A 72,089-nucleotide genomic window follows, 5' to 3' on the forward strand; every position below is an offset into this window, starting at 1 on the left:
TCCTCAGGATATTTCATCTCACTGATTTTCTTTAGTACCTTGTCATTCTCAATCACCGTTAGGCAAGAGATCAGGTCATTGTAAGTGGTAGAACCTCTTTCTATGTAGATATGTTTTGACAACAAATCTTCTGGATGGAATGTGGAGTATGTCTTGAATAGACAATCATTATCTGTTACCTCTTCTCCACATAATCTCAGTTGGTACACGACCCTGGACAAGGCAAAGTGAAACTCGGCCACTGTGTCAAAGTCTTGGAATCTGAGACTCATCCATTCATGTTTGACCTTTGGTGATAATACCATAGTGTATCTGGACTTTAATTATGTCCAAAGGTCACGAGGATTCTTAATATGTAGATACTGATTTCTCAGTTCCTTAGTGAGATGATGGCGCATTATTGTAATGGCTCTTATCTTTTCACTTCTAGTTGCATAATCACCCTGAATGATACTCCTTCCGAGTCCTCTTGATTTCAGGGTAACTGAAGTGTTCATTGTCCATTCTAGATAATTATCTCCAGAGAGATTTAGAATGGCATAATCCATGGGTTCAAATCTCGGCATCTGAAATCATATTATCAATCAATTCATTGATTTAGAATTCTTGCAACCAATTTAAATAATCAGTGCAAATGATTTCATAAGTCTCTCTATAATGCTTAGGCCATAAGGCTTTGCATTGTGATGCTTATACCTCACGGCCATTATAAGATACAACGATCTTAAGGATCAGAGCATGATGCAATCCGGTTTATATAACCATCCGGATACTAGGCCACACGGTCACTTTGATATGCACTAAGCCACACGGATTTTAATCAATCAAGGGCACAAGGCCGCAAGTATGAACAATGTATTAGGCCACACGGCCATATACAAAACGGGATCTAAATGCATTCAATCCTATTTCTTAGTTGCATATCTATTAGGTTTTAGAATTAAATAATCTAGCAACCTAACTCTCATTCAATATGTAAATTCTTTAAATCAATCTTTCAAGCTTTAAGTAATGAGAGATTTAAGGTTTCAAGGCCATTAGGAATTTTAAAATTCGAGATTAGGGTTTCAGTTTAAACAAGATTCAAATTCAAGTTTTAAAACAATCCTAATCATAGCTCTAGGCGATCAATCAAACACACAAGTTTCAAATCAAAATTAAAACTGATTTTCCAAAATTAGGGTTTTAGGGGATTTCGAAAACTTTGATCTTTGATCAAGGGGATTTGATTTGAGATTCAAAAATCTTTAAGGTTCTGATTTTAATTGATCAATGGATCAATCTCGTTTTTAGGTTTTAGATCGAACTTATAGAGCTTCGATTTACTCATAGGAGATTGATCTATTTAACCTATGGCTTTCAGTTTTAGAGATTATCTTTTAGGGTTTCAATCTTTACAAAACAACCAGGTTTGATTCATGTTCTCAGATTAAGTCTGTACCTTTTTTTTTGCAGGTCTGAACCGGACCACCAAAGATCAGAGACGAGCTGAGACAAACGGACGCGGGATGGCTCCTATCGGGCCGCGTTGCCGAGGGCTATCGCGAGCTTGTTTCTTCTCGCAGACGGTTGCGTCTGGTCGGGGATTTGGTATGAGCTGGACGTAAGCTGAGCTGAGGCAGAGGACGTTGATCACGGACAGGGAATGTCTGAAGCTTAGCTTGATCGGAGTTGAGCTTGATCGGAGTTTGCAAGCCGGAACGCAAGCAAGAACAATTTAGGGTTCTTCGGGATTAGGGTTCCAAAAGATCAAGACTGCGCCGAGTATTGTTTCTGCGAGTGTGGGCGCGTCTGAGATCGGATCGACGAACGGTTTTGATATGTGACTGATGGATTCGTCTCGTCAAGAGCTTCAATTTGATATGTGACTCGTCGTCTGGTTCCTCAGGGTTTGAGAGATAGACCGGTTTTAAGTTGCGCCTGATTTAGGGTTTATGTGTGACGGATTTTAGGTTAGGTTTTGTCTCAGGGTTTTGGAGTCTATCGTGCTGATAACGTGTTGTAATTAGAGAGTTTAGAGACTGAATATTTCTGTGTTATTATTAATGATCAAAGGGGTTCCTTTATATAAGGATTACATGATGAAGATAAATGGAAAGTATCCAAAACCTAAACACACTAGGATTAGGAAAACTACTAATACATAATAACGGAAAGATTACATCTACTAGGAAAAGGAAAGAGTTTCCTTTTCTCCAAGCTTTGTAGCCGTCTCTCTCTCTTCTAAAGTCGACTCTCTCTCTCCTCTCTCTAGGGCTTCAGCCGTCTCTCCATCTTCTAGGTATTGGACCGATCTTGGACCGGACCTTGTTAATGGCAATCCACTCCATGATTTATAACTGTAATTAATATGTCTATCTCTTATCAACAATGCCAAATATTGCTTTGTCTAAATATTTACATTATGTTTACCAAACATTATCATCTAATAGTATTGATTATGCAATATTTATATAACCCGTATAATGAAACTCTAATTAAAACCATATAATAAATATAATTAAAATTGTAGTTTAAAAAAACTGATATATATATATATATATAGATGCACAAAATAAAAAAATAAGTACTTATAGGACTCTCATTTTATATTATAAACTAATATAAGTTATAAGATACTTATAGCTTAAATTTAAAGAAAAATAAAATTATTTCAAATATTTTAGAGAAAATTTAAAAATGTGTAGTCACCAAATATTCCAAAGAATATTTAACAATTTAAGAGTATCCCAACTAAATATTAAGTTTTCTTATTCTTTTAAATGAGAAGATTTTCACCCAACCAAAAAAAAAAAAATCTGAATTAAACAGATATAAAATACTGTATACAATTCATTAGATGATAAATTGAATATTAATTGGATTATGTTGAGATCTCATCTGCCTAAATAGTAATGAAATTAACTATTTAGTGGTCATATATTATTATAGCTAATTTTTCATTTTGGGCATAAGAATTTGCAAGAGAAATCATAGTAAACCAATTAAAAATATTTGAAAACATAAAGGATAATTCAAAAGGGATTATGTTGGTTTGAAAAAAGAATTATATCACAGATGGTTGAAATTTTTTACTTATTTTGTTAAATAACAATAAAATATGCTGTATACAAAATTTAACGCATTTGCATTTTGTTTTCATTGTAATTATTGGTGTTTATTATCTATAGTTTAAGGTTTAGTTTTAGTGTTTTCAATCAAAATGATTAATTAATATGAACCACAAGTTTAACGAGGCTTCAACATGAATCGAACTTGTGATTTTGTTTTATATGATGTCGTTCATCAAAATATAAAATTTTTGCAATGGCTTATATTTTTATTTTTTTTATCAAAGTTTAATATGTATGTTTCTATGAGACATTTTTAATATGTATTTTGCTCTAAACCATTTATTTTAATTTCTCCAAAATATCTTATATACAACTGATATTATGATTTAACATGAAATAAAAAAAAGTGAAGATCTTTTTGTTTTGCACCAATTTTTCTCTATTTTAATTTCAAAAATATTCAAATTGTTTGTTTAGGGGAGATATTTTCACTTTAAAATGTCATAATAATTAATGTTAAGATTCCTACCTTAAACCGCATCCGCTTTGTAAAAAAATGCAATTAGAGAACTTATAATATAACTATATTTCTATTTATGATTATTAAATTATAGAAACAAAATAAATACTATTTTAAAGATTAACAATTAATTTCATTCTTTAAAGTGTCAAAGAAAAAAAAAATATGAAACATCAAAATAAATTAACTATAAATTATATACATCAAAATTCAAATGTTAAAGTTGAAAGCGAAAACACTTAATAGTTTTTAAATAAAAAATTATCCCGCACTTTCAAAACATGCGTCAGAATCTAATTCAATTAAAAACATGTAACTTTTAATTAGGTAGGTATTCCTTCCACTTTAAGCTAAGCCCGACCATGTGCATGTGTTTAAAGTACGTTTATACATAACTCATTGCAGTTTTTATTTTTTAGTTTAGATTAGGACTCAATTTTCTTAAAAATTATATTTTGTCTGAAAAAAATGGTCTTAATTTTTTTACTCCAGGGCCTATTTTATTTTTGAGATATGGCTTCTATAGCTCACCCCTAAATATAATCATCGCTCAACTTTTGATCCACATTCTGGATCAACCTGTTCAATGCCTTTTGTCTACATTGGTCCACTTTGTTCCACGTTCTTGATAATTATACGTTTTGGTTTCATGATCAGATCAGCGTTTGATTATAACAGATTGAAAGTCTTGACGTAAAGCAAATACAACGGTAGGTTATATGAATTATAATTTATATCCCATTTAATCCTAGGTCATATATTTGTTATAGCAATATATATATTATAACAAAATGAATGATAATGCAAACGTAAGATAACATTTTGGTGTTTGGTATCATTGCTGAGAAGTGAGTGAATCGGACCTGGAATTATTGGAACCAAAGTTCCCGAAATCGTGGACCCTACCGTCAGTGTCGGTCGTGACCTTATGTCACATCGGTTCTACAGTTCGTCTCCTCGCCGACACATCCTATCAACGAAAATTGATTTTTCAAAATGAACGTCTGTTTGAATATTCGTTATATTATTCAAACAAAATATAATTAATGTCGCTGGACATTAAATTGTTTGAAAGCATTCAATTTAGTTGGTCCAAAACATAATTAATGTCGCTGGACTTTAATTTTAACCCTCATATTGACACAAAAACACTAAGGTTCACTTTATATTTATTTTTTAGAACGGCAAAGTAAACTGTATACTTCTGTTCAATTTTTTGTGTGTAAAACCAAACAATTTTTTGTGTGCAAAACCAAAGCTAGTTTGCATGTACAAATCGATTACTTCATCGCACCGAGTCAATTAATAACCTCTATTATCGAAAAGAATATTGTAAAATTATTTCGACTCGTGAATTACAATATTATTGGCAATATATCCGGATATAATGCAATTAAAAAGTTAAAACATACATATATAGGATTTTAATCATATATCCATTAATATAAGGACGTAAGAATGAAACAATGCATCGGAAACGAAAGCAATATATTTTCTTTATCTAAATGTTCAATCCGGCCAAGAACGAAACCCCTGTCGAAGGCAACCACGACGAACCGTATATAAATTCCGCCACCGTAAAACGGTTAGCCTCAGCCGTCGAATTGATGACCCGATATCCTGGCCAGTTCACACGTTGCGCAAGAGCCGACCCGGGTCCAGTATTCAAATACTCTCCGTAATATAAAGTATCTAAAGCAAATGAACTTGTGTTCCACTCGAGCCAACCTCTCGTGTGTACATGTTTGTCGATATACGATAACATGTAAACCGTCCTTGAGAATTGCTTCCAAGGCCGGCCTAGATACGTCTGGAAAGTACCGCTGGTGGCTTGGAGATCAGGTGTCGCCAAAATCCTGGACGCATGTATTGACATACCGGTGTTTTGGTTCGGGTCTTTTCTGTTCTGAGCTGTGATCGTGTTTTTCTGAAGATCCATGGGTTTGCGTGCGTAGATGCTACAGTTTTGTAGCACCACGGCTGCATTACCAAAGATGAAATCCACTGTACCGTAAATATCGCATTCACGAAAGAATTGTCGGTTTGAATGAACATAGAGCGTGTCTTGATAACCAATTATATTGCATCTATAGATCACCGCGTGGTCAGCCCCGACGCGGAGAGCGACTGCCTGGTGCTTTGCCGGACCAGCGTAGTTTTCAAATGTGATGTCCCTTGCAATAAAACCAGCTCCGGTGGCAGCTGGAGAAAATAAAACAATATACATACACACTTAAGTTTTGTACTTAAAATTTATTTAACATAAGAAACCAATGTATTTAAGTAAACCCATCTTCAATAGGTGTTTTATCTCTAGATATAGTGCAACAAATGCAGTCAAACAAAATCATAATTTGGATTTAACTATATATATACTTAAAATCAAATACTAATATGTGAGAAATGTCTTTACCTATAAATGTTATATGAAACTAGTGGTCTCTAACGTCCAACTACAAAATTAGCCATGACCCACATCCAACCATATATATAAATTAATGCAACTCTTCTGTCTCCCATCATCCATGTATATATGTATACAAATATGTGGGTCAGTAATTGCGTGGCCTACTTCAAGCTTTAGGATAGGTTCAATGTGTTTATCCTTCTAGATGTTTATGCGTATATGATATAACTGTGCATATTTCTATTAAGATTTGAATATACAAACATATTATTAGCATATATGGGACATGCATTTACTGATGTAATGATGTACGTACCTAGAAATGGGATGTATAAATGAGTATTTGATAAATGTAATGTATTTAAACTTTTTGTTTTATCAAGGAATATTGTTTTATGGTCTAGTAGAGTAGAATGCACTTAATGAACTTTAAGAGCACAATAACATGCATGTGAGGTTGGTTGAATAAGTGGCAGCACCACATAGGATGTCCGATTTAGTGTGAGTGTGTTACGTAACCGAACTCAATCGTAATCATATTGAATGTTGAATCCAAAAACACTAACCAAACTACAAATAACTAAAAGGTTAGATCAAAATTAAATTTCAAACAAAACTCACAATTTACTAAATTGTTGGTCCAAAATATTGACTTCGTTTACTGGTCGAGTGGAAATTACTATTTACAAAATTTACTTTAAACTAGCTTTCTTTAGTGGTCCATAGTTCATATGCATAATAAACACAAGTGGTAACAGACAACTAGTTTTCTAAGCGATCCTGACTTAAATTGAATCTGTCGGACACTTTAAACATATCACACTCCGAAATCTATACAGCTAGCTCATGACCCCCTTCACAGTTTCTAATTCCAAGAACTTTCCTTTTTTTGGTCACAATCAAGAACTTTTCTTAGAATATAATTTTTTCACTTTGCAACTTATTTATTTACCTATCTTAGAAAATAATATATCAAGAATAAATTTTTTTAAAGGAAGAAATGAATGAATAATCCATCTCTATTAGAGCATCTCCAAAAGAAACTCTATAACTTCAAATATAAAATTCTTTGCTCTCAAAAAAAAAACTTCAAAACTTCAAATTTAGAGTTTTAAGATACGAAGTTTCATTTCTTAAAACTCTAAATTTGAAGTTTCATCTTTTTATTTGCATCTTGGTACTTATAATTAATTATACATCACATTTATGATTATTAAGTATTTTCTCATCCATAATTTTAATCTTTAAAACTTTTGTACACTTTAAATATTTCAAATTTATTTCTATAAATTAAAATTTTACATATAATTTTTTTTAAAAAATCAAAATAAGATTTATAATATTTTAAAAGTAGAATTAGACAACAAGAATATTACAAAAGAAACTTAATATTTTTTTAAGAAGATATATACATGAAGACATAATTATTACACAAATTTAAATATTACATCAACACTAATAGTCTAGTAAATTTTCTTCAGAACTTTTAAATTATTTTCCAAACAAATTTTGTATAACCGAAAATGGAGCATTTTAAAACAATTTTATGTAATAATGTGGTATTTTTCTTGTAGTTTAATATTTAATTATGTATTTCTATTTATAATTTTATATTTTAGTGTAATATTTTATTAATTAATATTACTATAATATTTTATATATGTGCTAGTTATCTACAAAAGTTTTATGGATCTATATTAATTATGACAAATATAAAGAGCATAGTGTAAATTATAAATAATTTTGAAGTTAAATTTGAAGTTTTAATTTTAAAGAAAAACATCTTCAAACTTCAAATATAGAGTTTGCAAAATTCTATCATAGATAGTCTTTTTGTAGATGTTCTTATAGAGTTTTTCTATTTTAGAAGAAAAAAATAAGAAAATACACTGAAGATGGTCTTAGATCGAAAAGATATATTTTTAACCTCTAACAATATACTTATATTAATTCGATAGGGAAATAAATATTTAACCTCAAAAAGGATCAATTAGGAAAAACGATATATATTATCATGTTTTGACTTTTTTTTTTGTCAAGATATCATGTGTTGACCTCCATTATCCTGTTTTCATGAAATTTATAATCCAACTACCAGAAATAGAAATGTATCTCTGTTAAAAAAATTAATTATGGCGATTCAAAGAGCTATTGAAAAAAATTACCCCAAAAATAAGGGTCTTCATTTAATTTGTCTAGTTGCGATAATAATGTTGCTTTTACGTGTTTTATTACTTTTAAGTTGTAACAAATTGTTATTATTGTTGCATTATTTGAAGAAGATTCAAAAAGTTAAAAGTAATGATGAAAAGAAGGACTGAAACAAGCTACTTACCAAACGTCGCCGTGTGAAAAGTGGTAATGTTGTCAAAAATACTTTTCCCTCCCGAAATGATAGTTTTACCCTTCCCATCTCCAACGAACATCAAATTAATTTTTTTCCTACCGACTTTGAGGTTGTTCTCTTCGTACCTTCCAAAGAAAAAACAGAAGATTCAGAGACATATAAACGCAATTATTAACCCTTTTCCGTACACGCGAGGTTACTTTTATCATTTTCACGGACGTAACAGTTTAAAGTTACACAAACATAATAGAGAAAAAATAGAAATGGAAGGGATAAAAACGTAAATTAACCTTCCGGCTTTGACGTAGATAATAGTCCGGCTAGGACTGTACTGAGGAGCTTTCTTGATGGCTTCCGATATAGTCTTGCACGTGCCGTTGCCGTCTTTCGAGACGATGATATCAGCTTGTATCTGAGATACTTGCATTTCCAGTATCTCACGCTCTCTTCTCTTGGTCCATCTCGGGAACTTCGAGTTCTCATCTCCTCCTACTTCAAGAAGCCTCCTGTTCTGTATCGGCACCCCGGAGAAATCGTTCCCGTTACTGCTCGCCGCGAATATCGCTAAACAGTTGCTGACGAGCTCCGAGAGATTCTTGAGCGCCGCCGTCATCTGATCCTTCACGCCACCGTCGTTGACGCCATCGAACCCTTCCGCGCAAGTGTCGTGGTTCGTCAGAGCCGAGCTCAGCCATGTCATGACGTCTTGTGGCTTCGTTTGGCCGCCGGAGACGGAGGATAGTGCGCGTGAGAGCGCGTCGACCGAATCGTCTAGTAGCTCGATGCATGCATCGTAAGCTGAGCGGACACGTGGGGGCATGTCGAGGAAAGATAAAGAGGAAGATGAGTAGAGTGCGTGGTTGAAGTGGTGGAGCGTCATGTTCACCGTCACGTGGAGCAGATTGTTGTCGGAAGAAGCGGCGAGTGTGCCGGGGAAGTTCATGAGTGAGTCAACGCATAGCTCTGGGAAACGAGCCAAGTCACAAGCTTTTGAGATTGCTTGGCTTGGTTTCCGAGCTTGGCCTGGGACGTGCTGGGAAGATTTGAGCTGTGATCCGAATACCGCGGCGGGGAGGATTAGTATGAAGGCTACGACGGTTAAAGACACTAGAAGCTTCTTTCTTGTCGGTTGTGTTGTCATGGGGACATGGTTTATGTTCGGAGCCAGAATTGTGGTGGTTCTGACCGAACAACTTGCTTTGGATGTTCCGAGTCTTTCGTAGCCCATTTTGTTCTCGTTGTATACTCTTTTTCTTTTATTGTGGTTTACATTCCAAATGATGCAAGTGTATATATATGAGTGAGTGAGTCTGGTGAAGTATATAAAGGAGAGTAGTGGTGATTACTGGTGGGGACACGCGTCATTGAACCATTCATTTAAAATAAGAATAAAATTGCGTTATTTATTTGCTTGTGGTCGAGTTTAAGTTGCTTGTGCTTATCATCGTTTGTTAGTGACGTTTTTCTTTCCCGTCGATGTTTGTTAGTGAGCTTTTGTTACTCGTCGAGACGAGTTAAAATAGGTATGAGATTTTCACCCCAACCGAATTTGGTGAACCAAACTGAACTGAATTTTTCAGTTTTGGTTTATATCTATACTATTATTTAATAATTGAATTTGCTTATTTGTCGTGTTTTCCATGATTTTATGACCAATTATTAGTTTACTTAAACAATTTTAATTAGACTGATTAAATTCATTGATATTTTAATGTATAATTATATAATTAATTGTTTATCTGATTTAAAATTAATATTATAAAATTTATCTCAAAATAATAGAAAACGTGTTTGGAAAAAGAAGATAATTTCATATATTTATTATGTTTTTATCTAAATCTTTCTATCTTATTTCTTATTAATTTTTATAATTAGTATTATATATACACATATAATAATTAGATTTATCATTATAATAAATATTTTAAATAGGCTTATAATAATATTTTAGTATAATAAAGATTTATTTGTTATTATTCAGTTGCAAGAACAACATATATTTGTTATTTAAATTAATATTTAATATATTTTTTCAGCAATTTTTATTTGTTTTTATTTTTCTAAATATTTTTATTGGGAATGGAAATATCTTTTTAAATATTTTCAAAAAATCTGGTTGTTTATGAATGCTACCTGGTTGTTAGTTGATATTTTAATGTATAATTATACCATTAATTATTTAACTGATTAAAAATTAATATTATAAAAATCATCTTAAAAAATAATGGAAAACATGTTTGGAAAAAAAGAAGATAATTTCATATATTTATTAATTTTATATACATCTTTCTTTCTTATTTCTTATTAATTTTTATAATTAGTAGTATATATGCACATATAGTAATTAGATTTATCATTATACTATTTAAAATAGGCTTATAAAAATATTTTAGTATAATGAAAATCTATCTATATTATTATTTGAAAAGTGAATTTGCTTACTTGTCATTTTTTCCATAGTTTTAGTGTTTTTTTTTTCATTTGTCATCTTTTCTAGGATAAATCATTAGTTGTCATCTTTTCCATAATTTTAGTGAATTCTTATTTGAAATCTTTTCCAGGATAAATCACTAGTTTAATTAATTATTATTATTTAAAATTTTATGTTAATATATATATTTATCAGGATATTTATGATAATTAATAAATATTAACTTGTTCTCCCGATATATATACTTATATTTTTAAAAATATATATTAGAGTGAATTTGCTTACTTGTTATTTTTTCCATAATTTTAGTGAATTTGTTTATTTGTCATCTTTTCTAGGATAAATCATTAGTTTACTTGCCATATTTTCCATAATTTTAGTAAATTTTCATATTTGAAATATTTTCTAGGATAAATCATTAGTTTAATTAATTATTATTATTTAAAATTTTATGTTAATATATATATTTATCATGATATTTATGATAATTAATAAATACTAACTTATTCTACCGATATATATAATTATATTTTTTTAAAAATATATCTAATATATAGTTATCATGATATTTAGAACATTTAATTAATAAATATATATTAACAATATCTACCTAGAATATCATAATTATGTTTATCTTATATTTAGTTTATGATTTAATGACTAATATTATAGTCATTTTCTATGATTCTTATTGAAAATATTGATCCACAATACAGATTATTATAAAATTTATATATAAGTATATTAATATTTTAATTAATCGGTTTCTTCGGTTGGAAAACGGTTAATATACTAAACTATATCCATATATTGCGGTTTCTTAAAAATAACATCTATTCGCTTTATACGGTACTATCAAATTCAAACTATTTTCTCTATTTCGGATCGATTCAGTTTTAAATGATTTTTGTTTATCGGATTAAACACCTCTGGGCTATTGTTATTATATGTTGGCGTTTTATGGGCTGTAATTGCTTATAACCGTTTCAGTGCAACTGGATCTATTTTCATTTCAAATACGATAAGTGTTTAATTTCAAATCTAAGTTTCGTAATTTGATTGTTACTCTAGAAAAAAAGTTTTCAATCAAAATCCACATCCCATAAATAAAACTATGAAAGAAAAGAACATACTTTAATACATTGATTACCAATATGAATATAATTTTTTTGCATTTATAATATTAATTTAAAATTATATCTAATTTAATATTTTTAATAAAAATAATATTACAATTAAAAATTGTTAGATATATATATATATATATATATTATTCCGCACAAGGTGCGGGAGATCAACTAGTTCAATTATTATAAATTTAGTTCAATTTGATTAATTACAGAAAAAAAAAACAGTAGTTGGTTTGGTTCAATTCAATAATTGGTTAGTTCAGTATTTTTCTTTTTACAAATTTTTAAAAAAATTTACAAATTTTAACCAAATTATTCCAACCAAAATTTTGAACCAAAATAACCGACTAACTAAAATTAACCAATACATGTATATTCTCTCTATTTCATACTACATGATATTTTAATCCAATGCGCAAATATTAAGAAAATTATGTTTTATCAAAAATATCATTAAAATCTAATTTAATACTAATTTTTAATTATAAATAGAAATAATAAAAATAAAATTGACTACACAGTTTTTTGATAAAATTAAAATTAAAAAGATTTGTGCAAACATCATCTAATATGAAACAATAAATCTTCTCTAAATCATCATATGTATATTGAAATGGAAGGAGTATTACTTTTGATAGAATATTCATAAACCGAACTAACTGAATAACAAGTAAACCAAAAAATTCAGCTCAATTCGACTAAGTTTTTGTATGAACAAAAAATGAATTACCCGGACTGTACTAACCCAATCTGCAAGCTTAAGTCTAGAGATAAGTTAAAAACAACAAAATCTCTCACGTTGTTTAGAAAAAAAGACCAAAAAATTGCTTTATTTTTTCCTATGTTCCAGTTTTAATTGTTTGTGTTATTCGTCGTTGGTTAGTGAGCTTTTGCTAGGCCAAATCATCGACATCAGTTGATCTTGCTTATTTTTTCGGGATTTACCAAATATGACTCAAAACTTGATTTTGATTGCAAAAATATATCCAAACTTGAATCAAATGCAAAATTAACCCAAAAGTCTTGTGAAATTACAGCTAGCCCCTTGTAACCAAACAAAAAAACAGAACTCAATTTTACGAATATAATCCGGCTAAGTCTTCTGGACAACGTCCACGGAAGTCGTCTGGTATAGTTGATCTTTAAAATAATTTATAAATTTTCTAAAAAATATTTTGATAAGCGAAAAATCAAAATCATGTAATTATAAACAGTTTTAAGTGATATAAATTAAGATATAATAAAATTGAATTGTTTTCAACATAGATGAGTGAAAGTAGTGAATCATGATATTCTTTGGTCTAGGGTTTAGAAACATATGTTGTAGTATTGTATGTATTCTTAAGGTTAGATTTTGGAAAGCTTAAATGTTTTTTTGAAAAATTAATGTGATTATTTATGTGTATAGTAAACACTTTTTAAGTTTAATTTAATTTTATGAAGTGTTTAGTTAGTTAATTTAGTTTAGAGGTTATGTAGGGTCTAGAAGACTAACATGTTTTAGAGGTTATGTTTAGGGTCTAGAAGACTAACATGTAAGTCGTCTGGCGATTAGAAGACTTCTTTGAAAGTCTTCTAACTCCCGCTAAAAATATTTTAGTTTTTCGCTAAAAATATTTTAGTTTTTCGCTAAAAATATTTTAGTTTCCCGCTAAAAATATTGAAGTTTTCTGGGCGACTTACAAGTAAGTCGTCTAGTAAGTCTTCTGATCATAAATATTTAACCTTATAGGAATTTTTTTCTCTATATATAAAGAAAAATATACACATTCTCTCTCTTCCTCTCAAATGACTGCAACAAAAATGATATGTTTCTCTTTCTAAAACTCTACAACCTTTCTTTAATCTCTTTGAACTTATAAGCACCAAACTTTCTTGTTTTTGTCTCATGTCTTTCTTACTAGTTTATCTTGTTTTGCAGGTTTTTCATCACATGGTTCTCATCTTCCACTCATTTAAAGGTAGATTTATTAATTTTAGATATGTATTTTTGTGTGTTCTATAAAGGTAGATCTATCTAATTTTTCACTCATTTTCTCTGTTTTTGAACCATTTGAACGTTTTTTGGAGATGCAGGTTTTTCAGATCTGAATTTCGATATGCAAGTTTTTCAGATCTGGAAGACTTATGGGCTAGAAGATTTCCAGACAACTTCTAGGAAGTATTCCAGGCGACTTCCAGGAAGTCTTCTGGCGGAGTCTGCTCACATTTCTCCTTTTCATAATAGATCTGAGTATTTTGGTAAGTTTTTATGTCTGATTTTTCTTCATTTGGTAACCAACCTCCTGTTGCATAAAGTTCATACCTTTTTCCCAAACTAAAACTCTCCAAACCCACTCTAATCTCTTTGACTTGAAAACACTAAACTTTATATGAATTTTTCATTTTTGTCTCATGTCTTTCTCACTAATCTATTTTTTGTTGCAGGTTTTTAATCAGATGGTTCTCATCTTCCACTTGTATATGTACTTTGTGTGTTCTATAAAAGTATATCTATCTAATTTTGCACTTATTTTCTCTGTTTTAAGCCGTTTGAACGTTTTTTGATATGATATGCAGGTTTTTCAAAGATGGGTTTGATATACATGTTTTTCAGATCTGGATCAGATTTTGGAAGACCTATGGGAAGTCTTCTCAGAAGTCTTCTAAAATATAATGCGCTAGAAGACTTTCTGACGGGGTCTTCTTCCATATCAAGTGGAGTATGAGCTTGTCTTTGTAGATGAATGATCTATAATAGTTTTGTTTGTGGTATGTTTTGTGATTTGCATGTGTACTCTTTTAGTTGTGACTTTTTTGTAAATTTGAAAAGATAATAATGAAAAAGTTTGGTAAATATGTTCATTTTCCACAATATTATCTTGCAAAAATTACTTGACATAATTGAAGTTATTGATACAACTTCAATAGCAAAACACAATAACACAAAAAAATTAATCAAATTTATTACAACTAATGGAGAAGAATTCTCAAGAAAACTTAGTCAAATTCACAAAAGATAAAACATTACATATGTTCAAAGCTAGAACACTTTCATTAGATACATAAGTAAAAAGTATATCTTATGATCTGAGAAGACACATAAACCATGATACTTGATATTCTTGAAGTTACTTAACACTTTTGAAAATTAAGTAAACATATCTTAAATTTACTTAACAAATTTACAAAAACTAACGTAGAAGACTTCCACAAAAGTCTTCTCAATTAGCTAGAAACTTTACTAAGCATGAATGTTGGTAACCTCATAAAAAGTCTTTATATTTTTAGAGAAAATGAAAGTTTATTAAACATTGACACATACGACTTCTACGGATGTCGTATGGTAAACTTCTAGGAAGTCGTCCATTTAGGTTAGTATTGCAATTGATTTTTAACCTAGACGACTTACATGGAAATCGCCCATCTTTGTTTGTTAAAAAAAAACTCGAGACGACTTACATGTAAGTCGTCTCGGGAAAACGGGTTATTTTTGCATTTGACCGGATTGTGTCAGAAATTTGACTTTTCCTGGACGACTTACACGTAAGTCATCCAGTAGAAAATTAAAAAAATCAATATTTTGTTGTACCTAGACGACTTACATGGAAGTCGTCTCATGTTAGTTTTGCAATTGAAAAATAAAACAAAAAAATTATTTTTTTCTAGACGATTTACACGGAAGTCGTCTGTCCGACAATTTACATGGAAGTCGTCCAAGATAAGCAAGGTTTGACCAGAATCTCGGAATAAAATCATGGACGACTTCAATGTAAGTCGTTGGATGGATGACTTCCGTGTAAGTCGTGTAGAAAAAAAATAAATTTTTTTGTTTTATTTTTCAATTGCAAAACTAACCTCAGAGGACTTCCATGTAGTCGTCTAGGTATAACAAAGTATTGATTTTTTAATTTTCTACTGGACGACTTACATGTAAGTCGTCCAGGAAAAGTCAAATTTTTGACACAATCCGGTCAAATGCAAAACTAACCCGTTTACCCTAGACGATTTACATGGAAGTCGTCTCGAATTTTTTTTTAACAAACAAAGATGGATGACTTCCATGTAAGTCGTCTATAAAAACACATTTAAAAGTCAATTGCAAAACTAACCTCTGCATTGACCAGAAGACTTCCTTGTAAGTCGTCTACAACCAGACGACTTAGACGACTTATAGGTAAGTCGTTTGGACGAACAGATCTGGAAAAAAGTTGATTTCATAGTTTCAACCAGTGTGATAACTTGTTTAGCACATATAAGTCTTATCCAAGCACCCATAATCTCAAACAAAAGTGACACACCAAGAATCGTAAGCTTCAATGGCTCAATGAACCATAAAAATTTTATAATCAAAATCTTGGGCTTTTTTGGATGAATATGGAGAGAAAGTGAAAGATATGTTGTTTTTAGTTCATAAGAATTGAGAAAGAAAGAGTGTAAATCGATTTTTAGGTGCATTAAGAGCTTCAAATTGGTTGTTCATGGTGGTTGGTGTATTGATGGTAATGACAATATTGTGAATACTTGAGGAAGATGAGAGTAATAGAGTAAAATATGCATTTTCAAAAATATAAATTAAAAAAGTAAAGACATTTTCGTGAATAATCAGAACTTTGGGGATAAAAATTGTAAGTCAAAGTTCCACAAATATAATAAAAAATTAATTTTGTGTTTGATTTTAAGTTTTAAATAGTATTCGCAAAAACCCCTATTTTTTTTCCGCGAATATAATAAAGGATTCATCTTTTTGTCCTACAAAACACACACATACCAAAATAGTGTTGACGGGAAATTACTGGTTATGACTTATGAGTGCTACGCTAGATTATGTAGGGTCGTCGAAACGTATAGTCTGTTTTATACATTTTAAAACATTTACATATGAGTCTTGAAATTTGACCTATAATATATGTGCAGTGTGCATAGGCCTGGAACGTATCAGATATCCGAGCAATTTTAAGATATCTGGATTCAGATTCTTATCCGACAGATTCGTAATTTTATTATCCTAATCCGGATCCGGGGTTCACGGATATCCGGATGTCGGATATCGTTCTAAAAAATATAATATCCGGCGGATATCCGGATCCGGATTTGGATCATTAAAATAAATAAAAAATAATATTAATGTACATAAAATATTAACAATAATTTAAAAATAAAAAGGTATATAATGTTTTTAATTATTTCTATGTATAATATTACAATATTTACATAAAATTTATGATAGTATTATAAAAATGAAAATTTATTAAATAAAAATAGTTTTTATATATAGATATTACTATTTTTTAAAGAATTATTAATAAAATTTACGGATTCGGATATCCGGACTAAAAAATCAAGATATCCGGATCTGGATTCGGCTTTGACGGATCTAACATTTTACTATCCGGATCCGGATTCGGCCTCTTCGGATCCGGATTCGGCCTCTCTGGATATCCGGATTTTCGGATCGGATCCGGATCGGATCTCGGATCGAATCCGGATCTCGGATAAAAGTCTCATGCCTAAATGTGCATATTAAAGAGCATGAGCTGGCATCTGCAAATCAAGTTTAAAGTTTAAACTTGTTGAAAATTCAAATGATAGTGAAACTATAGGCTAGTCCCATTATTTTATGAATTTTCCTTTATTATTTCAAGACTTTGAAACAGTATATAAACAGTAAAACAGTTAACATGCATTAATTAAATCCATACATTGTTTCAACATCAACCTAACAGGAAAGGATGGAAAACCACGACTCAGCTAATGCCAGAATGCGACTAAAAAGACCCCCATTGTTTCTGATTACATAGACATCTCACGTTGTTCTTTTTTATGTTTAAATTAAATCCAGCTAAATTATCTAATATATGGACCTACATTTCTATAATGAAACACTAGTACGATCCTGCGATTTCTTAGTTAAATTCCTGATGATATAAAACTAGGACTCATTGTTAAACTATTCCGACATTATCTGAGAAGTGATTTACCATGTGTCATCACCGTAATGATTTTGAAAGAAGAACGACGATATGACATACTAACAATGACATGTGTTGAAGCTAATTGTGAAATGAACATTTATATTAATGTTAATTTATATTTTTGATAATTTTTAGAATAGGGTAATCATTCATAAATCATCACTAATATAACAATTTTCATAAACAATATTTGAGAAATGATTTGCGATGTGTCATCACCGTAATGATTTTAAAACAAAATTGATAACATGACATATTAACAATAATAAAATGGTTTGAAGCTAATTGTGAAATGAATATTTACATTTAATGTTGATTTATATTTTTGGTAATTTTTTAAGAATATGGCAATCATTCATATATCATCACTAATATAACAATAAATAATATAATAGTATAAATATAAATATAATAGTATTTTACAGTTTTCAAAATATTATTTAGTTCTATTTTTAGAATTATACAATTTTTTTATTACTAAAACAATTCTTCAAAAATTTATGCAGTTTTTTCAATATTTGTAATTTTCTAAGCCTAATACCGATAGTTTCTTTTTAATATCTACAAATTTTAGAAATATTAGTATTTGTTTTACGTTTTTATAGTTATATACCTAACACAATTTTCTCGTAATTTTATAGAATTTGATTTAATATACCAAAAATTAGATGAAAGATTTTTCCAAGACTATAATTTTAAATCTATACATATATATTATTAAATAAAAATTTAGATAAAAATATTTATTTTATCTTAATAATTAAATTAAATTTTAAATTAAATATTGTAATCAAATAATAAAATCTAAAAAATAGCAAAAAAATATTTTTAAATAAAATTTTAATTTTAAAACTTTTATTTTTGCACATGGTGGATGAATACACCTAGTTACACGTAACTGTTCGGACTCAAATCATAAAATTTAGAAATGATATTATGTGAAACTTATTCAAATTTGAAACCCTTTGGGCATGAAAAAGAAAAAAAAAGAAACTTATATAAATTCGATTATGCAAGTATGTAACTGTCTATAAGAATGTATTTGATCTCGTCTATAGTTTTTTATGCAGTGAGACTGGGACCAACGTACACAATTAGCTTTTGCACATATACTTGCAACATTTATGATCTACAGTTGAAACTCTATAAATAAATTTGATAAATTAATAAATTTTCTCGATCTCGAATTGGACCGCTTCAAAATATGACACAGATCGATTAAATAAAAATATAATAAATTTTTAGAAATTTTTATGTAAATATATGGTCCTATTAAAATCATAAATTTATAAACTATATATTTATATACATTTATAAGTACAAACTTAACATTATATTGTTTGTTTTATATTCACAATGAAAATACCTCTATTTTTTCTTAACATTTCAGTATATTTTGATAATATTTAGTAAAATTATATCAAAACCATATTTAAATTCTATGAAACATAAAAATATATACCAAATAATATAATTAAAAAATTGAAAGTCGAATTTCTAAAATTTAATTAATGTATATATGGTAAAATCAAATATTTTCTTATTTTATAAATAAAAATAGAAATAAATCTAAAAAGGAAAAATAAATAACTCTATAAATTAATAAAATACCATAGTCCCAACATTATTAATTTATAGAATTTTTACCGTATATAGATATCTTTTGGTTAGAAATGTAAAACCATTAAAAAAAATAAAATTGAGGTTTAAACCTTACATGTATTTCAGTAAATACATGCAACCAACTCTATTATTTTACTCATTAACATGTTAGAATATTATTTATAAAACTTCTACCTTTACTCGACTAGTTAGTAATTGTTGTTCTTTAGTACCTTTACTGATTCTTATACCTACATGGAAATGAGAATGATAAATTATAAGAATATAAAACCGATTGTAAAGAAAAGATTATTAAAACATGAAAAAAAAAACAAATCAAGACTTTAAATGTTTAATTTGATAGCAACATGGCTAGAAGTAATGATAATCCAAATGAGATCGAGCCGAGATGGATACAAAAGGAGTGATACAAAGAAAATTGTAATGATAAAATAAAAGCAAATAACAGGCTAATATCATCAGAATGCCTGAACATAAAACCATCTCTCTTAAGAGGTAGGAAGAGCCCGCTCAGAAACTCCTTCAAAGTCCAGCATGTGCTCACCTGAAACCAAAATGCGATCTAAAGATGGGATAACACTAACCTCAGAGCTTAATAGCGTTCTAAGTTGTCTAGCAAAAAAATAAGTAACATCATCACTTTGTAGACGAATACCTCCTCTCCACTACCAATAGCTGAACTATGCTGATGGATCATGACTTCACTACCAATTTATCTCATTTCGATTTGGCCTTTACTAGGCCATATTTCTGTGATAAATCCTTCTCCAACAGTTTACCACAACCCATTAAGTGACACATGGTCATCTTTAATGGGCGGAAGCTTGACGAGATGCGCTTGTGTTTTGTACGTTAAATCGATAATCATTATTCTCGATCTACTGGTCCAAAATCAGCGGTGCTCTCGGCGAGGTACTCCTCCATCGTTGATATTGTTTTAATCCGTTGGTTCAGACGTTTAGACGTGCCTCCAATCTTTGGCGCCATATATCATTACGATAGTCAGTTCAAATTTGACAGGACCCAGAGCAACGAAGATTGTTTCTTTTGGGAGCAGTTAAAATGATTAAACAACCAATCCTTAATCATCGAATATTCGCTTTTACTTTTTCAAAGTTTTCGGATGGTCCGAGTTCCCACTTATCCCAAAACTACTGCGACGTCTAGGTTTTTTCCACCTCTTATTTATACGATGAACCTGCTATCAAAGATAAATTTCACCTCCTTTCTCTTCGTTTTGTCTCTGTAAATTGCATATTTTTTATTTACGCTCTTTCTACTTCTCTAATTTTTATGCCGAAAACGACGAGACATGGGGCCTTTCGTTGACGTCCCTAATGAGATATATTTACTGGCCTCGATGGAAGTTGAGTCTTTGGAGCAGGTAAAACCTGGATATCTTTACACATACACTGTGTTCTTTGGGAAGTGCGGCCTAGTTTTTCCCATCCAGACTCTTTTGCTCGAGGTCATCCTTAAGTTAAAGGTAGCTTTTCCTCAAATGACTCAGAACTTGGTTAGTCACGTCATGGGTATGTTGGTGTTATCTCGAAAATTGGGTATCCTTTGAGCACTAATGATGTGATAAGCTTTTGCTCTATAAAAAGGAACCCCAGGTTCGAATGTACTTTCTATTTATCTCCATGGCTAAATTGCAGAATCCTTACGGAGATCCCCACAAGGGATGAATGGAGAGAAAATAATTCTTTTTGAAGCAAACAAGGCTTGAATCGGGAGTCAAGGACTGCGAAAGTCACCTTGTGAAGGAGCTCACTGATCGTGAAGTCACTTTGTGCACATAGAGGCCAACCTTGCCAGCGAACTTCTGGTCACTGCTAATTGGTGCTCCACTCTCATGTTCGAGAGTGATGCAGTATTGGTTAGGGTGAAGTGCGTCGAGGAATATAATCAGAGTTTGGTGGTGGCTCACAAGTTCCAGATGAGGCATTTGATTTGGGCCGCCAAACGTGAGATCTCAATTCGGTATCGGGAGATCCTGAACGCGATAAAAGACAAATTGGTGGCTAAAGGCAGGGAGGCCACCACCGATATAGAGCTTCAGGAAGTGGCAAAGAATCTTGGCATCTTGGAGGTACTCCATAGCGGGAGATTGATGTTGAAATGGAAATGGCCGAGTTGAGAGACAAGGAAAAAGAATGTGAAGTGCTTGAAAGGGCGTCCAAGTTTCGGATTTGTCTCAGAGTAAGCTTGCTCTACTGTTGATATCGTAAGACTCCATGGCAATGGACACGGACCTGGTGGATGATCAGGTTGTTGACTCCGGTGGTTGAGTTAGGGAAGGTTGAATGTCCCTTTCTTTTTTTTTTGCTGTTGTTTTGTTGCCTAAGGAGGAATTTTACTTTTCTAATCAGTACCTTAAGGTTTTATTTATTTTAGGATCTGGTTGTTTGTTTGTGGAATACTACTTTTGGGGTTGTTTGAGATTTGTACCAGCTGCAGGTTTAGAAAATCTCGTGTGATGCTCTTTTGAGATTCTCTTAGGAATTCATTTGTAATTCCTCATAACCTTGGTGTTTTTATCGGGTGAATTACTGGATTTAAGGGCGTGTTACTCTGATGGTAGAGTTAGGCGAACCCGTTATAGCGCTGAATGTTTCCGCAACGTTGTTGGGCAAAATCTAGAGCTGGAAGGTATTATTGAGGTGAACCCATTTAATAGGGATTTGAACGAATGAGGAGTGAATTCATTGTAGTTCTTTCTGTCCACGTAGGTAATCAAGTGAGATACAGAGTGTTCAAAGATACAGTTGTATATCCCAAGACTTTTTTTTTGCTTGTGAGAACACGAAAAGTTTTGTGTGGTACGTTCTGACCTTGCAGTCTTACGACCGAAGTATCAAACTTGGGGCATTTTTTTAATAAATGGTTCTTCCTGGCCTCACAGTGTTTTTGAGCGAAATACTGAGCTCGGGAACACGATTGTAATATTACGAGAGTTGGACTTTTGAAAAGAAAGAAAGGGGTGGATGTGATCTTCGGAAGCTGCCTACGTACCCTGTTAAAGGATCAAGCCTATACGTAGTTCGATTGTTGAGATCATACTCAGTCGTGACAGATTCTGAGGTTGAAATAACTCCAACACCTCGTGATTGGTACATTCAGTTTATCATCAAAGAGTTCGTATATGTCGGGAAGAACTACTTTGGTGGATCGATAGGGAACTTCCAAATTGATCTCTAGTTTTTCAACACCTCTTTCCGTGTTTTCGCCACCTACTTTTTTTCAATACTAGGTCGCCTACTACAAATCGTCGTCTTTGGAATTGTAGTAGTGCGCGGCTTTTGTTAATAGTTTTGAATCTGGATCAAAGCTTGATCTCGACGTATGTCAACGTCAATCTAATGCCGGAGCATTTTTTTGTTTAGATTAGGATTCAGAGTGCATATACTCCGCCTTAAGCTTGGTATAGCCGTTTCAGTGGGTGCAACAACTTATATCTCGTAGGCTAGAGAAACTTAGGCTTCTTATGTTGCTTTATGGGGGTGTCGCTATAAAAACTCCTGGCAGTTATGGCGACCACATTTCTTTTTTTGGATTTGAGGCGTCTCTTAACGTTGCTTAAGATCTTCTTGTTTGCTGCCACGGCCTTTCCATTCCCTTCCGGATAATACGAGGTTGTGGTGGTTGGTTTAATTTTCTAGAGTTAACATAATGATATGAATTTTTTGGAAATGAACCGAAGTTTGTTATCAGTGACTATATCTTAGGGGATTCCATGGTGGCAAATGATGCTATGATATATGAAGTTACGCACCTTGAGGTTTTCTGTTATGTGGTAGGCTTTGGCCTCGATCCAGTTGGTGAAATAGTCGAAAATGAAGAGAAAGTATATGTGTTGCCTCGGTTCTGAAGATATCATAAGGCCTAAAATATCTATCGATCATCTCATGAAAGGATAAGGGGAATATATGAATAATAAAATCTCCGTTGGCAGTCTGATTATTGGTGTGTGGCTTTGGCATTTGTCACACTTAAGAGAGTATGTCTCGAAATCCTTAGCTATAGTAGGACCAAAAATATCTTTGCTTTTCAATGTGAAGGACGAGAGTTCGTCCTCCATAGTGGAACCCGAACTTGCCATCATGTATTTCTTTCATAATTGTTAGGGTTTCACCCCCATGTACACATGCAAGGTAAGGTTTCAGAAGGCGAAGATCCTAAGATACAATCACACATCGATTATTCCACCTCCCTCAGAATATAAGCTGATTAATCTTTTTTTTTGTGTTGTACTCTTAAGAAAACAAAAGTAAAAGTAAAAAGAAAAAGAAAAAGAAAAAAGAAACAAATATGAAAGATTGTTATTTCTTGCTCATTTTTTTAGGATGAGAGAATAGACTAATTTATAGTCCAAAATATTATGGAATCTTATTTTTCAACTAGATTGAGCATTAATAAGAACTGAGTTACAATAAGTAGTCATCAATTGGTGAATTGATTATGACACCTTAATGCTTTGACAAAATTGAATTCAGTATAGATCAGATATTAAAAACAACACTGAAAGCAAAAAGACAGGTTATTGGACCGATGTCCATAACCCGAACCCGCACTCAAAACCAAACCTAAGCCCGAGTCCATATAACCTCGGCTTGGCGCTCGTGCATAATTTAGTTTGGGTTCATTCCTTTTTACAATTGTTCCAAGGTTTCTAACCATCGTCAGGCTACTCCACAATATCTGCCATATCCAATTTGTACACGTCATGCAACAAACATAAAACAAACATTTCTCATTTAAACATACTCATTTATCAGTCCAGAAAAATATTGGCACGACATATCTTAGAATTTATTTACGAGACAATCAAGTATAGGTTTGGGGTCTTGAAAAATTATATTACTATTAGGGACCAATTTTGAACAGAAATAATTAAGTAGATATGTTGGTTATGTACTTATTAGAAATAGACAAGATGTGCAGTTTGATTCATCCCCATAACATTTTAAATTCTCATGGTTTTGAGAGGCCAAATAAATAATTGGACTTCAAGGTCTAAAATTCTCAAGCACAGTCCTGATCATCTAAACAAGCATTTGTCGTGGTAGAGACTTTTTAACAGAATGCTTAGGATCGCTTTGAATAGAACTCTTTTACAACGGAATAAATCTGATATGTGCTATTAGAAAAGGTTGATACAAAGTCGTAGACATGTCCTGCTATAAACTTTTAATGTCGAGAAATTAGAATTTGAAATAACAGAAAATTAAATGCTCACAAACAAGGTAAACGCTTCTTCGATTTTTCTCTCCGTTCATACTTACAATATCATCTCTTTCTCATTTTGATTGAAGTTTAACTACAGATAATTTATCAATTGGGCGTAAGAAGCCAAATGTTCGTGTTGGAGACGACGAACCCACTGCTTCACTCTCGTTGGTGGTTGTACTAAATCTGAGGAGAAAGCTGTTCAAATAGTTGGTTAGTGGGAGGTTTAGTAAAACAAGAACTTCAATATTATCTTTTGTAATGAATCTAAGAAAGTCCATACGGAAGAGAGAAATAAAAAATAGAGGAGTTTTTATGCAAATCAATGGTATCCTTTAGAAGTTCTTGGCAGTGACAACCAATTATATCAAAAACATATATATTGGCTTTGTATCAGTCCAGAACTTGTCGTATCAAGACAAAGAAGTTAGATGTGGACAAAAAAATCTTTTGGTGAGGGTTTTGATAACAGAGTCCGTGTCCTTGTTTTGTGGTATAATTTTAGTAACATGAGTCAATGTCCACGTAGTGTTGTATAATTCTATAGAATCAAAACAGAGAGTTTGTCCACGTTATCTACTATAAACACATTAACATCGCATGTTCACATATTACTCATCACTCATTCACACATCACCCGTCCACAAATCACTCAACCACGCATCACCCGTCCACAAATCACCCATCCACGTATTACCTGAGTGTCCACAAGTGTTGTTTCTATTAAGGGCAAAATTGTCCAAAATTTGCTGCTGGCCTACAATAAAGTGTATCACATGTAAGAAGTGTCTCTAGGTGTAATAGAAAGTAAAAAAATGTCCCTTAGTGTAATCAACTCAAATTTATAGATGTAGTCGTGGTTACTACTAAAGAGACCTACCAAACCCAAGATGATCTTATGTATCTTTATTTACATATATAACCTATTACCAAAATGATTAACTAGATGTTTTATAGAACAGCCAATACATATATATATATATATATATATATATATATATTTTACCAAAAACAATTAGTAAACCTTTTTTATTTAATTTTTTATCCCACAGCACACTATCATCATCTATTATGGTGGATTTTGTGGGTTAAACAACATGCTCCTGATTTCAAGTTTTTTAAAAATCGAAAGTTGAACCGGATAATTATTTGAGTCACGGTTCAATATGGTTCGACCGAGTCAAACCTAATTCAATAGACATGTTGGCGGCTCTGAAGCTTGCGAATCCGAGTTTTAGATATACCGTAGAACTTGGCTCCAGTGGTGGTTGTAGTGAAGATTTGGAGTCGTGACGAGGGTTATACCTGTGAGAAGAATCTTTTGGAAGTCGGCGTTTAGGGGTTCGGCGAGGATTGGGTCACAGTTTTCCAGCTTCTCGATCTGATCCTATGTCGGCTTAGAGAGCGTGTGGCCAGATTCTAGTGATTCATCCTTCCATATCTGGTGTCCATGTGTCTTTGGTTTGTGTGTGGAGTGGTTCGGTGTGGAGGTGATTTCTCATTCTCTCGGTGTCGAGTGGTGGGTGTTTCTTTTTGTCGTCGGTCTTGTTGGCCTTCGAAGATCAATTTCTGGAGGCACGTGCATCATTCCTAGGTTGTTGTGTGGTAGCTTAGGCTGAGTCGGTCTTCGTGTACGCCGGTGGTGCTCAGATTTCAAGCTCGCTGCCCTATGACTTGCCTTAGTCTTTCCGACAGGCGCTTCATCTATGACTTCTCGGTCTTCACTGCTCTGGTGTTGTTGTGCGCTGCTGTGTACGGGTGCACTTTTACGATCCGGATTTTTGGGTTGCTTCACGTAACTCCTTCGTTGATTCATCTCCGGCGAGGCCTTCTGAAGTTAGCACCGGTTCTTGATGCTAAAGCGGGGCGAGGAACTCGTCTCTCCAAGGAGTTTTCGGTGTGTCAGTTCCTCGTAGGAGACCCGTGTTTTATATATTCATCCCATTTTCATTGTCGGGTCTCTTGGGGCATTGGTGGGCTAATCTTTGGTCTATTTGTAGGGTTGGAAGAGCTTCACCATGATGTGGCTCTTTTAGTATCCCGCTTTATTGCCATGGCTCGCACTTAATTTTGTATTCGAGTAAAATAAGTGCAGCCCCTTGAACTAGCTGTAACTACCCGGATGGGGCAAATGAGCTGATGGTGTGATCTAGGAGCCTTTAGCTCGGGTTCTTGCCTAATCTACTGGTGGTAGTTGTGAGGTTTGGCTGCTCGTCGGTCATTATTCACAAATCTGAACGGTGAATGGTGTGAATCATATGGAGTAGCGTTTTTGGTCAAACCACATTCTACCAGACCGTGATCTCATGGTTTATCAAATGCATCTTTCTCATTTGGCAATGCTAGTTGTCGGCCAAGCTATTTTTTTAATGGTTTGCTAGTTTGCTCGTGTTGTAAATTGTTTGTATTATCTGCTAATGTTTTTGGTGTTTCTTCTTCTTATCTCTTTTCAAAAATGAAAATTTGGTATAAAATTTAACATTTGCACCAAAAAAAGTCTTACCAGCTTGCAAGAGTGATATAAATCTTCTTGACTTTCCACGCTGAATTGGATGTTTTTGTTTGGACAATGTCATTTTTTTTTATAAACACTATCAACTGATCCGGTCGGCCCCGTGAGGAACACACTTAGTGCTACAGAGTGGACAAGCCCGAAAGCGTACCACACTGCCTGACCCGGGATTGGAATACCTTCCGACTAATGCCAGGAGGTGGACCAATCATCTGTTATGGCTAGGGCCAGCTTAGGGCATGGGGCAAGGGGGCGTGGGCCCCGGGGCCCAAACATTTTTTAATAAAAATAATATTAAAGAGGGGCCAAAATTTTAAAAATAACTAAGGATAGATGCCCAAAAATTTTAAGTTGTCCATATATACATATAAAATAAAAACTAAAATAATTTTTTTCCCAAGGGCCCAATAATACCTTGAGCCGGCCCTGGTTATGGTGCACCATGTAAACCACTTGGGCCAAAGCCCAAGCCCAAGCCCAGACTGGTCAAGTAGTGATAATTTAGTTCCCAGGGAGAATCGAATCCAGGACTGATGTGGGTACACACCAAACCCCAAGAGATTGCCACTAGGCTACCACCACTTAGTTAGACAATGTCATATTTGATTTGGTTAGACAATGTCATATTTGATGGAGAAGCAAATACTATCCATTAAATACGAGTTGTTATGAACCAGATTGTGGATGACTCATAACCAATAGATTATGATTTGTAATCTTTCCATTTATCTATGACGGTGTAATCTCCTATATAAGGAACTTCTATGTTATGAATAAAGATAGACTTTTCCATTACTTTTATAACACGTTATCAGCACGATTGATCTCTAAAACCCTAAGCCAATACCCAAATTGAAAAACCCTAACGAACCCTAAACCCTAATCGCGTCTCTTATTCCCGCATCTGTTCCAACTCGCGTCCCCGATCAACTTCAGCCCAACGCGTTCCTGATCCTAGCTCATACGTTCGTGACCCGAGAGCAGCTCTAGCACGCGACCTCTTCCTCGTTCGCGACAGCATCAGACAGCTCGCGTCCCGTTCGTGTCCAGCTCGCGGCTCAAATCCTTTGGTGGTCCGATTCAACAATCATCTAAGGTTAGAAGGTAATTCAAAACCTAAGAACCCATAATCGAACATGGATTGATTGATAAAGAATGAAACCCTAAAAGCCTAATCTTTATGAATCAAAATCATAGGGTAATAGATCAAAAATCCTAATTGAGTAAATCGAAGCTCTAAAAGTTCGATACCCCAAACCCTAAATCATGTTCCTACATGATTAAAACCCCAAATCGGTTTTTACAAGTTAAAATACGATAAACCCTAACCCTATATCTATAAACCCTAAATAATATAAGTATTAGAATTAATTATACTATAATTATCAAATCACATATTAAAACCCTAATCGAATATTTTGAAATCAAAATTGTTTTCGGTTTTGATCGTTGAGGTTTTAAATCTGATTGAATCTGATGCTATGTTGCTAGAATTGTTTGACCGTTAAATTGATAGATTTATTTTCTCATCCTGCTTGGTTAATTGTTCTTCTGATTTAAAATTGTTTAAACCGACCAGCCTTTTAAAACATTGATTGAATCCGATAGGTTGCTATGCTTATATAATCCGATAGGTTGATAGATTGATTGAGGTTTACTTGTTTAAAATCCGAATGATCTGATTGCATGATTCTTGAGGTTTAATATCATCTGCTAGGATTGATAGTTTTGTAATCTGATATGTTTTAAATAAAAACCCTAAATAATCCGTATCATAGGTTATATTGATATGATTTGGATGTCTTTGAGAATTGATAATCCGTATGCTAGGTTGATAGATTCATGATACAATCTAATGTCTTGAGGTTTAAGATTGTATGCTAAGTTCGATTAAATTGATTGATCTGATTATATGTTTTTGAGGTTTGATAAATTCGGATACTAGATAAATTATTTACACATGGTTTATGCTAAATACCAATCAGCCTTGAAACTGATTCATTGAAATTCATGCTTGAAATCTATATTCTAGTATTTCTAAAATCAGCCTTGAAACTGATTCATTGAAATTCATGTTTGAAATCTATATTCTAGTATTGCTAAAATCAGCCTTGAAACCGATTCATTGAGATGCATGCTTGAAATCTATATTCTAGTATTGCTAAAATCAGCTTTGAAACTGATTTAGTGATTAATAAATCTTTTTACTATTCTTGCTAAAATCCATTGATTGTTAAACCCTAATTGCATGATTAATTGAATCTGTTTTTCCTAGTCTTGATAAACCATAATATTATGAGCACATAGAAATAGCATTGCTGAGACTTGCTAGAAATTGACTGATTGATTAAATGCCTTTAAGATTGATAGTCTCATTGTCCCCACAAGATTGAAATCCGAATTGATTGTTTTTAAGAGTAAGGCCGCATGAAAATTATACATAAATATTGAGTGATATATGATTTGAGATGTCAAAAATCAACCTGGATTTTGCTGCCCTAAATCTTTCTGGAGATAATTATTTACGGTGGGCATTGGATACAAAGATTATCCTAAAGTCAAAAAGACTTGGTGAATGTATCATATAAGGCAATAATGCCAATGTGAAAGATTGATACATGGCAATATTAATTATTAGCCATCATCTTATTAAGAGTCTCAAAGATCAATATCTGACTATAGAGAATCCTCTAGACCTTTGGACAGAGTTAAAAATCGAGATATGATCACCAAAGAATGGTTTTATTACCAAAGGCCCTATTTGATTGGAAGAATCCCAGAATCCAGGACTATAAGTCCGTGGATGAGTCTATTGCTAGCTGGGCAAAATAATGGATTATTGATGAGAAACAGTGAATTGAGATCTCCTGGATTAACCCCATTACATGATACCAATAAGGCCGCAGAAAAAAAAAGGTAACCACGTCCAGAATGATAGACCACACGGTCATGGCCGTGGAGGGTGGAAAGGACGTGGCCATGGCCACTATAACACATTTGGCCGTGGGAATCACTATGGCAGATGTCGTGGGTATCAACCCAATTTGAGCCATGGTCAAGGCAGTGGCCGTGATATATCCTTTAAACCACAAAGCTCAACCAAATCAGTGTGCCATAGATGTGGAATGGGGAACCATTGGGCTAAGATATGAAGGACTCCCAAACATTTTTGTGACCTCTATCAAAGAGAGTCTGAAAGGGAAGAATCCTGAAACCCACTTGGTCTATAAAGATGGTGAAAATAATTTCGAACATGATCAAGATGATCTTATGGAATATGAGACTTATGATTGTCTAAAAGAATCAAGTTGATAATCTGATTTCGACATCAAACTTGTGTGATTGCTTTGCTTGTATGCTTCCTCTGATTTTTATCTCCTTGAATTTATTTCTATTACATTGTCTGCTTAGATTAAATGAATGAATGATTTTTTTATATGAGTACACTGAAAAACACCAATATAAGTACTAAAGAAGGTATCACCAGTCTGAAAGAAGACTATGGCTAGGCTAATATATTATTGCCTAAGGGTATGCATCTATAAATCAGTGATGCCTTATATTCACTCAGCTCTAAGAGCAAGAGCAGCCTATTGAGTTTTAAAGATATAAGAATGAGTGGTTTCCATATTGAAACAATGGGCGAAAGAAACAAAGAGTTCCTTCAGATATATGTATAAAATCGCCCAAGGCCATAATAAGTCCTAAAGACTATACATGCATTCTCTACTGACCTAGACTATGCATTCTCTACTGACCTAGACTGTGCATAGATCAGTATGATAGAGGCTAAAAGCCTGCAAAAATATACGCTTTATGGCACGACCAGATTGGCCATCCTGGTCCAAACATGATCCAAAAATTGATATTCAAAAGGCACACATTAAAAGATAAGAAGATTTATCCCAAAGAATCTCACGTGTGTAGCATGTACACAAGAAAACTCATTAGGCCATCACCAGTAAAACGGCTACGAGCCCCTTTTTCATAAATAAAGACTATGTCTAGATAATACTGGTGAATACATGTCTCAAACGTTTAAATGATTATGGTATGTCCATGGGGGTAAGTGTGGACAATTCTGTGATATATGTCCATACCAAGAACGGCTTGGCCGAAATATTTTAAAACGCAAATAGCTGATTGATAGACCATAACTTATGAGGTCAAAACTCTCATTCACAGCTTGGGCCACACGAAATTTACATGCACCTAAGTTAATACGCATCAGGCCATTTAGTGAGCATAGATATCCCCTATCAGAATTATTAACGGGTCAAGAGCCAGACATACCCCATCATAAGACATTTGGATGTGCTGTCTATGTACTAGTTGCTCCACCACAGAGAACTAAGATGTGACCTCAAAAGGAGGATGGGGATATATGTTGGATATGATTCTCCCACAATAATAAAGTACTTTGAGCCAACTATGGGTGACTATATTTGAGGCCAGGTACACAGATTATTTTAAGACCAGGAGGAGAAAAATAATAAAGCTGGTAAAAAAATGGTAAAAGAAATAGAATGAAATCAACCATCAATGTCTTGGCAAGATCCTCGGACTAAAGAATGTGAAATAGACGTCCAAAGATTATACATTTACAAAACTAGCTAATCAAATGCCAAACACATTTGCTGACCCGAAAAAAGAATGACTAAGTCATATATAAACCAGCTTGTAAAGCACCAACGAATTTGATGTCCAAGAAGAGACACAGTCAAGTTGCTACAGAGTCTAGACAACGTATGAAACGTGGTAGACCAAATAGGTTCCAAATGATAAGAATCATCGGAAACAAAAGAAAGGTGCAGAGAATGATAATCAAAATCCAAATCCAAATCCGAGGTTACTAAGGATACCATCCCAGACATGGAGATAAGGCCGGTCGGCTCTAAGGTACAGGTACCAAACAATGTAGCTTGGGACGCCAAGCTGCAATGTATTACAGGTCCTGATAATAATGAATCTCAATCGATTATATCATGTCTGGAACATAATGGAACCAATAAGGAATGTCGACATAAGATGATTTATTTGCATACAAGGTAGCACTTGAATTTATGAATATAAGCGAGGATCATGAAACCACATCAATATAAGAGTGCACACTCGTAGAACAGATTGGATTGAATGAAAACGTGGGGCTAAATAGTTTAAGGAAAAAATGCGTATTTGGCCATATGATTAAGACGCCATATGATGTTAAAACCAGTGGATATAAATGAGTCTTGTGAGGAATAGAAATCGTGAGATATAAAGCTGATGTTGCATAAGGATTCTCTCAAAGACCAGTAATAGATTATGAGGAGACATACTCCCATGTGGTGGATGCAACTACTTTTAGATTTCTCATAAGTCTGGCTATATAAGAGAGAAAATTAGACTTGCAGCAAGTTGATGTAGTGACTGCATATTTATATGGTCCACTGGATAATGAAAGTACTATAGGGTATTGAGCTGAAAGAACAACAAGTTCTCGAGAACAATATTGATAATCATCAAAGTATATGATCTGAATATCCTAGGAACCTCTGGATACAATTTTCCAAACAGTTGAATATCTCAAGAAAGAATTTGAGATGAAAGATCTTGGAAAACAAAGTTTTGTTTGGGATTACAGCTTGAGTACACTAACAATGAAATCCTTGTGCATCAAATAGAATATTCAAAAAGGGTACTCAAGAGATTTAATATGGACCAGTCTCAGTACATGGGCGTGAGATCACTTTTTTTGGACCCATTCAGTCCAAAGGTGGACGATAAAGAAGTCCATTTAGTCCTGAGATGGACGATGCAAAAGTCTTGTTTTAGACACTGATATGATTGGTCCATAAGAAGGACGATGAAGAAGCCTTTGATTTTGGTTTATTTTATACTAACCAGCCCAAAGAGGGGTTATTTGGTTTTGTTGATTTGTTTTCAGACAGGTTATGTTTTACACATGGTGGTACACACATATCACAGCAACATCATCCAAGATTTCGTGTGTGTGTATTTGAGGTCGATGACTCAATATGTTCGATCAGATTGTGGCATGGCCGATGGTAAAGAAGAACCAACTATCATGTTCGAGGACGAAGTATATTCTGCCCAAGATCTTCATCACCCACGGATTGCAGAAAATTGGAGAGGTCAGTAGTGTCCAAATCATGGGGAGTAATGTGTGTTGTACTCTTTTTCCTTCACCATGGTTTTGTCCCAATTGGGTTTTTCTGGTAAGGTTTTAATGAGGCAACATTAAAGCGCATTACAAGCTCTAAATGGTTATGGCATCCAAAAGGGAGTGTTATGAACCAGATTGTGGATGACTCATAACCAAGAGATTATGATTTGTAATCTTTTCATTCATCTATGACGGTGTAATCTCATATATAAAGAACTTCTATGTTATGAATAAAAATAGACTTTTCCATTATTTTTATTATGAATAAAGATAGACTTTTCCATTATTTTTATAACACGAGTCAGATTATTCAAATTTATTGCAAATAATTAAAATTTCAACAACTAGACTGTTTACGTTTTTTAGAAGATATATACTCGTTGCTCAAAAAAAGAAGAAGATATATACTTAGTTTACCGCCTCTTGTAAAACGTCCATGCCTAGCCGAGTAATCGTTAGATAGGTGGTGAACATGATGAGACCTCCAATTCTGTTGAATAAAGTGTTGGACTGCACAAAACCCTGAACTGCATGGAATTGGAAAATGCGGTTGTATAATAAACATAACTATATAACCGATTAATTGGTTTAAATTTTTTTGGTCTAAATTCACAATTACATATCTATTTGTTCAGCCAAAAATAGTTAGTCATAAACCAATTAACCTAAATATTATTATCACAACCAATTAACCTAAATTATGCAGATCATGGAGAAAAATAGTCTTCATAATGGAGAAAAATGGTTACAAGAGATCTTCGGCATGGTGCATGGCGTATCATCGAACATGGATCTCATAGGGCGGCTCGGAGTGACGCAGTCAGACGTGTATTTTCATATGGTGGTTGAATTATCGGCTGTAGAATCGTTTATGTAACATTTCTCAGCGTTGTAATAATATAATTAATCAGACGTTGAAAAAAAAAAAAAATCTAATCTATTAATTTAGAGTCCTATTTAAATTTTATCGTGACGTGTTTTTCAGTGAACATTTAGGGACTAAATATTAAACCACGCTTCATATATAATCTTACAATAAAGTTTTTTTTATCAACCTAATAATAACCCTAAAATAAATAGTAACATTAATAATCTTTTGATTTCCTCTTTGATTATTTGTATGAATTTTGAAATCAGGAAACCCTAATTTCAGTTTATGGGTTGTGTATCGAAAGAGAAGAAGATATCTTAATTCTTGCTGAAGATCTTTTTGTTTTCTTAACTCCTCTTGATTTTGGGGATTTTGTGGCCGTAGGCGTATTCTTTTTGTTTTCTTATTGTGTATTGTTGCAGGAAAGTGTGAAGACTGCGCATCTTCAATTGTCATATGAGTCAAGGATATGATTCGGCAATTGGGACAATAAATTCTTCTAAGCTTGGTGGGTATTGCTGAAGATTAAATCTTTAGATCTTATTTTTGTCACAGAATGTTAAGCTTTCAATTTCTTTACAGAAGATCAAGTGAACGATGAAAAATGTTTGTTACATGCTCTGCTTTTTGGCTTATGCAACTTTTTAATGGTTTTCTTCGTTAGATCTTCTTGGAAGTGTAGCTCCCTATGTGCTGTATGGAACTAATAGATAGAGGCTTAGTGGGTCTGCTCCTAGAACGTTTTCGAATCACCGCTTGACGTATTTAGAACGTCCTTACACAAAAAAAACATTGGCTGCTCTCTCCTCGAGAAAGACCCGAACTTTGTTCATAATCTGTGAGTCTATACATTCTAATTACTGCTCTGTTTTATCTGTTTTTTTTAAATGGACATTCAAGCAATATAACAATATAAGGTTGGGTCATGAATGAATTTCTTCTTTGGTTTTTTCTTTGCAGGTAATTTGAAAAAGGAAAACTAAAAATGGGTAAGAGAAGAACAAGTATGGTTATTAGACTATCTTCATCACATATATTTTTTAGAACAAGTATAGTGTGTTGTGATTATCACGCCTTTGATGAATTCAAAACTGACAATGGGTTTTTGTTATACATTTCATTATAAGCCCCATAAGGTTAAGAAATGGTTTGGTAAGTCCAGGACGTTGGATGTTACCAATTCTGGTGTAGCTGATTCCTAACAATACTTTTTGTGGTGCCAGAGACCAAATTAAAGAAGATCGAGGATGAAAAGAGCAGACATATTTACTTTGTGGCTATTGCAACTGTTGCAGCTGCTCAAGTCGTTGCTGAAGTTGTTCGTCTCACTGCTTATCATGTTTCCCTGGAAATCAAAGAAAGATGTTGCATATATCAAGATTCAGACAGCGTTTAGAGTATATGGTATATAGAGTAACTATCAAGTTTGGTTTGGTAATTGAAAAGATTGATTCTTTTTTCTTGTTACCATTTTAAAGCAAGAAGAGCATTGTGTGCTTTGAGAGGCCAGAACTGAGTTTTCTGAAGAACCAAAAATCCAAAAGAGACAAAAGGCTTCTCAATCATCAAAAGACAATGTTTCAAAAATCGGATTGACCCGATGCTGGGATTCAACCACGAACTGTAGTCAGATTGTATTTTAAAATTATTGAACTGGATTAAACTATTAAAATCTAGATTTTATATAAAGTTACTTAATATTTCTAATATTTTATATTTGATTATACTGATATTCTAAAAAAACACTGTTGTTAACTAAACTTAAACTAAACCCAAACTCATAATTCATATATTTTTTTGATAGTAGAAGTTACAACTAAACGAGAACCAAACAAAAAACCAAAAAAAATACAATCTGGAAACGAATCAAAACCTACACCATACCTAAACATATTAGTGATATATTAATAAATTTGTCAACAAAAAATAATCACGCTCTTTCAAAGCGCGGATTCTATCCTAGTTATACTTTATTTTCAAGATCGAACCAATATATTTATGTGTCTCTTTTGAGTAAATTATACTTATATTTTGTATTTTTCATTAAATTTTAATTGAAAGAATTATAATTATATTTAATGATCTAATCTAATATTTATTTACAAATTCTTAAGAATGTTATTCTACACATAAAATTTCTTATACATAAATTTTCTTGTACTATATGTACAAACGAGATATTCCCTATACTTTTTATGAGAGACGATTTGCCAAGTGATCTCAATACATTGATTTTGAAAAGATGATGACATGACAAACTAACAATAATGAAATGACGTAAAAGTAATTGTGACATAAACATTTAAATTTAATGTTAATTTATATTTTTGATAATTTTTAGAATATGGTAATAAATTATAAATCATCATTAATATACGATAAATAATATAAAAGTAAATATAGAAATAGAAATATAATAAATTTTAAAATTTTAAAATTTTCAAAATATTATTAATTATTATATAATTTTTATTAATAAAACAATTCTTCCTAATTTTATGCATTTTTTAAATTGTAATTTACTAATCTTAATACAATTAGTTACTTTTTAATATTTACAAATTTTAGAAATATTATTTGTTTTACGTTTTGATAGTAATATAACTAACAAAATTTTTTCTTAATTTTATCGAATTTGATTTAATATATTTTAACCAAAAATAAATTAAAAATATTTCAAAGATTATAATTTTAAAATATACATATATATTATTAAATATAAAGTTATATAAAAATACTTAATTTATCTTAATTTTTACATATAATTAAAATAAAATTTAAAATTAAATATGGTAATAAAATAATTAAATCACTAAATTAACAAAATTTTATTTCTAAATATTAAACTTTTATTTCTTTACATGATGCAGGAAAACACCTACTTATACAGACAAAAATATAAAAAAAAACAATTTGATGTTATTAACCAGATTGTGGATGGCTCATAACCAAGAGATTATGATTTGTAATATTTTCATTTATCTATGACGGTGTAATCTCCTATATAAGGAACCTCTATGTTATGAATAAAGATAGACTTTTCCATTACTTTCACAACACGATTGATCTCTAAAACCCTAAGCTAAAATATCGACCATAAACCCTAAATCTCTCTTCATTGCTAAAACCCTAATCTCTATCGATCACCTCTCTTTGATCATGACCCTGATCTGTATTCGACCACTGATCTCAACAAGATCGATCTGTGGACTGATCTCTGCAAGTTTCAGTACGCCTCAATTATTCCAGATTGTACGATCAGCCTGTTCCAGTCCGTGATCAAACTGTTCCAGATCTACGAGTTCTTTGACTGCAAGTACCAGCTCGCGTACCAACGATCCCGATCATCTCAACCTAAGCTAAGTTTTCGATCTCTATCTGAATCTCCATCGATCTCTCTCTCTCTATCGATAAACCCTAATCACTTTCGATCTCAACTTGTACCCGATCTCAGCTCGCGGACTGCAAGGAAACAGTTTGGACCAGTCCGCGTAAGGTTCCAGTTTGTACCAGTCCACGTAACCTCATTCTCTTGGTGGTCCATTCAACCCATCAAAGGTTAAAGGTATACCTAAACTCTAAGAACCCAGAATCGAATGAACTAATGTTCAAAGTGAAACCCTAAAATCTGTAAACCCTAAATTACGTGTGCATGGATTGTTTTATTTGATTGATTGAATGTTTCTTTAAGGTTTAAATCCGTGTGAGTTAGGATTGATAGTTTTTATAACCTGATTGAATGATTTGAGGTTTAATATTGCATGTTAGAATATGTTATAATACAAACCCTAATTCGAATTGATAAACCCTAAAATAGAATCCGTGTATTGCATAATCCGAATTGAATGTTTTGAGGTTTCATATTATACTAGGTTGATAGTTTCCTGATATAATCAACTGTTCTGAGGTTTAAGATTATTTGCTAGAAGATGATTAATTGATAAAACCCTAATTTTGAATTGAAACCCTAAACCCTAATTTGCGTATTCCTAAAATCAGATTGCTTGATTCCATCTTGCTAATATCAGCCTTGAAACTGATAAATATCAGCCTTGAAACTGATTAATAAAATTGATAGAATCAGCCTTGAAACTGATTGTTTTGGTTTTTCATGATTGAAACCCTATTTTTGGATCGAAACCCTAAATTGTGTAATGCTTGAATCCGTTTGATTATTTTTGATTATTGATCCAATTGCTAGTCTTGATAAAACCTAATTGAATCTGATTGTTAGTCTAGGTAAATCTCATACCTGAAACTGATTGATTAATTGCTAAACCTTGATTGAATGTTTTAGTATTACCCTTGCACATATAGAATCCGATTGCTAAGAATGAGTGTATCATATCTACTTGGCCGTGTGGCCAGTTTGCATCATATATCATCCTGACCAACATGTTTATGTTATGCGCATGATCTGATTATTATCACCTTTGCATGATCTGATTGTTTTAAGTTGAGGTTCCATAATTCCACTCCTGTTCATATAGAATCAGTATTCTAGGTTTGCATTATAACCATATGGCTGCATGAAAACATGTAGAAATTGTTTGTTTGGTCGATACCCTTGCTTGATAAATCTCTGTGACTTATTATGCATCATATATCACTTTGGCTGTGTGGCCTTATTGCATTATATCACCTTTGGCCGTGTGGCTTGTTTGCTTATTAGAAATGTATTGACTTGATAGCATGTCTTGTTTATGGCCGTATGTTAAATATTTTATGAGATCTAAAATTGATTGATATATGATTTGAGATGTCGAAAATCAACTTGGATTTTGCTATCCTAAATATCTCAGGAGATAATGATTTGAAATGGGCACTGGATACTGAGTTTATCCTAAAGTCAAAGGACTTGGTGAATGAATCACAAAATGCGATAATGCCAAATGAGAAAGATTAATACAGGGAATATTAATTATTAGCCATCATCTTATTAAGAGTCTCAAAGATCAGTATCTGACTATAGAGAATCCTCTAGACCTTTGGACAAAGTCAAAAAATCGAGATATGATCACCAAAGAACGGTGTTATTACCAAAGACCTTATTTGATTGGAGGAATCCCAGAATCCAGGACTATAAGTCTGTGGATGAGTCTATTGCTAGGTAGGTAAAATAATGGATTACTGATGATAAACAGTGAATTGAGACCTCCTAGATTAACCCCATTACCTGATACCAATAAGGGCGCAGAAAAAAAAAGAAGGTAACTACGTCCAGAATGATAATGATAGACCACACGGCCATGGCCGTCGAGGGTGGAAAGCACGTGGCCATGGCCACTATACCACATTTGGCCGTGGGAATCACTATGGCAGAGGCCGTGGGTATCAACTCAATTTGAGCCATGGTCAAGGCAGTGGCCGTGGTATATCCTTTAAACCACAAAGCTCGACAAGATCAGTGTGCCATAGATGTGGAATGAGAACCATTGGACTAAGATATGAAGGACTCCCAAACATTTTTGTGACCTCTATCAAAGAGAGTCTGAAAGGGAAGAATCCTGAAACCCACTTGGTCTATAAAGATGGTGAAAATAATTTTGAACATGATCAAGATGTTCTTATGGAATATGAGACTTATGATTGCCTAAAAGAATCAAGTTGATAATCTGATTTCGACATCAAACTTGTGTGATTGCTTTGCTGGTATGCTTTCTCTGATTTTTATCTCCTTGAATTTATTTCTATTACATTGTCTGCTTAGATTAAATGAATGAATGATTTTTCTATATGAGTACACTGAAAAACGCCAATATAAGTACTAAAGCAGGTATCGCCAGTCTGAAAGAAGACTATGGCTAAGCTAATATATTATTGCCTAAGGGTATGCATCTAGAAATCAGCGATGCTTTATATTCACCCAGCTCTAAGATCAAGAGCAACCTATTGAGTTTTAAAGATATAGGAATGAATGGTTTCCATATTGAAACAATGGGCGAAGGTAACAAAGAGTTCCTTCAGATATATGTATAAAATCGCCCAAAGCCATAATAAGTCCTAAAGACTATACCTGCATTCTCTACTGACCTAGACTATGCATAGATCAGTATGATAGAGGCTAAAAGCCTGCGAAAATATACACTTTATGGCACGACCGGATTGACCATCCTAGTCCAAACATGATGCGAAAATTGATATTCAAAAGGCGCACATTAAAAGATAAGAAGAGTTATCCCAAAGAATCTCACGTGTGTAGCATGTACACAATGGAACGTACACAATGGAAACTCATTAGGCAATCACAAGTAAAACGGCTACGAGCCCCTTTTTCATAAATAAAAACTATATGTCTAGATAATACTGGTGAATACATGTCCCAAGCGTTTAAATGATTATGGTATGTCCATGGGGGTAAGTGTGGACAATTCTATGATACATGTCCATACCAAGAACGGTTTGACCGAAATCTTTTAAAACGCAAATAGCTGATTGATATACCATAACTTATGAGGTCAAAACTCCTATTCACAGCTTGAGCCACACAAAATTTACATGCACCTAAGTTAATACGCATCAGGCCATTTAGTGAGCATAGATATCCCCTATCACAATTATTAACGGGTCAAGAGCCAGACATACCCCATCATAAGACATTTGGATGTGCTGTCTATGTACTAATTGCTCCACCACAGAGAACTAAGATGGGACCTCAAAAGGAGGATGGGGATATATGGTGGATATGATTCTCCCACAATAATAAAGTACTTTGAGCCAACTATGAGTGATTATATTTGAGGCCAGGTATACAGATTGTTTTAAGACCAGGATGAGAAAAAAATAATAAAGCTGGTAAAAGAATGGTAAAAGAAATAGAATGGAATCAACCATCAATGTCTTGGCAAGATCCTCGGAATAAAGAATGTGAAATAGACGTCCAAAGATTATACATTTACAAAGCTAGCTAATCAAATGCCAGACACATTTGCTGACCCGAAAAAGAATGACTAAGTCATATATAAACCATCTTGTAAGCACCAACGAATTTGATGTACAAGAAGAGACACAGTCAAGTTGCTACAGAGTCTATACAACGTATGAAACGTGGTGGACCAAATAGGTTCCAAAAGATAAGAATCCTCGGAAACAAAAGAAAGGTGCAGAGAATGATAATCAAAATCCAAATCCGAGGTTACTAAGGAAACCATCCCAAACATGGAGATAAGGCCGGCCGTCTCTAAGGTACAAGTACCAGACAATGTAGCTTGGGACGCCAAGCTGCAAAGTATTAAAGGTCCTGATAATAATGAATCTCAATCGATTATATCATGTCTGGAACATAATGGAACCAATAAGGAATGTCGACATAAGATGATTTATTTGCATACAAGGTAATACTTGAATTTATGAATATAAGCGAGGATCATGAACCCACGTCAATATAAGAGTGCGCACTCGTAGAACATATTGGATTGAATGGAAAAGTGGGGTTACATAGTTTAAGGAAGAAAGACGTATTGGCCATATGATGAAGAAGCCATATGATGTTAAAACCAGTGGATATAAATGGGTCTTGTGAGGAATAGAAATCGTGAGATATAAAGCTGATGTTGCGCAAAGATTCTCACAAAAACCAGTAATAGATTATGAGGAGACATACTCCCATGTGGTGGATGCAACTACTTTTAGATTTCTCATAAGTCTGACTATATAAGAGAGAAAATTAGACTTGCAGCAAGTTGATGTAGTGACTGCATATTTATATGGTCCACTGGATAATGAAAGTACTAGAGGGTATTGAGCTGAAAGAACAGCAAGTTCTCAAGAACAATATTTATAATCATCAAAGTATATGATCTGAATATCCTAGGAACCTCTGGATACAATTTCCCAAACAGTTGAATATCTCAAGAAAGAGTTTGAGATGAAAGATCTTGGAAAACAAAGTTTTGTTTGGGATTACAGCTTGAGTACATTAACAATAAAATCCTTGTGCATCAAATAGTATATACAAAAAAGGGTATTCAAGAGATTTAATATGGACTAGTCTCACCCATTATCTAGTACATGGGCGTGAGATCACTTGTTTTGGACACTGATCCATTCAGTCCAAAGGTGGACGATAAAGAAGTCCATTTAGTCATGAGATGGACGATGCAAAAGTCTTGTTTTAGACACTGATATGATTGATCCATAAGAAGGACGATGAAGAAGCCTTTGATTTTGGTTTATTTTATACTAACCAGCCCAAAGAGGGGTTATTTGGTTTTGTTGATTTGTTTTCAGACAGGTTATGTTTTACACATGGTGGTACACACATATCACAGCAATATCATCCAAGATTTCGTGTGTGTGTATTTGAGGTCGATGACTCAATATGTTCGATCAGATTGTGGCATGGCCGATGGTAAAGAAGAACCAACTATCATGTTCGAGGACGAAGCATATTCTGCCCAAGATTTTCATCACCCACGGATTGCAGAAAATTGGAGAGGTCCAAGAGACCTTTAGTAATGTCCAAATCAGGGGGAGTAATGTGTGTTGTACTCTTTTTCCTTCACCATGGTTTTGTCCCAATTGGATTTTCCTGGTAAGGTTTTAATGAAGCAACATTAAAGCACATTACAAGCTCTAAATGGTTATGGCATCCAAGGGGGAATGTTATGAACCAGATTGTGGATGACTTATAACCAAAAAATTATGATTTGTAATCTTTCCATTATCTATGACGGTGTAATCTCCTATATAAAGAACCTCTATGTTATGAATAAATGTAGATTTTTCCGTTACTTTCACAGCATTTGAGTATTACCCAAAAATTTTCCATCTATATTATTAAAAGAGAAGTATCCATTTGAAAATGTTCTTACTTCATTAATTAAATTTTTTTTTTTTTTTGTCTTTCTCAGTTGCATTTATGAAATATCCTAAAACGAATAAAACTGCCTAATTTATTACTTGTCTTTTCAGTTACATTAATGAAATATGCTTAAATGAATTTAAACTTCCTATTTTATTGTTTGTCTTTTTCAGTTAGCTTAATGAAATATCCTTAAATAAATTTGGACATAATGTCATTTAATCAACCAAAACAACTCATGAGTTATCCTTACGTGCATAATTTTAATAATGGAGATTTTTAAAAACGTGCATCATTAAAATGTTACCTAAAAGATGCAGCACTAATATGTAACATGCATCAATAAAACTAGAATTTGACTCACACAATTGTACGGATATTATTTTCAGTTGATTAAATTTAAAAATAATTATTTATTCAAAAAATATTTAAGAATGACTATGTTTTTAAAAATTATATGGTATTATTTGCTCATTACTCATTTGTCATTTGATAAATTGTTAGAAAGAAAATTTTAGCATAATATAATTCAGTTGTCATTTCCTAAATTTATGGTTTTTATTTATATTTTTTATTTTTTATTATTTAGTTACAATATTTTCATTTTATATTTGAAAGATAAATGAATTTTCTTCCAAACAATATTTTTGTAAATGTGTTTTTTAAAAAATAATCAATTAAAATTGTTATTATCATTGAATATCATTATTTTTGACATAATTTGAGTTTTCGTTTACATCAAAACTTATCATATCTTAGGATAATTTTAATTTAAAATGGAATTTTCATATTTTTCAAACAAATTCAAAAATATTTTTTTAATATTTTTTTATAATTGTTAAAAAAATATTGAGTTGCATTTCAAATAAAAAGGTAAAGATATTAAAAATATTCTAATTAAAATATGTAAAATTTAATATAGTTTTAAGGAAATGGTCAAAATAAAAAAAAATTACACATAAAATAATCATGATTTTTGTTAATTGGGCAAATCATTATTTATATGATATCGCACAAGAAAGAAAAATTTCTGTTTTTAAAATTATATAATTAACTCTATACTCATTTTTTGATATTTTTTATATGATATCACACATTCGTAAAAAAATAGATAGTTTAAGATGCAAAAAAAAATATTTACTTAATGAATATAATATAAACGAATATTACAAATACATTATTTAATAAAATAAATAATTAAAAACTGAAAATTCATATTCGCGCTGATCATGGTCTAGTTTTTCAATAAATGCATAGGATTTGGTACATCGTATATGTAGCGCCTATCAAATATCTGACGAGAATTCCACGTAGGCCTTGTATTCCTATCATCTCCCTTACAAAAATGTTTGAACATGAAGTTACTTATTTTCCTATATAAATAGGTAAACTTGATTTAATATAGGAAGGTTATTGAGAAAAGATCTTTATCAACATCCCTAATATATACATACTCCTAGACTTCTCGGGTCAGAGAAAGGCACAATAACGCAAAACGGTTGATGATGAGCTGAGGTTCGTTGGGTACGGCACCAAAAGGATGAGAGTAGCCATTAGGCTGAAAAAATGTTTTTAAATTTTGATTTGATATGATTTGATTTATTTTTATTTTTATTTTATTTGTACATATCGAATCAGATATCTTGTTTAAAATATAAAAATCTTGATATTCGGACACTGAATATCCGAAATGCTACAGATCAAATTAAATCTGATAACTGATTTTTGGACGAAAAATATCATAACACGAATATCTCTAAAACTCTGGATATTCGATTAGTGTTCGTAGTTATATACTTATTGCCCACATCCATGATGGAAGAAATGATCTTTCTCTTGTCTTTTTTGTTAAATGAAAGGAAATAAATGGTATTTATGTTGTTTTAAGCATACTTATGGAATTTTCACTCTGCCTGCAATGATGAGTATAAGAAATGGTCTTCGGTGCACTCTGAATCTGCTGTGGATGGTTCATAATAGTACTTTCCAAAATGAGTCCATTCTGTAAAACAGGATCAACAACACGAAGTTGAAACAGGATGGAGAGCGCAAGCGATGAAACTTAGAGATCAAGGGTCTGATCGATAAGTTAGTAACGTGTTCTCGAAGGTAGTTCAAAAACAAGATCAAAGGGCGCGAATACTCTTTGCAGTGCTTGTTAAAGCTTCGAAGTGATTGGTCGATTCAACTTGGCCGATGGCGGGTTGGACGATGCTGGTTTGGTTGTTTTGATGCTCGGAATCGTCTGTTCGAGAGATTGAATGATCCTTTCCAAGAAGCTTGTCGTGTAATTCTATTAAAAATGAAGTCAACTTTCGATGAAGTCTACTATGAAAAGTTAAAAGTTAAGTTAAATTTAAAACTAACCTGTTTTACGTTGACGGTTTAGCAAGTTTACCTAATTTTTTGTTTTTGTTTTCATAGGTAAAGACGTAGATTTCTAGGGAAGTCTACTAAAAAAAATTATTTTAGTCCATTACAAAACTAACCTGTGTGTTGACAAGTAGACCGCATCGTAAGTCTACACATATGCGTAGACATACAAAACAGTCTACAATCGCGACACAAATCTGAAAATGACGAAAACAATGTAAAAGTTACTTTTTCCGGTGTAAAAATCGTTTCCACTTTTTTCTACCGCCCAAGCTCCAAATTTGAGCAAAAAGAAGCACCTGTGACGATTCACAACTGAATAAACTCGAAAATATGAAATGTGTGCTTATGAAAATGAAAGTTATGTGAGTTTTTAGATGAAAATTGAGAGAAAATGAGAGGAAATGAAGATTTGTTGGTTTAGAAAGAGAAAAAGTAGTTAGATTTTGAATTCTTGAGCTTTTAAGAGTTCATAATGGTAGTTTATGGTAGTTAGAAAATTGATGATAATTGCATTGTTGAAAATAAGAAGAAATGTTTAGGGTGTAATTTGTTTTTGTAATTTTTGAAATAATTGAGAAATTAAATAATAATGACAATTCTGTAATTATTTCGAAAACATATGGAGGGTTTGGAAAATTTATGGGTGAATAATAATGACAAAAAAAGAAATTAGTTTTAGTATTACTTGAAATTTTAAGTTGTTTTTGAAAACCTCCCTAAGAATAAAAGCAATATTTAACCAAAAAAATAATAATAAAGCAATAATTTTAAGGCAAGTAGAATTGTCTCTCGTAAAATCGTCTGTAATATTTCTCATAGTTTGTAATAGCATAATTATCTAGCGTTAAAAACAAATCGAGCAAGAGAAAAACGCAAGGTTTAACCATACTCTATGGACATATTAATTAGTAGTCTATTAAGTAAGTCTCTCTAACACAAAATTATATTAATATTAAGTCTTGTTGATATTTTAAAAACTTGAAATATCCAGACAAAAGTTTCTCAACTAGATAAGACTATTAATGTTACAATTATAGTTGAATGGCCCCATTTGCCACATGTTTCCGTTCTTCTCGAAAAAGCACATGTCACAGGTCCTCCATATTTGACTTTTCGATCAAATACGTATTCAAAATTCTGTAATGAGTAATCTCGTCGTGATTTGGAAGTTAAAAATATGTAGATCTTTTGCTCAAAAAAAAAAAAATGTAGATCTATTATTTGCATTTCTCTCTTTTCTAGTTAGTTAAAGAAACTAAAATTAGAGATGTTCATGTATTTCCATTAATAAGCATCTCAGCTAACTTCTAGTGTTAAACAGAAAAATACTGCTTCAAAACTCTGGTCACTGTGACAAACCTTTTTCAAAAAAAAAAAAAAAGCTCTGATCACTGTTTCTAAAACCCATAGTGGATTACATATCGGGTCATTGGATTTTTAAATAATAAGTTTTTCCTAAAACCCATAGCGGATTAAATATCGGGTCATCGGATTTTCCAGTTGGACCGCAACCGAACCATGGCAAATACCACAACGGGCCTATATACAAGACTGATAGAATAGTAGTATCAACATGGTCGGATATCTCCAATCTCTACATATCAAAGCCGGAATTGGTTAACATTCTGAGGTAGATGCGCCCACTGGTTAAGTGGCTTCAGAATATAAAGGCACCGAAAGCATTCAGGAACCAAAACCAGTGGTATAAATTTCACAACGAGCATGGTCAATTTCACAATGAACACGGTCACAAGACAGAGGATTGCATCTGGCTGAAGATGGAAGTCAACGAGCTATTAAAGAAAGGCTACCTTCGGAAATTCCTTGTCGATAAAGCCAAGAATCCCCTTAATAACAAGGAGGGGAATAACCAACTAAGCGGAACTGCTCCGGCCTCCCCAACTTGACACGATAGATGATCAGCTTGATATCTGGCGGTTCAAAAGAAAGCGGAATCACATATGTGGTTACAAAGAAGAACACCAAAAACGTCAAGAACGGGTCGAGAAACCGGGAAGCCAAAACGCTTGCTCCTGGAAACTGGCGAAATAAGTTTCACAACCAAGGAACAGAAAATAATCCTGGCTCCCCATCAATACACCTTTATCATTTCTCTCATGGTGGCAAATTTTTTGGTGATGAGAATACTACTGGACAATGGGAGCTCTAATAGTAACTCCCTTATTCTTATGAAACCTTATAGTCAGTGTGGGAACCGAAATTCACACCGTCGATTTCCGTCTAAATTAGGAAACTAGGAAAACCCTAATTTCTCAGAGGTCCCGGATCTCTGCGGAGCCAACGACAAGTGACCAAATAGATGCAAAAAATATGAAAAGATAACAAAACGAGTTTAGAAAAAATAGATCTTCATTTCGGATCCGCGTAAGAGCGTTGCAATTATTACAAAAGACTTAAAAACTTCGGCCGCAAGAGCTGTCAGCGAGTTCCCTAGTTTTAACGACCAAAAACCTTAAACCTAGTTGAGTCGCAGCTCGATAATCAACAAACGAAAAAGATAAAAGGTTTTGATTGATTTCGGACTGAACCTTATGAAAGGCTGCCTACGTACTCCTTTCGAGGATCAAGCCAAACGTAGTTCGATTGAATGAGTAGAACAAGAGATCGAACCGCCTTTGCGAGTTCGTCTAGTAATCGAGTGCAAGTCATAGAAACAGAACATGTCGAGAGTAATGCCTAAAGTTTCTAAGTGCTGAATTTTCTTCCTCTTTTTGCCTCTCGCCTAGGACTCCTTATATACTCTCTCCTAGGTCGGTTTATGCTTTTTCCCTTATGCCCTTAACCCGTCATAGCTCAAAAATGGAGATATTCCATTTTTCCCGATCTTCGTGATTATCTGCGGAAACTTGACATTTATCCGCGGAAACATGACATTTATCTTGCCTTGCGAACCAAGCATGAACCATCATAGGATTTATGGGCTTTACCTTAAGAAATCGTAAGTGGGCTTCGAGTCGCGTTTTAGGTCTCTTTGGGCCGTCTTTCGACTCGAAACGTTCATTACGGTTTCGTTGATAAAAACAAACTTCCCGCGGTTTTTATCGTAAAGTTTGACTGATGACTCCGATCGATAAGGAACAAGGAGTGGTTAAGCCGTGGTCTACGGGAGATATCATTAAAGAGTAGACGTAAATGCATGGACTCGTGTCATATCGACGTTTGGGAGAGTCCGGTCGCTATGTAGCGATTGAGATGCGTACGTGCTCGGTTGCTACGTAGTGACCGAGCTTGGCTTGTGCGTGGTACGATGGCCATACTTGACCATGTCTGTGGCCGATTTGAATACTTGTCCGTTGCTTTCGGACAATCGGTGTTTTTAGTTTTTAGTTTTTAGGGGTTCGATTGAAATTGAAACAAGATTTTACCACAAAACTCTTCGTAAAGATTCTTTTTCGAAGAGTAACTTTCGTAAAAAATGTCCATACTGATTGTTACGGAGATTTGGATGTTAACTTCGTCGTGACCGTTTTTGACCCCAACAGTTAGCCCCCCAGCCCGTTAGAATCGTGGATAGTTGATGAGATTCTAGCGTGTGGTTAGACGAGTTAGGCAAGATAGGCATGTTGGATGAAGTTCATATCCGAAGATTCGTAGACAAACATTGACGAAGAAAAACTTATGCATATAGAGAAAAGTTTTTTTTTTTTGTTTTTTTTTTATTGGGGCTGCGCCTTATGAAGGCTTCCTACGTACCCTTGTCGAAGGGACCAAACCTTTCGTAGTTTATCTTGGAGTTAAGATGCTTACGATCTGTTTTCCAATGAGACATTTACGGTTTAGTTATGTTGCCGTTGATGGCATTTTGTAGTGGACCTTTGCCGGCCTCGAGATTAGCCTTGTTGGCTGTTTTATTTGGCCAAGTGTGGTCGTATTTATGTTTTCGGAACTGAAAGCGTGTGGTTTCGAATCCCAGCCGTTTTGCGACTTTTTAATAAATTGTGTTTTGTGTTTTAAGAGCATTTTTGTATTCGTGTGAGTGTAGAGGGAAGATTATGAGTTGTCATCTCATATCTAACCCTTTGTGGATCGTTGTATTCGCTGTTCATTTTAGATGAGAATGTACGAAAATTTTTCTTTTCGGAAATTCATGAACGTTGGAATACAAGCAAAGAGACATATTTTGGGATCTCGTATCTTTCGATATCATGCCTAAAGATGTCAGAGACCAATGCGGTGGGTTTAGGGCAAGACCTAGGTTTACTTTTGGTTTTAGGGGGTGCGATGACTAATTCGGCTTACATATCCCGTTACAGTTTTAACCTTATTCCATACCAATTTAAAGTCCGCGATAGGTTCTCGGCTTATACGACTTGTATGGTTGGAACCGAACATCTCTCCAAGGACAATTTCTAAGTCTCCTGAAAGTGCTGACCAAAATTTTGGATTTCTTTTATAGCGCTATTACCCTTGTGTCGGGTGTATGAGAGCTATCTCTATGAGATGGCTAAGTCTGTTTAGGACAGTTAAGAGTTTGTTGTGATCAGCAATCCGGGTCGATTTAGAGATGACGCTAGGGACTGTGATTTGGTTGTTTCCTGGTTGACGACTTGGATTATGTCGGTTTTGAGAAAATCACTAGAAACGAATCGGTTTTAAGACGACCTTCATGTCTCTAGTTTTTTTCTCTCTTTAGGAAGTGATCTGGATATGGGTGGCGATCGTTTCTCGATTTCAGAGAGTTTAGATCGGTTTGCAAGATTTGGCTGAACAGTTATGGAACGATATATCGAGACAGGAAAAATCGCCTAAGACTTAGATCGTTAGACTATCCACCTAGGTTTTACGTTCCCTAAAGTTCTATGGCAGTCTCAAAGGCGTTTTTGTTTCTACTAAAATTCCAAGTTTGATCTTGAAACAAGTCGGACATACCTTAGTGTTCTCGGAGATGCAGTTTTGTCTCTTCTCAGTTTTGCTTGCTTATTTCTCCTTCCTCTTTTCGTGTGTGTTCGCCATTTTCGATATTGGTGTTTATCGTTTGAAATTTGACATTTATCTTCCAAACTCGACTGTTATCTTCTACTTAGATACGGTGTCAATTTTTATAAAAATGTTCAACGTAATCGTATAGCTGAGGCAGCTAAGGTGCTAAGTTAACCGTTGCCGATTTATACGATCAATTTGAATTCATGCGAGAAAACAAGTCTTTGCGGTTTTTTTTTTATCGTAAAGTTTTAATGGTAACTCCAATCGAGATGAACAAGAGACGTTTCGATCGAGATTTGAAGGAGAACACAAAGATGGAGGTAAGGGCGAGTAGGAGCAAGCGAATGAGTTTAGACGAGTCTTACTTGTTTTCGTCGTAAAATCTTAACGGAAACTCCGATTGAGACGAAACGAAATGCGTTTCGATCGGGATTCAAAAGAGAACGAAAGGAGGACCTTTTTTAGGCCTGACAGGTCGCTATGTAGTGAGTGGAGGTCTGACAGGTCGCTACGTAGCGGTAGAAGCAAACCAAGAAGAGTCCTACTTGTTTTCGTCGTAAAATCTCAACGGAAACTCCGATTGCGACGAAACGACAAGTAATTCGATGAGGATTCAAAAGAGAACGCAAAGGAGGACTTTCTGAGGCCTGACAGGTCGCTACGTAGCGAGTGGGGGGTCTGCTCGCTACGTAGCGAGTAGAAGCAACCCAAGAAAAGTCCTACTTGTTTTCGTCGTAAAATCTCATCGGAAACTCCGATTGAGACAAAACGAAAAGCGTTTCGATGAGGATTCAAAAGAGAACGCAAAGGAGGACCTTTCTGAGGCCTGACAGGTCGCTATGTAGCGAGTGGAGGTCTGACAGGTCGCTACGTTGTGAGTAGAAGAAAGCGAAGAAGAGTCCTACTTGTTTTCGTCGTAAAATCTCAACGGGAACTCCGATTGAGACGAAACGAAAAGTGTTTCGGTGAGGATTCAAAATGAAATGCAAAGGAGGACCTTTCTGAGGCCTGACAGGTCACTATGTTGCGACTGATCTTGGCTTATGCTCGGTCGCTACGTAGCGACTGAGCCGTGCTTGTATTCGGTCGCTACGTAGCGACTGAGCTGTGTTCGTGCTTGGTTGCTACGTAGCGACCGAGCTTGGCTAACTGGTCCAACTCGAGTTTTGATGATACGTTGATGCGGTCGCTTCGTAAATGATGCCAATTTTATTTCTACAAAAGTCTCATCATAAAATATTGACTCTTTTCACTTTGCAAACGATGTTCCGTAAAACATTGTCGAGTTTAATTTTACGAAAGCTATTTCGTAAATATGTTTTCGAGTTCGGATTGACGAAAGCTGTCTCATAAAATGTTGGTTTGCTTTGTTTCGTCTCCGTCTACCATTTTTTGGTTTCGAGTGATTTTTAGGAAATAACCTTTGTTTCTCGGAATGTTATCCAGAAGAAGTACAGCAATGGGGGTTGCGTACCCAATTTCTTTTTCTTCTTCTTTCTGTAAGTAACCTAGGGTTTTTCCGCAGTTTTTGGGAGAGCAAGTTTTATTTTTCTGAAAAGTTTTCGGAAAAAGTCTTTTGGTCAAACCCCTACGCGCTAAGATTTCTCCAACTCGGTAATAAGAAGAACTTTACGGGGTTGGATAGATTTTATTGTTGCCCATCGTGTTTACAGGGAGAAATCACGAGCTCGTTTTAGTGCTTTTCCTGTGGCGGAAGGTCGCGACTAAGTTTTCGATTTTGTTGAACACTACGGCGTTTGCGTAAGCGTTGGCCATAGTAGCAGTCAGTGCTGCGAGTTTTTCTTTCATATATCCAGACATCGTTTTGATCAAGCGTTTTGTGGCCATGAGTAAGAGTAAGCCGTAACCCCCCCTCCTTCTAGCGCCAAACTGTGGGAACCAAAATTCACACCGTCGATTTCTGTTTAAATTAGGAAACTAGGAAAATCCTTATTTCTCAGAGGTCCCGGATCTCTGCGGAGCCAACGACAAGTGACCAAATAGATGCGAAAAATATGAAAAGATAACAAAACGAGTTTAGAAAAAATAGATCTTTATTTCTAATACGCGTAAGAGCGTTGCAATTACTTAAAAGCTTCGGCCGCAAGAGCTGTCAGCGAGTTCCCTAGTTCTAACGACCAAAAACCTTAAACCTAGTTTAGTCGCTGCTCGATAATCAACAAACAAAAAAGATAAAAGGTTTTGATTGATTTCGGACTGAACCTTATGAAAGGCTCCCTGCGTACCCCTTTCGAGGATTAAGCCGAACGTAGTTCGATTGAATGAGTAGAACAAGAGATCGAGCCGCCTTTGCGAGTTCGTCTAGTAATCGAGTGCCAGTCATAGAAACAGAACATGTCGAGAGTAATGCCTAAAGTTTCTAAGTGCTGAATTTTCTTCCTCTTTTTGCCTCTCGCCTAGGACTCCTTATATACTCCCTCCTAGGTCGGTTTATGCTTTTCCCCTTCTGCCCTTAACCCGTCATAGCTCAAAAATGGAGATATTCCATTTTTCCCGATCTTCGTGATTATCTGCGGAAACTTGACATTTATCCGCGGAAACTTGACATTTATCTTGCCTTGCGAACCAAGCATGAACCGACATAGGATTTATGGGCTTTCCCTTAAGAAATCGTAAGTGGGCTTCGAGTCGCGTTTTAGGTCTCTTTGGGCCGTCTTTCGACTCGAAATGTTTATTACGGTTTCTTCGATAAAAACAAACTTCCCGCGGTTTTTATCGTAAAGTTTGACTGATGACTCTGATCGATAAGGAACAAGGAGTGGTAAGCCGTGGTCTACGGGAGATAGCATCAAAGAGTAGACGAGAATGCATGGACTCGTGTCGTATCGACGTTTGGGAGAGTCCCGTCGCTATGTAGCGATTGAGATGCGTACGTGCTTGGTCGCTACGTAGCGATCGAGCTCAAGCCGTGTACGTGCTCGGTCGCTACGTAGCGACCGAGCCGTGTGCATGCTCGGTCGCTATGTAACGACCGAGCTTGGCTTGTGCGTGGTACGATGGCCATACTTGACCATGTCCGTGGCCGATTTGGATACTTGTCCATTGCTTTCGGACAATCGGTGTTTTTAGTTTTTAGGGGTTCGATTGAAATTGAAACAAGATTTTACCGCAAGATTCTTCGTAAAGATTCTTTTTACGAAGAGTAACTTTCGTAAACAACGGTCATACTGATTTTACGGATATTTAGATGTTAACTTCGTCGTGACCGTTTTTGACCCCAACAGTCAGGTGCGTCGTTCTCGCATGATACGCTTGATTCTTAGCCAAACACAATGCACTGTGCCTTTCACAATGGCAAAAGATGCATTTCACCAAGCCAAACATCGTGATCAATGCCAAAGGCATACTTAAGACTCATGTCTCTCAAGTCTCTAGGGTTTCACCAGAAAACCTTAAATCTACCACCTCGTCGTGCCATTTATTAAATGGGCATGGATGTAGTGGGCCAACTTCCGATTAACTTGGGGCAAACAAATTTCTTCCCGGTCGTATCCAACTATTTCTCTAAATGGGTGGAAGAGGATGCTTTGAGCAAGATGACAAACATCCAAATCAGAAAGTTTCTGTGTGTTAATATCATATCTATGTTTAGCTTCCATGAAAGATCGTTATAACTAATGGACCCAATTTCACCAACAATATATACCTTCAAAGTTTTTTTTAATAATTGGGTCATAAAAGTTATCTTTGCAACACCACTACATCCTCAATTAATGTACAAACATAATCTACCAACAAAATGGCGATGAATATACTCAAAAAGCGCCTGGAAAATGCAAGAGGCAGGTGGGTAGAAGAATTATAAGGATTGTTATATGGGCATTACCAAACCACTACAAAAATAGCCATAAGCGAAACACCATACTCCCTGATTTATGGCAATAAAACATGGCGTCTATTCCTTCATATCATACCGTAAAGCTGAGCAAGAATCACTTGTACCAAATTATGTCTAACAAGGGTACATACCTTCCAATTTTGACCTGGATACATGAAATAAAAGCAAGAGATCAAAAAGGAAAAAAATGGAAACAGAGTTCGGCAAAGAACTTAAAATCCTATGGTATAATAACATATAAATTACTTTAGTATGCTGGAAAAGTAGAGGGGAAGGAGTTTTATGGCAGAACATATTCAACAATCCAAGGAAAACGAGATTGGAAAGGAAGATCCTAACAGATAAAGGATAAAACAAAAATGAGATGTTTCTCCCTTCTAAGAAATACCATCAAGAAAAAGAAAGTAAATTCAGAAAAGAGTAGAGAATTCAATTTCAAGATTGAATCGACGGTAAGCTCGTGATCTGCTAACCATAACGATAACATCTTACAAGGAGAGAAGCTGAGAGAAAAGAGAGAATCTCCTGAATGCCCAATTGAAAAGTCAGAATCATCTTATCTACCTCGGATAATCTCCTTCACATCTTCTTCTAATGCCCTCGTGTTGAATCTTCCTTCCTATAAAACATAGAAATAAACTCCAAAGGTTATCTTCATCGATGTCTCAAGCAAATCTACATGATATAAACTCCAAAGGTTATCTTCATCGATGTCTCAAGCAAATCTACATGATCACTATCATCCAGACTAAGATCACTACTCATTAAAGCAGCTCACAAGTTTATTTACTGGCTCAATCCACGGATTTTTGCTGACAAACAAGATGACATCATATGCTCATATAACATAATGCTAAGTCCCTCCCCCCGCTAGTCAGGTCATGCACCCTTTAGACCAGATACCTTCTATCAAATACAAAACCACTTGCCCACAAGTCTCCGTGCCCATAAGACAAAGTGCCAACTTAGGCCATGCGCCACCAAGAAAAGTTCGCATATCATTGCACTATGAACCCTAGACTATGAGTCCATTCAGGGCACCTTATCATATGGGCCCCATGTCTAATGATCTAAGAGACTCTGGTCTCTCCTGGTGTCATACACTTTTGTAATAAAGCATCTTCCATTGGATTCTCGAATGGTTCATAAAATGACAGTCTGGATAATCCCCAAGAAGCAACGTCGTGCTCCCTGTTTGGATAATCCCCAATATCGTCCGAAAACCACAAGTTATCTTCCAACTTCAAACATGAATTCAGAAAATAAAAGGTAAATTGTTGAAGATATTTAATCAAGGAAGCAAATCCTCTTGTGTGAAACAGAACGCTGACCTTTTAATGCTAACCGTTTCCGGCCTTTGTGTCATGTTTTCTCTTGCCTCTAGGTCAAACAAGAAAACTTCTAGATAAAGAAAGATATTTTCATATTTCAAGATATGAAAAGATCTAACCTAGATTTCGACTATAACTACTTATAAAACAAACTCCAAAACCCTAAAAGAAGAGGATTGACAACTATTCACATTCGACATATGGGAAAAAAAATTAGAACTATGGTTTATACACTAATACATTGTATTCATGATTTCTCGATCAATAAAACATTACACATGATCTCTTCTTTCTGCTTTACTTCCTATTTAAGTAGTATTATAAAGAATCATGATTGATTTTACCCAACAAAATGATGTATTGACCCATTTTTAATTTCTTAAAAGAGAAATTAGGGTGCATATACACCAAAAAGCCAAAATTTGAGAACTACCATTCACTATTTGGTACACTGTGCACTTATCATTAATTCCAAAATATCCCTACTCTTTGCTCTCTCTTGTCTTCTTTATGTTATACTCTTCTATCTTTTTCTTTCTTCGCCAGACAAACATCATATCCAAACTCTATTAATTCTTAATCAATTCACTGTGAATCCTAATTTACTCAATCGATCACCAAATATATATACTTCTAATTTACTTTGATTACACAGCCACTATAACACTAATCTCATCGTCTCACACTGATACCAGGACCTTAAATTTTTGTCCAAATTAAATTTTTAATCACAATATTGATAGTTTCATAAAGAAATTTTGGTGTTATGTAACGGAAGCGACGAAGAAGAAGACTTCGATGGCTGAGAAAAGATGGTGGAGCCGCTATCACCCACTTTTTAATTTCAATTTTGTGTTGTGTTTTTATCTTTCCGATGTGGTTGGGTGACTTGCCGGCGACGATGATTTCGTGAACCTGGCTCAGGCAATGGTTGATTAAGAATTTGTGAAATTATTTTTTGATTTAGATAACATAAATGTTAGTAGTTATTTATATATGATTATTTGTGTTTAAACGGATTCTCAATTTTATATCATCATTGAAGATACATATTTGGTTAAACATACACAACTAATTGATAAATATTGTATAAGATGTATCAAAATAGCTATCATTAACTGGTACATGAGAGATTAGTTGTTACCAACAGATTAATACTAATTGAAAAATGATTGATAAAATATCACAAAATATTTTTCATTAACTGATACATGGTTTAGTAACCGATACATGATTTTTTATCTGATATGTTTGTTTGCAACATAGTTTGTTAGTTGATACGTGGATTGTTACTTTATGTGTGATTCTCTTAGCGGATATATAATTTGATACCAAATAATGAACATTTACTGGATATTTATTGTCAATCATCTTCATAGTCAATTAAATGAAGTTTTATACTAAATAATGGTGAATATATCAAATATATATCAATTAACAAACAGTATATCAAACAATATATCAGTTAACGAACCATGTATCAACTAACATATAAAATATCGGCAACAACCATTTTACTTTGTAAGTATAGTTTCCTAATAAAAAAGTTATGCACTAACATGTAATATAACATTTACTGGACATTTATTCTCAATCATCTTCATAGTCAATTAAATGAAGTTTTATACTAAATAATGGTGAATATATTAAAAATATATCAATTAACAAACAGTATATCAAACAATGTATCAGTTAACGAACCATGTATCAACTAACAAATAAAGTATCGGCAACAACCATTTTACTTGTAAGTATAGTTTCCTGATAAAAAAAGTTATGCACTAACATTTAATATAACATCTAACTTAAAAATTAGAATGAGTGGTACATTCTTGAATTGCTGAGAACCTACAACAAACCGCAATCCTTAATTCCATAAGTCTAATGGGGAGATTTATAGATTGGGGATGGTGGAAAAGATGGGATGGGATGAGGAAGAGGAGGATGTCGATTGAGGTTGGTGCTAGAACGCCGGTTAATAGATTTGTCATGAAGCTTTCTTTTGCATCATCTTTACCTGTAAAACTTCTCCATAGTTGCTGAAGTACTTCCTGAGAAGATTCTTGTTACTATCCGTTGAAATTCCACTGATGAACAAATTTTTTTAATATGTTTTCATCGTTAAAAACTAAAATTATTTGGATGGAGATTAAAGGAAGATAGAAAAAGAAATAGAAGATGAAGAAAGAGAATGAGAAAGACAGACATTGAAATGAGTGTAGGGGTAAAACCGGAAAGGAGGAGAGAATATATTACATAGATGATGAATTTTTTGGTGCGTGAGGTAGTTTGTCAATTATGATTCCAATTTTAACTAATTAGCCAATTATCTCTTTTTAAAAATCATCTTAAAGTAAAAACCAACTAGAGATAAATTATATATATATATATATATATATATTATTGATTTTTAATCTTATATAATTATATTTATATATTTATAAATTAAGTTATAAAATATTAAAAGCACAGATAAATTCTATATTTAAATATAAAATATTCTAGTTAACTCAATACATTGTACGCTTACATCACATAAATTCTACAAAAATCTGTTTTCTTTTTTATTAATTGTTTTGTCATAAAAAAATAATCTGTTTTACTACAAAAAATCTGTTTTACTAAGCATAAAATATTATAAATTTCTTTAAAATTACAATGTCGAGCTATATAGCAGATGTAAACCTAATAGGCTAGCTAATATATTATTGCAACTTGATAAAAAAAAATCATTTTCGTAGATCAATATATTTGACATTCCAACATAAGACTTCAGTTTCTTTTTAAAAAATTTAAATAAGAATCTATATATTTAAAATAGAATAAAATTGAAATTTACATTACAAGACATAATTTATCTTCTAAGTTTTAAATAACTAAACTAAAAGAGAATAAATACCGTCCATGACATGAACGTTTAGTTATGTAAATATGTAGTAAAAACATCAACCAGACATGCCAAATGGTATTAATATTGTCTATTTTTTTTTTAAAGGATAAAGATCTGATTTAATTCAAAATGATCTAAATCATATGACTGATGTTTTATATTATAAATTTCAAAAATAATTACATGAAGGTGAGCGATGGGAACAATGGACAAAAGCAAAGATGGGTTCAGACAAAAGTAGTCGTCAGGGATCACATTGTTGTCCATAAAATCATACCACAAAACATAGAGACAGCAGACGCATTTCTGGAGGATTATGTTTCCGACCTCATGAAGATCCCTTTGGACACCTCGAGGCCGTTATGGGAGCTTCATCTACTCGACTTGAAAACCTCAGACGCTGAGAACGTCGCCGTTCTAAAAATCCATCATTCGGTTGGCGATGGCATGTCAATCATGTCTCTTGTCCTCGCTTGTATGCGTAAGACATCGAACCCTGATGAGCTCCCGAGTCTCCCTTCTGCATCATCCCGGTTAACGACCGGTTCAATGAGTAGTTCCAGGTTATGGTGGTTGATTAAGGTTATTTGGACTGCGGTTATGCTGGTGTTAAACACGGTTTCTGATGCTTTTGAGTTCTTTGTTACGACGTTGTTCCTCAAGGACACCAAGACGCCCATCAAAGGTGATTTCCTGTCAATGAAGAAGAGTAAAGCCCTTCGTTTGGTTCATCGTACCGTAAGCCTTGACGATATAAAGGTAATCAAGAACGCCATGAAGATGGTATGGTTTGGTTTATCCTTTGATTAGTTGGTCGACGTTCTCTCTTAGTCATAACATTGTTTGTTCAATTCGTCATAGAGATGGCTTACTAGCATCTAATTCTCTCTTGGTCATAAAATAGGAGAATATATAAGTTAGGAGAGTGCTATAAAGTTTATTTTTATTTTTAAATAATAATAATGAATATCTCATACTCTGTTATAATAGACAGTCAACGATGTTTTACTTGGAGTAACCCAAGCTGGTCTCTCGCAATACATGGAGAGAAGATACGGTAATTAACTAAATTATATACTCTACTATTTTCTTATAATAAGAGATATTTATTAATTGCATGAAATTAACGTACGCTACGTACACAGTCTAATAATCTTGTGAAAATTAAATAGGAGAACACTACAAAAAAACAGTGACATACTAAGGGAAAAAATCGTCGGTATGTCGTCGGAATAACGTTATTCCGACGACATACCGACAAAACAAGTCCTCGGAAATAACTCCTCGGAAATTCCATTTTCCTCGGAAATCCCTCAGAATTTTCCGACGGAATTCCGAGAAAACAAATTTCCGAGGAAACTCCGAGGACCACCAGTTCGTCGGAAACCTCCTCGGAATATACCGAGGGAGAACGTCCTCGGAATTTACCTCGGAAATTCCGACGAAATGTTCCTCGGAATTTTCATCGGAAAATTCCGAGGAAATGAACCCTCGGAAAATTCCGAGGAATAAGGGTCCCTCGGTATATTCCGAGGAACATGTTCCTCGGTATATTCCGAGGGTTCATTTCCTCGGTATATTCCGAGGGTTCATTTCCTTGGAATTTGAACCCTCGAAAAATTCCGAGGAACTAGTCCCTCGGTATATTCCGAGGGATCATTTCCTCGGAATTTAAAAAAAAATAAATTTTTGAAATTTAAATTCGAAAATATAAAATTAAAATTGAAATCATATTAGTTAATATTCAAAGTTGTACAAATAAAAATAAAACATTCCGAGTTTTAGAAAAAAAAAACTACGGGTCTGGCACGTCCGGGAACACCTCGTTCGGGTACATTCTCTGCATCATCTCCATCATTTGCTGGTTCAACCTCCTCTGTGCCTCATAGCCCGCCTGTTGAGCCGCCATCTGGGTCTCCAACAAAGATATGTGATCATCCTTGTCCTTCAACTGAGCCGTAAGTACTTCTGGATCAACAAAGGGCGGTGGTGCAGAAGAAGGAGGAACCGACCGGGTGCGACGACCCAAACCGACCAAACGTCCCTTCTTCTTTGGAACCGACTGAAATAGAAAATAGCCAAATTTAAATCAAGAAATAAATGAATTAAACTTTTAAAAAAAGAACTTACGGATTCAACGATTTCGTTGATTCGAAACCGGGACAAGTTGGTCGAAGCCGTCGAAGCGTCATCCTCGGTTTGAAGCTGAGACACTTCGTCCTGCACCTGAGTTTGGACCAGGGTGACCACTTCCCTCACAAGACCGTCATCAATCTGGCCGGTCTTCTTGTTGGTATACGCCCTCTTCATTAGGACGAGATCATCAACCGGCTCGCCATCATTTTCTTCCGCCTTGAAAAAAACATAAATTAAAGAAACATTAGAAATTAGAAGAAATGCACAAAAAAATAAAATTTCAAAATTTAAATAATTGAAGAAAAAGTGACTGAACTTACTATGCGATCTCCCAGAGAGGCAGTAGATTGAGCACCCAAGTTATGCTTGAAGACGCCATTCCCTTTACGGTCGCTCCTGCGGTTAGTGGAGTTGGTGGAAGAAGTTTCTTTCGTCTCTTCCTTATCCCAATGCGCACACAACTCCGTCCAGACCGTGTTGTTTATCGACTTTTGGACCTTTTAATAAAAAAAAGAAAATAGTTAAATAAATTAAAAAATCGTTTAATAAATTTAAAAAATTGTTTAATAAATTAAAAACAAACCTTGTTGATTTCCAACTTCTTCTTCCACTCGTGGATCTGCTTCTCATAGTTGTCCATAACTTTATGGACGAAGTGGTGATAGATAAAGAGCGTCTCATCGGAATTCCAGTTGAACTCTTGCTGAAAAAAAAACACAATTAGTAGAAAATTTATATTAAAGATTAAAAATATAAGTAAAAAATTAGAATACTTACCGCAAACTGACGAAACCAAAGATGCTGCTTGTCGGTAGGGAAGTGAGTGAAAGTCGGATGTCCACTGTCGACGGCCGAGTACATCATACGGTTGATCCATGAGCTGATCCCGTTCCCGGATCGGTTGAACCTAATAAAAAGAACAAACGGTTAATAATGAATCAAATTTTAAAGAAAAAAAAATGTTTAATTACCATGTTTGACCCCGTCAATGTGGATACGGAGTGAGATAGGAAAGATGGTCACGACCGGGCTGTCGAACCAACTCCGCAACACTCATCACGCCCGGAGGACCCGGAGGAGCAGGAGCGGGTGCAGCAGCGGGAGCGAGAGGAGCAGGAGCGGGTGCAGCAGAGGGAGATGTATGGTAGGAGCTGTGGGGTGAAGGGGAATCCTGAAAATGGCTGGAATCCCGAGACTGGCTTCCCGTACCACCACGACCACGACGCTGTCGAGGCCGGGTCTGATCATCATGAGACCTGTAAAATAAAAAAAAAATATTTAATAAATATTGAAATATATAAATTAATTTTTTTTAAAAAAAAATCCCAAATAATAGTTTTTAATCACAAAAAAAGTTTTATAGATATTAAAAATGTTTAATAAATATATAAAAATAGTTCTAATAAACAAAAATTAGTTTTAATAAATAAAAACTAGTTTAATAATTACAAAAAATAGTTTTAATAATATTAAAAATGTTTAATAAATATAGAAATTTATAAAATATATATATATATATATATATTTTTTTTTAAATCCCTGATAATAGTTTTTAATCACAAAAAAAGTTTTATAGATATTAAAAATGTTTTGTAAAATCCAAAAAATCGAATTTATATACAAAAAACGTTTTGTAAAATCAAAAAAATCGAATTTATATACAAAAATTGATTTTATAAATACAAAAAAAATTAAAAAATTATAAAAAAATTCTAAATCAATTCAACAAAACAAATTATTCAACCAAATCACAATTCTAAACCTATTATACAACCAAATCACAATCCTAACCAATCACCCTAACAAAAATCTATCAAATCTACACAAAAACCTAACAAATAGAACCTAAGAGAGTGGGATAGGGTCCTTACATGATTTGTGTAAGAGAAGGGGGAGATCGCCGGAGATATCGTCGGAGAGAAGGGGGAAATCGCCGGAGAGGATAGAGGAGCCGCGCAGAGGAAGAAGAGAGAAATGGGAAAGAAGAAGCGGCTCGTGGTTATAAAACCTAGGGTCCGACGAAAGATTTGCGAAATTAGAAACCTAGGGTTCTAATTTCAATTTTCACGAAATATTTGCCCGGTTAAATGAAAATATTCCGAGGAAATTCCGACAGATACTAAAATATCCCTCGGAATTCCGTCAGAATATTCCGAGAAAATACCGAGGAACTAGTGTTTGGGGTTTCAAAACATCAATTTTTTTTGCCGTATTTCATTTCTTATACCATTGTAATGCATACCATTGAGGATTCTTTGTATAGATGATCATAAACCATGAAATAACAAATTTCAAAACGAATTGAAAGTATTCCCTTTACCGTTCATTAAAGTGTATAAGTGTTTCTCTTATGTTGTGGGGATTTCGTTCATACAATCGGAAAAGTGTTTATTATAGGGTAAGGAACAAATTTTTGACTTCATAATCAGTCTAAGACACTTAATAAGGGTTATATAAGTGTTATTCAAACCGCAAAACGTTGTTTTCGGTTTAAAAACCCTATTTCCTCGGAATTTCCTCGGAATATTCCGAGAGAATTCCGAAGAAACCCTTCTTTTCCTCGGAATTCCGTCGGAATATTCCGAGAAAATACCGAGGAACTAGTGTTTGGGGTTTCAAAACATCAATTTTTTTTTGCCGTATTTCATTTCTCATACAATTGTAATGCATACCATTGAGGATTCTTTGTATAGATGATCATAAACTATGAAATAACAAATTTCAAAACGAATTGAAAGTATTCCCATTACCGTTCATTAAAGTGTATAAGTGTTTCTCTTACGTTGTGGGGATTTCGTTCATACAATCGGAAAAGTGTTTATTATAGGGTAAGGAACAAATTTTTGACTTCATAATCAGTCTAAGACACTTAATAAGGGTTATATAAGTGTTATTCAAACCGCAAAACGTTGTTTTCGGTTTAAAAACCCTATTTCCTTGGAATTTCCTCGGAATATTCCGAGGGAATTCCGAGGAAACCCTTATCTTCCTCGGAATTCTGTCGGAATATTCCGAGGAAATACCGATGAACTAGTGTTTGGGGTTTCAAAACATCCTGTACATGAAAATCCTGTACATATGATGACAATAATGTAATTAATTAAGATTTAAATTTTTGACTTCATAATCAGTCTAAGACACTTAATAAATGTTATATAAGTGTTATTCAAACCGCAAAACGTTGTTTTCGGTTTAAAAACCCTATTTCCTCGGAATTTCCTCGGAATATTCCGAGGGAATTCCGAGGAAACCCTTATCTTCCTCGGAATTCCGTCGGAATATTCCGAGAAAATACCGAGGAACTAGTGTTTGGGGTTTCAAAACATCAATTTTTTTTGCCGTATTTCATTTCTTATACAATTGTAATGCATACCATTGAGGATTCTTTGTATAGATGATCATAAACCATGAAATAACAAATTTCAAAACGAATTGAAAGTATTCCCATTACCGTTCATTAAAGTGTATAAGTGTTTCTCTTATGTTGTGGAGATTTCGTTCATACAATTGGAAAAGTGTTTATTATAGGGTAAGGAACAAATTTTTGACTTCATAATCAGTCTAAGACACTTAATAAGGGTTATATAAGTGTTATTCAAACCGCAAAACGTTGTTTTCGGTTTAAAAACCCTATTTCCTCGGAATTTCCTCGGAATATTCCGAGGGAATTCCGAGGAAACCCTTATCTTTCTCGGAATTCCGTCGGAATATTCCGAGGAAATACCGAGGAACTAGTGTTTGGGGTTTCAAAACATCATGTACATGAAAATCCTGTACATATGATGACAATAATGTAATTAATTAAAATTTAAATTTCAACTTGTTAAAATAAAAATTTGTAAGCTAATTTATTTACCTCTCATATTGAAGAACATCTTCGCAGTTGGTGAGCAAATATGTTTGCAAATTACTGCGCTCCTGCTCAGTAAGTCGACGGTCCTTTGGTTTTCCGCTAAGTCGTCCAACGTCTGTGAAAATGTCTGGAACCGTAACATGATATGTTGCCCGTTCGCCTCTATCATCATGCCGAGCAGGTCTTCTGTTTTTGGTCTGAACTTCTGCTAGAAAGTAGTACTCGGCAAAGTTTGAAGTTTCTTCATTGATCATCTGTGCGACTATAGAACCTTCCACCCTACTTATATTTTTCACCATCTTCTTCAAATGGAACATATACCGCTCATACAGATACATCCATCTATACTGCACGATACCACCAAGTTCCAATTCTCTTGCCAGGTGAATAACAAGATGCTCCATAACATCAAAAAATGAGGGAGGAAATATCTTCTCAAGGTTGCACTGAATCACGGCTATGTTAGTCTTCAAATTTTCAATACCTTCAAGTGTCACTGATCTCGTGCATAAATCGCGGAAGAAACCACTTATCCCTGCAATTGCTTCATGAACATTTCGTGGTAATAGTTCCTTGAAGGCAAACGGAAGGAGGCGCTGCATCATTACATGACAATCGTGGCTTTTCAAGCCAGTAAACTTTCCTTCCTTTCTGTCGATACAGTTACGCAAATTAGATGCGTAACCGTCTGGAAATTCCACATCGTTTGAAATCCAATCAAAGAACGCATCTTTTCCCTCTGCATCAAGTCGGTATATGGGAAAAGGAGCCCTACCATTCTCATCAACATGAAGTTCTGAACGAGCACATATATCGACTAAATCCAGTCTTGACTTCAAATTATCCTTTGTTTTACCTTGAACATTAAGGATTGTGTTCATGAGATTGTCAAAAAAGTTCTTCTCAATATGCATGACATCTAAATTATGCCTTAGCAGATGATCCTCCCAGTATGGCAGATCCCATAAAATATTTTTTTTTGTGCCAGTTATGTAGGTCTCCAACAGCATCTACCGGAAAACGCTCATGTCCACCGACGTCTGGCGTCCTTTCAGCACCAAAATCTCTTAGTTGTATCTTCAAATCTTTCCCACAAATTTCCGGAGGTGGACTGACAAACACCCTCTTGTTCTTCGTAAACAAATTCCTACTCCTACGATATGGATGATCAGGTGGTAGGAATCTCCTGTGACAGTCAAACCAACACGTTTTCCTTCCGTGTTTTAGTTGGAAAGCATCAGTGTTATCTTGACAATATGGACATGATAGCCTTCCATGCGTTTTCCATCCAGATAACATACCATATGCTGGAAAATCCCTTATTGTCCACATTAGTACTGCCCGCATTTGAAAGTTTTCTTTACACGAAACATCGTATGTTTCAGCACCTTGAGCCCATAGTTGTTGCAACTCATATATTAGTGGCTGAAGAAACACATCAAGTGATCTCTTAGGATGCTCTGGTCCGGGAACGAGAATCGAGAGAAAAAAAACTCTCGTCGCAAGCACAAGTTTGGGGGTAGGTTGTATGGTGTAAGAATGACGGGCCATAGAGAATACTGTCTTCCACTCTTGCCAAACTGGCTGAAACCATCAGTACATAATCCAAGGTAGACATTTCTTCTCTCATACGCAAAGTCGGGATACTTTTATTGGAAATGCTTCCACGCTTTTGCATCTGAAGGATGTCTGATCTCACCATCTGTTGAGTGCTCCGCATGCCATCTCATTGGTTGCGCTGTGCGTTCAGACAGATACAACCTCTGCAACCTTTCCGTCAAAGGCAAATACCACATCCTTTTATATGGCACTGGAACTCTTCCACTCGTATCTTTATAACGAGGCTTTCCACAAAATTTGCATGTAACCCGCTGTTCATCCGCCCTCCAATAAATCATGCAGTTGTCGCTGCATACATCTATTACCTGATACGATAAACCAAGACAAGCTACGAGTTTCTGAACCTCGTAGTATGAACCAGGAGCTACATTATCCTCGGGTAGAATACCTTTTACAAAATCAGCAATCGCATCCACACAGTCTTCAGCCAAATTATAATCTGTTTTAATGCCCATCAATCTTGTAGCAGATGATAAAGCTGAATGACCATCTCTGCAACCTTCGTACAATAGTTGCTTTCCAGCATCCAACATATCATAAAATCTCCTAGTTTGTGCATTGGGTAAATCTTCCCCTCTAAAATGATCATTTACCATCTGCTCAGTACCTACACCATAATCTACATCCGTTCTAATTGGTTCTTCTAATCTAACCGCTGGCTGAGGTTCGCTAGTACTACCATGTTCATAATCAGTTTCCCCATGATGATACCAAATTTTGTAACTTCGTGTAAACCCACTCAAATATAGATGAGTCCAAACATCCCACTCTTTAATAACCTTTCTATTTTTACAATTAGAGCAAGGACATCTTAACATACCTGTTTTTGCTTCCGGTTGTCGGTGAACTAACCCCATGAATTCGGTTATACCTCGTTGGTATTCTTCCGTAAGCAATCTCGTGTTCGGATCCAAATGAGGTCGATCGATCCAAGAATGAAAATAATTTGAAGAAGACATGTTTTTTATGAATCAAATTCGTGTGTAAAGAGAGTTAGAGGGAGGATGAAGATATGGAGTGAATGAAGAGGAAGAGGGATTCTAATTTGAAGAAGACATGTCCGCCGGAATTCTAATTTCAATTTTCGTGAAATATTTGTCCGGTTAAATGAAAATATTCCGAGGAAATTCCGACGGATACTAAAATATCCCTCGGAATTCCGTCGGAATATTCCGAGGAAATACCGAGGAACTAGTGTTTGGGGTTTCAAAACAACAATTTTTTGCCGTATTTCATTTCTTATACAATTGTAATGCATACCATTGAGGATTCTTTGTATAGATGATCATAAACCATGAAATAACAAATTTCAAAACAAATTGAAAGTATTCCCTTTACCGTTCATTAAAGTGTATAAGTGTTTCTCTTATGTTGTGGGGATTTCGTTCATACAATCGGAAAAGTGTTTATTATAGGGTAAGGAACAATTTTTTGACTTCATAATCAGTCTAAGACACTTAATAAGGGTTATATAAGTGTTATTCAAACCGCAAAACGTTGTTTTCGGTTTAAAAACCCTATTTCCTTGGAATTTCCTCGGAATATTCCGAGGGAATTCCGAGGAAACCCTTATCTTCCTCGGAATTCTGTCGGAATATTCCGAGGAAATACCGATGAACTAGTGTTTGGGGTTTCAAAACATCCTGTACATGAAAATCCTGTACATATGATGACAATAATGTAATTAATTAAGATTTAAATTTTAACTTGTTAAAATAAAAATTTGTAAGCTAATTTATTTACCTCTCATATTGAAGAACATCTTCGCAGTTGGTGAGCAAATATGTTTGCAAATTACTGCGCTCCTGCTCAGTAAGTCGACGGTCCTTTGGTTTTCTGCTAAGTCGTCCAACGTCTATGAAAATGTCTGGAACCGTAACATGATATGTTGCCCGTTCGCCTCTATCATCATGCCGAGCAGGTCTTCTGTTTTTGGTCTGAACTTATGCTGGAAAGTAGTACTCGACAAAGTTTAAAGTTTCTTCATTGATCATCTGTGCGACTATAGAACCTTCAACCCTACTTATATTTTTCACCATCTTCTTCAAATGGAACATATACCGCTCATACAGATACATCCATCTATACTGCATAGGACCACCAAGTTCCAATTCTCTTGCCAGGTGAATAACAAGATGCTCCATAACATCAAAAAATGAGGGAGGAAATATCTTCTCAAGGTTGCACTGAATCACGGCTATGTTAGTCTTAAAATTTTCAATACCTTCAAGAGTCACTGATCTCGTGCATAAATCGCAGAAGAAACCACTTATCCCTGCAATTGCTTCATGAACATTTCGTGGTAATAGTTCCTTGAAGGCAAACGGAAGGAGGCGCTGCATCATTACATGGCAATCGTGGCTTTTCAAGCCAGTAAACTTTCCTTCCTTTCTGTCGATACAGTTACGCAAATTAGATGCGTAACCGTCTGGAAATTCCACATCGTTTGAAATCCAATCAAAGAACGCATCTTTTCCCTCTGCATCAAGTCGGTATATGGGAAAAGGAGCCCTACCATTCTCATCAACATGAAGTTCTGAACGAGCAAATATATCGACTAAATCCAGTCTTGACTTCAAATTATCCTTTGTTTTACCTTGAACATTAAGGATCGTGTTTATGAGATTGTCAAAAAAGTTCTTCTCAATATGCATGACATCTAAATTATGCCTTAGCAGATGATCTTCCCAGTATGGCAGATCCCAGAAAATACTTTTTTTGTGTCAGTTATGTAGGTCTCCAACAGCATCTACCGGAAAACGCTCATGTCCACCGACGTCTGGCGTCCTTTCTGCACCAAAATCTCTTAGTTGTATCTTCAAATCTTTCCCACAAATTTCCGGAGGTGGACTGTCAAACACCCTCTTGTTCTTCGTAAACAAATTCCTACTCCTACGATATGGATGATCAGGTGGTAGGAATCTCCTGTGACAGTCAAACCAACACGTTTTCCTTCCGTGTTTTAGTTGGAAAGCATCAGTGTTATCTTGACAATATGGACATGATAGCCTTCCATGTGTTGTCCATCCAGATAACATACCATATGCTGGAAAATCACTTATTGTCCACATTAGTACTGCCCGCATTTGAAAGTTTTCTTTACACGAAACATCGTATGTTTCAGCACCTTGAGCCCATAGTTGTTGCAACTCATATATTAGTGGCTGAAGAAACACATCAAGTGATCTCTTAGGATGCTCTGGTCCGGGAACGAGAATCGAGAGAAACAAAAACTCTCGTCGCAAGCACAAGTTTGGGGGTAGGTTGTATGGTGTAAGAATGACGGGCCATAGAGAATACTGTCTTCCACTCTTGCCAAACTGGCTGAAACCATCAGTACATAATCCAAGGTTGACATTTCTTCTCTCATACGCAAAGTCGGGATACTTTGATTGGAAATGCTTCCACGCTTTTGCATCTGAAGGATGTCTGATCTCACCATCTGTTGAGTGCTCCGCATGCCATCTCATTGGTTGCGATGTGCGTTCAGACAGATACAACCTCTACAACCTTTCTGTCAAAGGCAAATACCACATCCTTTTATATGGCACTGAAACTCTTCCACTCGTATCTTTATAACGAGGCTTTCCACAAAATTTGCATGTAACCCCCTGTTCATCCGCCCTCCAATAAATCATGCAGTTGTCGCTGCATACATCTATTACCTGATACGATAAACCAAGACCAGCTACGAGTTTCTGAACCTCGTAGTATGAACCAGGAGCTACATTATCCTCGGGTAGAATACCTTTTACAAAATCAGCAATCGCATCCACACAGTCTTCAGCCAAATTATAATCTGTTTTAATGCCCATCAATCTTGTAGCAGATGATAAAGCTGAATGACCATCTCTGCAACCTTCGTACAATAGTTGCTTTCCAGCATCCAACATATCATAAAATCTCCTAGCTTGTGCATTGGATAAATCTTCCCCTCTAAAATGATCATTTACCATCTGCTCAGTACCTACACCATAATCTACACCCGTTCTAATTGGTTCTTCTAATCTAACCGCTGGTTGAGGTTCGCTAGTACTACCATGTTCATAATCAGTTTCCCCATGATGATACCAAATTTTGTAATTTCGTGTAAACCCACTCAAATATAGATGAGTCCAAACATCCCACTCTTTAATAACCTTTGGATTTGTGGATTTGGACTAATCTTCGTATTACGACAGGAACTAGCTGATATGATGGCGAAAGGGTCCAAATGTAGGTGGGGAAATTGGTTTGGTTGTCTGATCTTTCCGTTTTCTATTGCATTACGTGATGCCCCGTTGGAACATCTCCGACGAGTCAAGTCGATACTCCTCAGAAAGAAGATTTGGGGCAATGCTAACGCACATTTTTTTGTAGAATCATTGTGAAATTTTTTGGGATTCAGGTCAGTTTATATTAAAAAATATCATATAGTATCTCTAGTATCGAGAGCAAACTGTCATTTTTTCATTAAGATTAAAGGACAATACCAAAAAAAAAGTCCTAGTTAATATATATAGTTGAAGGTTTGTCTACTGTGTTTATATAATTATTGATTAAATTGTTACTAATCACAGGTGGCGGCTACTTTAGTAAACAGAATGCTGTCAATTACAACAATGACGTTTTCGAACATGGTTGGTCCAGTTGAAGAAGTTAGCTTCTATGGACATACCATTACTTACTTTGCTACAAGTGCTTATGGCCATCCCCATGTAAGTTTTTTTTTTATTTTTTTTTTTTTTTTGTCACAGTCCCCCCCCCCCCCCCCCCCCCCCCCCCCCCCCCCCCCTATTATTCTTTTTTTATTCACAGTCTAACCCAACCATACACGCTATTGAGGTAGAACAGGTTTACTTTAAATGGTTGCAGCATGCATACTTTTCTCCTTGAGGTGTGTCATATCTGTTAAGACCTAAAGCATTTAACTGGTTTTTGTTGAAATTGATTTAGGCGTTGACGATACATTGTCAAAGTTATATGAATAAGATGACAATTAAACTGATCGTAGATCCAATGGTTATAAGTGATCCTCACCGGCTATGTGACGACTGGGAAGAATCTCTCCAAAACATAAAAGCTGCTGTCCAAGAAAGAGTGTCTCTTCGTCTATGGGATATACTCAGCAATAGAAATGCTTGGCTTCTTCACAAAATGTTGTAATGTAAGATTTGAGAACAAAAAAAACATCTTTACTTGCGACTTCAGATCTTGGACAAAATAATATTTCAAATATAATTTCAAAATATGAAACAATAACAATACATATAGGTTTCCACTGGAAACACCATTTAGTTCTTCTTTGTTGTGATTCAGTAGATACATATTTTAAGATTTATATATTAATTATGAAATTATTTATAATCTATTAGATCCATATTTATATGACCCTAAAATTTATAATATTCTTTTTAAGGACAATTTTCTTATATACTAAAAACACGTTTACTAATCCTAAAAGATATACATACTGTAACACATTAACTTTCGGCCCTCACACTCTTCCAGATGTCAATTTTTATAATGAGCTAATCCGTCTTGCACCTGTTTTATCCAACCCAATGTATATATTATTTTACCGGTACACCGTTTAAGTCATTCAAGAATCACAAACTCTATCTGGACGAAGAATCTCTGAAAGACCTTTTATCCCATTTATTTTTGAGGAGGAGGGACCCTTTTGCATCTAGCATTTGACAACATGGAGCAAATCTAATCAATACTTGAATTTCTCCATTCTAACGGGTTTGATGAACATGTTAGTTGTATTTTCTAACTTTGCACATTTTCCAATAAAACATTTTTAGAAACTGGTAACTCCTTTATCTTATGAAACCTTATAGCCAGATGCTTTCTCCTCGCATGATAAGCTTAATTCTTAGCCAGATACAAATGCACTGTGGCTTTCACAGTGTAGCTGAACACCTCCTTGATAAACTTTTGATTCGGCTACAAGTCTTTGCATCCAAAATTCTTTCTTAGCTGCTTTTTCAAGTACCATAACTTTTGTGGTTGAAATCACAACAACAGATTTTTGTACCGTTCTCTAACA

General features: G+C 34.4%; 1 protein-coding gene and 3 long non-coding RNA genes across 4 annotated transcripts; 1 reads left to right on the forward strand and 3 right to left on the reverse strand.

Annotated features, from left to right (window-relative positions):
- Positions 1-4,888: 4,888 nt before the first annotated feature.
- On the reverse strand, positions 4,889-9,665 carry LOC106357682 (probable pectinesterase/pectinesterase inhibitor 34). Its single transcript, XM_013797366.3, has 3 exons — positions 8,618-9,665; positions 8,316-8,452; positions 4,889-5,775 (listed from the first exon to the last, which is right to left on the reverse strand). The coding sequence occupies exons 1-3, from the start codon at positions 9,553-9,555 to the stop codon at positions 5,075-5,077; spliced, it is 1,776 nt and encodes a 591-aa protein (XP_013652820.1). The 5' UTR covers positions 9,556-9,665; the 3' UTR covers positions 4,889-5,074.
- A 24,764-nt stretch (positions 9,666-34,429) lies between these two features.
- On the forward strand, positions 34,430-35,752 carry LOC106356146. Its single transcript, XR_001271989.3, has 4 exons — positions 34,430-34,751; positions 34,908-35,081; positions 35,204-35,232; positions 35,467-35,752. It is a non-coding gene; the product is annotated as an uncharacterized LOC106356146 (long non-coding RNA).
- LOC125583980 lies at positions 35,249-36,998 on the reverse strand. The gene is made up of 2 exons (XR_007320992.1): positions 35,712-36,998; positions 35,249-35,588 (listed from the first exon to the last, which is right to left on the reverse strand). It is a non-coding gene; the product is annotated as an uncharacterized LOC125583980 (long non-coding RNA).
- Positions 36,999-54,174: 17,176 nt separating this feature from the next.
- On the reverse strand, positions 54,175-59,646 carry LOC125583981. Its single transcript, XR_007320993.1, has 2 exons — positions 54,790-59,646; positions 54,175-54,370 (listed from the first exon to the last, which is right to left on the reverse strand). It is a non-coding gene; the product is annotated as an uncharacterized LOC125583981 (long non-coding RNA).
- Between the last annotated feature and the right edge of the window lie 12,443 nt (positions 59,647-72,089).

This window comes from Brassica napus, chromosome C3, assembly GCF_020379485.1.
Source record: "Brassica napus cultivar Da-Ae chromosome C3, Da-Ae, whole genome shotgun sequence".
In the NCBI taxonomy this organism is placed as follows: domain Eukaryota; kingdom Viridiplantae; phylum Streptophyta; class Magnoliopsida; order Brassicales; family Brassicaceae; genus Brassica; species Brassica napus.

Excerpts from the sequence above, each read along its gene's own strand:
- LOC106357682 (XM_013797366.3), bottom strand. The coding sequence starts at position 9,555 with ATGGGCTACGAAAGACTCGGAACATCCAAAGCAAGTTGTTCGGTCAGA. Across the intron at positions 8,453-8,617 it reads ATCTACGTCAAAGCCGGAAG|GTACGAAGAGAACAACCTCA; the intron begins GTTAATTTACGT and ends TTTCTTTGGAAG. Across the intron at positions 5,776-8,315 it reads TTTTCACACGGCGACGTTTG|CTGCCACCGGAGCTGGTTTT; the intron begins GTAAGTAGCTTG and ends TATTTTCTCCAG.